Source organism: Lactuca serriola, chromosome 2 (assembly GCF_051521515.1).
Source record: "Lactuca serriola cultivar US96UC23 chromosome 2, Lser_US96UC23_V15, whole genome shotgun sequence".
Classification (NCBI taxonomy): Eukaryota; Viridiplantae; Streptophyta; class Magnoliopsida; order Asterales; family Asteraceae; genus Lactuca; species Lactuca serriola.
In genome coordinates, this window is record NC_136409.1 from 185,471,521 (window position 1) to 185,543,609 (window position 72,089).

The following is a 72,089-nucleotide window of genomic DNA, read 5'->3' on the forward strand; positions in this document are numbered from 1 at the left end:
CTAGCATGCAATAATCATAAAGCTGAAACACATATAGCAGACACATAAGGCATCCTCCTAGATCCTTAGTCCTATACTAGCATGCTGTTCTACTGAAACCGAAACTGGAACTGGAACTGAACAATTAACTTGTATGGGTAATTTGGGAGTACTTACTTGAGCTCGGCTGATCGCATGCACCACACCCTTATCTCGTTTAAAAATTTCTTTCTTTCTAAGTGCTTTCAAAATTCTTTAGGAAACATTTTCCTTTTTAAAAATCTTTTTATTTCCCCTTAGTTTGAGTTCAGATACACCCGGAAGTGTATCCGAATCCCTAAAACCAAGGCTCTGATACCAACTTGAAACGACCCAAAAATACTACCCAAAAATTTAGTTTTTAATATAACCAAAAACCATAAATCTGAGTGTCACATAATAACAACCATGATAAAATACTGTGAAAAAGATGTATCACAACTGTATCCAAACATATCAAAAGCTGAATCAACTCCCAGGACAAAACTAAATTGTGGTGTGTGCGATGCCATCATCCCGAGCTCTTCCCTTTGCTTGCGGAAGTACCTGAAACCAAAACTGAAACTGTAAGCACGAAGCTTAGTGAGCTCCCCCAAACTACCACATACCATACAATACATATAAAACACATACTAGGCCTTGCCCACTGCATCGGACCGAAGTCCGGAACTAGCTGCATCGGACTGAAGTCCGGAACTGACTGCATCGGACCGAAGTCCGGAACTCACTGCATCGGACCGAAGTCCGGAACTAACTGCATTGGACCGAAGTCCGGAACTGACTGCATCGGACCGAAGTCCGGAACTACTCATCATAGCATGGCATAACACATATCAACTAACATAAACACATATACTGCATACTGCATCGGCCCGTAGTCCGGAACATATAACACACAACGTGTTTGAATCACATAGACATCAAGCATACTGAACTACTGCTTCGGACTGAAGTCCGAAACTGCTACTAACTAAACGGGCTGGCATTGTGACCGTAGACCCGTTCCTACTAGAAGGAAACTCACCTCGTGAACTGGCTGTTGTGTGTATGGCTCTAGAAGCTAACTGTTGCTGCTCCGGTATCTCCCCGGCTACAAATCCATAACACACTCAATCAAATGCTAATCACTGCACTGGGGTAAAATGACTCTTTTACCCTTGGTCAAAGTTAACTCTCCTGATCAAAGTCAACTCTCCTGGTCAAAGTCAACCCACAGTTGACCTGACTCGCCGAGTTGGGCCGCCAACTCGCCGAGTCCCTATTCTCACTTCTCAACCCTACTCGCTGCTACTCGTCGAGTATGGCATCAACTCGACGAGTTCCCTTTCGAATCAAACACTCAGGCGATCTGCATCCGACTCGCCGAGTCGTATGAACAACTCGACGAGTTGTTCTTCGAGCTAAGAAGATTGCCTTGGACTCGCCGAGTTGTATGAACAACTCGCCGAGTCCCTCCATCACTGAGTCTGACCTCAAACTCGCTGAGTCCACTCTACCACTCACTGGTCCCACTCGGCATCACTCAAAAACGGGAAAATCGGGGACTCGCGACTCGACTCGCCGAGTCGTTCTTTCGACTCGCCGAGTCGCTTGCATGCAGCAACTCTAAACTCAATTCTGCTTGAATCCAGTGTATAAAACTTATAGATCTGGGCTCCCTTAACTCGATTAGCACGTAAAGATTCTATCTTTACGTGCCCATATGCATCCATGAAGCTAAAATGGCTCAAAAAGCATAATAAAGGCTAGATCTAGGGTTTTCATGCAAAGTATCTTCAAAAAGGCAATAGATCCGGGTTATACAACTCCTAAATGAACAGATCTAAGGATATCTCGACCTATTAGGGCATCCATACAATCATAAGGCTTGAGAAAAGCATCAAACTATTTCTAGAAGGGTTCTAATGGAGGTTTAAAGCATAAAACGAGAGGAAATCCGAAGAATACCTCAATGAACTCTGGTTTGCCCTTGGATCTTTGCTCTACACCTCTTCCCCTTGCTCCTTTCTTTTTCTTCTTCTTCAAGCCTTCAAAATTTCACACAAGAACACTTAAATCACTCAAGGATGGATTATGGTTTTCTCACAGCTCTCTGAGGGTGAAGGAGGCGAGATTGGGGGCTATAAGGTGGATTAAATAGTGAGCAACCCGGGGATTTAGGGTTTCTTCCAGGCAGGCAGACTCGCCGAGTCCCGAATATGGACTCGCCGAGTCGCCGACTAACACGTGCATAAAATCCCGTCCCTACTCGGCGAGTCAGGCCATGAACTCGCCGAGTCCCTCTTGCAAACTTCTAATTAAATACTATGGAATCTTCATACCGGAGACGGGTCGTTACATGGGGCGTACTTCGGATCAGATCGCTGACTCCCCTTCAGATAATGCCGGATTTTCCAATTAAAGTTAAATACAAATTATTTAATAAACTTTGGAAATTCATATCTTCTTCATACGAATTCCGTTTTCGACGTTCTTTATATCCATGCGAAGGTGAGACTACGCTCTACAACTTTCGTTTAGACTCTGTCGGCTAATTTTGACTTTATTTTTATTATTTATTTTTAATAGGCCGCGACAGAAAAACTTCGTTATAAATTTATAACTTCTTCGTTTGACGTCCGTTCTCGCCTACTTTTTATCGCTTCGATACCAACAACGAGTCCTTCGATCCTCGTTTAGATTGCTTCGGCTAAAAACCGCTCGATCTCAAATCGAGTATTTCAGGCTGCATACCGCTAAGCCGAAACTTCGATAAATCATAACTTCCTCATACGAAGTCAGATTTAGGCGTTCTTTATATATTCGGAAACCTCGTTTCAACTACTACAACATTAACCAAAGATATTAAGTTCATTTTACACTTAAATTTTGACGCTTATTTTTATTCTTAATTAATCAAACCACATAATTAAGCAATTAAGCACAAAACACATAATACTCAAATAATACACTCTTATTATTTCAAAACGGGTTACAAAGGTTAACCTAGACTATTACATTGCTAAAAATGGCAAGCCCGGAAACACAGGCGTTACAATTAAGTGGGTTAGATCTGATCCCACATCGGCTAGGAAGGAGAACTAAGCATTCCTTATAAAGGGTGTGGATACCTTCCCTATAACAACGCGTTTTAAAACCGTGAGGGCAGCAGATCCCATAAGAACTCTGCAGTTAAGCGTGCTCGGGCGGAAGTAGTACCAGGATGGGTGACCCCCTGGGAAGTCCTCGTGCCGAGTGGCCCAAAGCGGACAATATTGTGATACGTGCCAGAGGGGGATGTTACAAATGGTATCAGAGCTAGGGCACGGGTCGATGTGTTCGACGGGGATGTCGAACCCTATAATGGGGGGTGAAAGTGGGTTAGATCTGATCCCACATCCGCTAGGAAGGAGAACTAAACATTCCTTATAAGGGGTGTGGATATCTTCCCTATAACAACGCATTTTAAAGTCGTGAGGGCAGCAGATCCCATAAGAACTCTGCAGTTAAGCATGCTCGGGCGGGAGTAGTACCAGGATGGGTGACCCCCTGGGAAGTCCTCGTGCCGAGTGGCCCAAAGCGGACAATATTGTGATACGTGCCAGAGGGGGATGTTACATCATATCTAAGGAATTATATTGTAACAATCTCCGATATAGGACTTTGTAATATCGTTGGCAATAGTCTTTGTGACTTTTGTGCTATGACATTACGAAAGGATCATTGCATAAAATGTTAGAATCTAGCATATTCTATAAGTGGCAAGAATTTGATATTCTTTCACTTATGAAGAAGGATTTGGAGTTGTGAAATGAGTATGATTGGAAATGTGTTCATTTGATCTATTTCACAAAGTAAGAACCATAGGTAAACATTGTGTGCATGCTAAGAGCATGGGACAAGTGTAATAATTCAAGTAAGAAGTTGATTACCCGAAACGACAAATAATGAGTAATCGATATGGTGATAAATAAAAGGTGTTTTATTTATGCTCAAAGGGTTGAGGCCATATGGGATTAGTATTATTCTTGTGTTTCACTTTGCATGTTTTGACTTCCTGAATAATTTAATTGATTAAGAACAGTCAAATTATTCGAATGGGCCACAGTCGTTCAAATGTTGGAAGTAGGTATGAATGAAGATTGTAGTGAATTGATGTGTGGATTGTCTAAAAGAGTATTAGACATAAGCAAATGTTTGCTGCAACGTTCATGAGTGCTTATGAATATGAATTTGAGCATTGGATCAAACCCACGCTCACTTGGATCACTCCATGGATTGTATCACGAGTGATTGGCGAGACGATAACATCTTATACTCTTGAAACCGAGATGTGTGAGTTGTATCTTGCTAATCGGTTGCACATTGATAATATGAAAACGCACTAGTAACTTGGTGTCATAAAACATATTGTTGTGTGTGATTCGGTGAGTGAGTACAAGCGATCATTGAATCAAAGTTTATCCGTTCCTTTTATCCGAAGTAGGATAAAAGTGATATCTTTGGGCCCCTCGATGATTTAGTGATGGCAAACGTAAATGCTCGGCCGGGCTAGGGCTAATTTGATTTGTTCAATTAGTCAGTCGTCATAAATCAGAAGTCGAGAAATAGTACAAAGAGAATGATTTAAAATCATATCTCATACGATATCTAGAATGGAGGAATATATGATCCCTTATCTAAAGGACACGCGTATATGATAGGATCAGAGTTGACAGCGGCTTTGGAAAGCTACGATTGCAGATCAGGATCTGAAGACATACGCATAATAGTTATTAGACTTATCCAAGTGGGAGACTGTTGGATTGGTGTCTAAGTCCATAACTATTTTGGTATGTACTTGACCCGCTGGTGCATGGTCCTTTTGGGTTGCCTTCACCAAAGCAACTTGATAGGATGAATTATGGAGAGAAAGGATTAAATATGATTTATTAATATATTATGAGAATAATATATTAAAGGAGAAATCATATTGTTTAAATTAATATTAGTCAATAATTAATTGGTAATTAGTTTTGTGACTAAAAGAGATTAATTAAACTTAAGGACTGGAATTGTAATTATAAGATAATTGCAATTTGGGCTATGAATTGCCTTATATTAAGGAGTGGACGAATTCTATGGGAAAGCCCATGAGGAAATCGTCCAAGGCCTTAAGGAAAGGAATCTATGCGTTGCTTAGGGCTTAAGCATCCAATTTAGGGTTTCCTTGTTAGATAACCCTAATAGCCTCCTATATATATAGATCCCTTATGACCCAAAAACATGGCTAAGCATCCTTCTAGGGTTTCACACGTTTTAGGGCAGCCTCCATCCTCTCTCCTCTTCATCCTCTTGCTCTTGGTGTTTGTGAACCATTAAAGGAGTGACATTTGTGACTCTAAGCTTTCTAAAGTCAATACAAGAAGGAATTGGGATTGTTATTGCTACATAACAATCAAGGTAATATCTTAAACCTATTCTCATGTTAATATGATTACTTGAATGCTAGAATTAGGGTTTATAGTCTTGGATAGCTTGCATGTATAATAGATAAACCTAGATCCAAGCATTAGGGTTTGTATGAGCACATAGGATGTTCTTATGACCAAAACCCATCAACTTTATGGTTTAGAGCATCTTTTTGTGATCTAGATTTGAACTTTGGACGTAAATGCTTAAGGGATTACACACTTATTTAGGAGGTTGGCAAGCAACCTCATACGCAGGGCATACTGAAGGGTACGCTAAGCGTACGAGGTTAGCTCCCCGATCTCAGTCAACTGTGAGGTACGTCCTGCATACACGAGGAGTATACACCACGTACCAAGTCAACTCGATTGACTCGGTTGATTTAACATGGATTTTTACTAGGATTTGACCTAGGGGTATTTTAGGTATTTGAATGGTAGTTTGAGTTTTGGTTACTATTGTTCGTAAAGGTGACAAGTAGTGAGGATTACAGAGCAACGTGTCTGTTCAGCTTTTCATCTGTCTGTGAGGTGAGTCTTCTTACCACCTTAAGTGGGCCGAAGGCACCAAGGCCGACCCATTGTATTGTATGAGTAGAACTGTATGTTATCGTATGATTTTTTTTGTGTGCTTGTATAATTTATGTATTAAGCTATATGGGCTCAGAGTCATTATGAACTTGGGGTTGATACGAACCCGGGGGTTGATGCATACCTGACATAGCCACATGCTGTTATATGATATGTATGATGTCTGTAGTAATTTGGGAAGCTCACTAAGCTTTATGCTTATAGTTTATATTTATGGTTTCAAGTACTTCCAGGTCAAAAGGGAAGAGGCCGACGTTATGACACAACATCTTCCCCACATGATTTTCGCACTTGATGTATCTGTACTCTAATGTTTTGGAATTTTGTAATGGATAATGGCTTTTGATACAATCAATGAATGAAAACTAATAGTTTTTAAATGAAAAATTTTAGTATTGTTTTTGGGTCGTTATAGATATGCTTTGAGCAACATGGCTGAAAAAAATATATAATGGATGAATCTAATGAGTATATATATATATATATATATATATATATATATATATATATATATATATATTACATTTAGACGATAAAAAATGTAAAAGAAAACCATTTTCGAAGACACATCCTACAAAAATATGCATAAATGAGTGTTTACTACCTAATCTTACACTCTATTTTCAAGTTTTTTAAGGAAAAAAGGGATGGAAACGAGAGAAAAGTTATGTTTTTTTTTTCTTAATGTGCAAAAATAAAAGAATGATAATAAAATGTGTTTTTTGAGTTTTATATAAGGAGGAAAATGAAAACAATGGAAGGAAATGAAAGAAAATAATAACATTTTTTTTTTCGCTAAAAATATATCCCCTAAAAATGTTATAATTTGTTTCCTTCCATTGTTTGGTTGAATAAGAATTTGAGATATATATTATAATTTAATATTTTATAGATAAAACTTTTTTGATGAGAAGTATACATTAATGTATTTTATTGGATAATACATTCTAGAGTAAATTACATGAATGGTCCCTATGGTTTAACGTGATTTGCACGTTTGATCCTTAATTTATCTTATTTAACTCGGAAGGTCCCTACTCTTTGTTTTTATTACGCGCTTGGTCCTTATATTAGTTAAAAAAACTATGTTGCCCTTGATTTTATAATTTATTTAAATAAACACACCACCAACCTCATCCCTCTCGGCTTACCTTACATACCACACAATTTTTCCCTATTTAAATAATAATCTTTTTAGGTAAGATAGGGACCAAAGACGTAACAAAAACAAACAGTAGAGACTTTCTAATAAAAAAAAGTTAGGAACCAAACGTACAAATTACCTCAAACCATAAGGAACATTCCTATTCATGTAATTTACTCTATGTTCTAATCTATATAAAAATACAATTTAATAGATTAATAAGTAATTATAACATGTATTGAAAACAAATATATATAAATAAATAAATAATAAACTTTTATTTGATTTTTTTTATTATTCCGTTATAATTTTATAAACGATAACTAATCCGAAATCCAAAATTATAATTCGATTTTGCTGAAAACTCATCAAAAAAATCCGAAAATCTAAACCAAATAGTCAAATGCAAATTGCATAATAATTAGACAATCTAGATTTACACAAGCAGTGAAAACCTTAATCATTTGAACATTTATCTCGGAACAACTAATCATTTTGTAAAATGGACTTTGAAGGTCATGGTTTCGAATGCGCACAAAGTCATTTTCACAAAATAAAAGAGCACACATTCATTTATGATCCAGTTACCAGTTATTTGAGAAATGAATCAACTGGTAAAAGCCCAAGTGTAGAAAGGACTTGGGGTTGATACGAACCCGGGGGTTGATACATACCTGACATAGCCACATGCTGTTATATGATATGTATGATGTATGTAGTAATTTGGGAAGCTCACTAAGCTTTATGCTTATAGTTTATGTTTATGGTTTCAAGTACTTTCAGCTCAAAAGGAAAGAGCCCCATGTTATGACACAACATCTTCCTCACATGATTTTCGCACTTGATGTATCTGTACTCTAATGTTTTGGAATTTTGTAATGGATAATGGCTTTTGATACAATCAATGAATGAAAACTAATAGTTTTTAAATGAAAAATTTTAGTATTGTTTTTGGGTTGTTATAGATACGCTTTGAGCAACATGGCTGAAAAAAATATATATTACATTTAGACGATAAAAAATATAAAAGAAAACCATTTTCGAAGACACATCCTACAAAAATATGCATAAATGAGTGTTTTACTACCTAATCTTACACTCTATTTTCAAGTTTTTTAAGGAAAAAAGGGGATGGAAATGAGAGAAAAGTTATGTTTTTTTTTTAATGTGCAAAAAGAAAAGAATGATAATAAAATGTGTTTTTCGAGTTTTATATAAGGAGGAGAATGAAAACAATGGAAGGAAATGAAAGAAAATAATACAATGGAAGGAAATGAAAGAAAATAATAACATTTTTTTTTTCGCTAAAAATCTATCCTCTAAAAATGTTATAATTTGTTTCCTTCCATTGTTTGGTTGAGAATTAAAATTTATGAACAAGAATTTGAGAAATATATTATAATTTAATATTTTATAGATAAAACTCTTTTGATGAGAAGTATACATTAATGTATTTTATTGGATAATACATTCTAGAGTAAATTACACGAATGGTCCCTATGGTTTAGGGTGATTTGTATGTTTGATCCTTAACTTATTTTTTTAACTCGGAAGGTCTTTACTGTTTGTTTTTGTTATGCGTTTGGTCCCTGTATTAGTTAAAAAAATATGTTGCCCTTGATTTTTTAATTTATTTAAATAAACACAGAACCAACCTCATCCCTCTCGTCTTACCTTACCTACCCTACAATTTTCCCTATTTAAATAATAATTTTTTTAGGTAAGATAGAGAGCAAAGGTGTAACAAAAACAAACAGTAGAGACTTTCTAATAAAAAAAAAGTTAGGGACCAAACGTACAAATTACCTCAAACCATAAGGACCATTCCTATTCATGTAATTTACTCTATGTTCTAATCTATATAAAAATACAATTTAATAGATTAATAAGTAATTATAAGAAATATATATATAAATAAATAAATAATAAACTTTTATTTGATTTTTTTATTATTCCGTTATAATTTTATAAACGATAACTAATCCGAAATCCAAAATTATAATTCGATTTTGCTGAAAACTCATCAGAAAAAATCCGAAAATCTAAACCAAATAGTCAAATGCAAATTGCATAATTAGTAAATCCAGATTTACACAAGCAGTGAAAACCTTAATCATTTGAAGATTTATCTCGGAACAACTAATCATTTTGTAAAATGGACTTTGAAGGTCATGGTTTCGAATGCGCATAAAGTCATTTTCACAAAATAAAAGAGCACACATTTATGATCCAGTTACCAGTTATTAATCAACTGGTAAAAGCCCAAGTGTAGAAAGGAAGTGTTTGGCTGGTTTAGAAATAGAAAGAAAGCCCAAGTGTTGCCCTCCCAAATCCCAAAAGTTTACTTTTTTTTTGAAGACAATCTCCCTGCATTTCCGATTTTACTTTAATATAAATAGTGTCACGGAATTTAGATTATCTATCACTCCGCACAATACAAAAATTTCTTCACCTCTTTTCTGTTTCACCGCTTATTTCCTCTTCTCCAACCTCGTTTGGTTTTGCTACAAACAAGTAATCATTGTTTTCAAAACTTCGATCCAAAGGTGATTGAAGTTGTTTCATTTTGTTGGGTGCTTAGATCTGCCCCAATTTTTTCCCTGAGGGTTACTTCACAGGTTTGCCTTTTTCTCTCATTCATAATTTATCAAGTAGATTTACTGCAATTTGTCTCTGATTTACGTTTATCCTTAACAAAGCTTGTTATGCGGTCATTATCTGCAGGGATGAAACGATTACGAGATGATGGATATGGTAGCTCTCAATTTAAGAGGCCATTTGGTTCTTCCCGAGGGGAATCGTAAGTTCTTGTTTTCAATTGCTTTAATTTCGTGGTTTTGGTGCTCATTCATGCTCTGATTACGAGTCCTTTTTATGTGTTGCGGTGATTTGATGTAGGGATAATCTTTTTTTTTTTTTGTGTGTCTGTCTCAAGCAATTTTCTTTTTTCATAATTTTTTGTGACGTAGGATTTGCTTAAACTTTTATAGGGTTTAGTTTTGAAACTGCTGGATTTAGGTCGATGTAACATGCTTTTTTGAAAAAGGAATTGTACGATTTAAATGAATTGGTGTTCAAAATCGCATCTACTCTTGACCTTTTTATTAGGCTGTGTTCTTCATTTCTCTTTTTTTTTTTTTTTGTTTTTAATTTAATTTATGAGCGAAGTCTCTAATTCTCAACTCTGTCAGACCGTGTAGATTTTTGTTTCTAGCCTTTTTAGGGTTTGGTGGTATGATATCGTTGTGGCAAAAATGTGGCTATCAGAACACCAAAATGAGAAAAAGGAAAAAGTCAATTGAAAATATCAATAAATTTAGTACTATTTATTCTTCAGTTGACTCTTTCAATGGGTGCATGAAATGAAATCTTTTTAAGTGAGTGGAATTAAAACCAAAAAGTTCCACAGGGTGTTACATCACATGACATGAAACAAACTGTGGGAAATTACGCAAGATTTATTAGACGATCTTAGAATTGTTTGCACATGCCATTTAAACTTATCTTTGTTATTTATCATACTGTTAATAGCAAATTTAAAATTTTATTTTTTATACTTCTCTTTTTATATTGAAGATATGGCCAACCACAAGTCCCGGGAGGAGGAGGAGGAAGTGAAGGAGCAGGAGGAGGGGCAGGTGCTGGTGTAGGAGGAGGAGGAGGAGGAGGAGGGGGAGGTGCTGGGGGTGGGAGTGGGGGAGGTGCTAGCAGTGCCCAAAAACTCACAACCAATGATGCATTGACTTATTTAAAGGAGGTCAAAGACATGTTTCAAGATCAGAGAGAGAAATATGACATGTTTCTTGATGTGATGAAAGATTTTAAAGCTCAAAGGTACGTAATTTTCTATTGAAAGTATATCATTATATAACATTGACTCGGCCTAATTGAGAATTGTTTCTCTGATGCAGAATTGATACTACTGGTGTCATAGCAAGGGTGAAAGATTTATTTAGAGGTCACAATAATTTAATTTTTGGATTTAACACCTTCTTGCCCAAGGGTTATGAAATTACTGTTATTGAGGAGGATGAGGTGCCACCAAAGAGAACAGTGGAGTTTGAAGAAGCTATAAGCTTTGTAAACAAAATAAAGGTAGACCATCATCAGCATTGCCATATTTTGAGTTTTTTGAATATGACAATCCTACCCTTTGTGTGCAGAAACGTTTTCAAAATGATGATCATGTTTACAAATCATTTTTGGACATCTTGAACATGTATAGAAAAGAGCACAAGGGTATCAACGAAGTCTATCATGAGGTAAACTTCTCTATTTTCACTTTTTTAAATAAAATCATTAATCATCCTACCCTTTGGTGAGAGTTTGTAATTTATGCAGGTAGCCTCACTTTTTGATGATCATCCGGATCTTCTTGATGAATTCACAAGATTTTTACCGGATGCTTCTGCTGCTGCATCTGCACATCAAGCTTCGTTAGGGCGGCATGCATATGATCGGAGCTCAGGTGGGGCCCCACTCAGACTGGCACAGATGGATAAGGTAGTAACTTTTCAACATTTTCATATATATATTTTTCTTGATTTTCTAAGGGGTTGATTTTGTTATTATTGATTAGCAACGAGGGAGGAGAGATAGGGTCAATGGTCCACATGCTGAAAGGGACACGAGTGTTGATTGTCCTGATATGGATGATAAATCAATGATGAAACTTCACAAAGATCAGAGGAAGAAGGACAGTAGGGAGAGGAGAAATAGTGATGATCCTGATCTTGATAACAACAGGGATAAGGACATCAAACGGAAATCTGCACGTAAAGTGGAAGATTTTGGAGTACATTCAGGTTCAGCTCCATATGATGATAAAGATGCCCTCAAAAGTGAGTAGTAGATGCTTTTTTCATATTGATTCAGTTTTTTTTTTTCAAAGTTTTTTTAACAGTTTGGTATTTGTTAATTATAGGTATGTATAGCCAAGAATTTACTTTCTGTGAGAATGTGAAGAGTAGATTACGCAATCCGGATGATTATCAAGCATTCTTGAAATGCCTTCATATATACAGTACAGAAATAATTACCAGGAAGGAATTACAGAGCTTGGTATATATTTTATACCCAGTTGTCTTTTTATTTGGCATTACTTGAAAAAAATACAATGCTGCAGAAGAAGTTTTTTTTTTTTTTTTTTTTTTTTTCTTTGAATCAGACAGTGTATGCTGTTAAATTTGATGTCTTTGAATTTTCTTTTTCAGGTTTCCGATTTACTTGGGAAGCATACAGATCTTATGGAAGGATTTGGTGCATTTTTGGAACGTTGTGAAAACATAGGTGCCTTTTAGTTTACATATTTTTTGTTTTACTCTTTTGAGAACTCCTTTTGTATTGTTACTAATGTATCTTGTTTGCAGATGAGTTCCTTGCTGGTGTTATGGACAAAAGTATGTGTGACTACTTGTTTTTGTTCTGTTTGTATACACATTTTTTAACATACAAGTTTAAGGGAAAATTGCTGGAAATAGCAACATACTATACTATTTTTTACCAATATAGACATTGTACTTCATTTTTTTCCATAATAGCAATTTGCTTACATATTTTACCCATAGTAGAAAGATACATACATTCTTTTCCGATAATAACCCCATGTAACCTGGAACTTGTAAAATGCACTTTGAATTTTACCCATGATAGCAAAGTGCTTACATTATTATACACATACTAGCAATGTAAATACAATTCCATACCATGTCAATAATAACAACATGCAACATGAAACCTGTTAACATTTTATAAATTTCAAGTTATATATTGCTATTATCTGTAACGAAATGTAAATACATTGCTATTATGGATAAAAAATAAAGTACAGTGTCAATGTTTGTAGCAATTGTAAAGTACGTTGCTATTTCCCACAATTTGCCCAAAAGTTAATTAATCGCGCACTTGGTGTGCAATTCTGTTATCATTTCACATGCTGTTAGGTTGTTAAATCATGTCTCTGAGCTTTGTTCTTGTTTGCCTTGTAATTTAACAGAAGCTTTATGGAATGTTTCTAAGTCAACAAGGACAGATGAGAAAGAAAGGGAACATAGGCGTGACATTGATGCTAATAAAGAGAAAGACAGATACAAAGAGAAATATTGGGGGAAATCTATTCAAGAGCTTGACCTTTCTAATTGTCAGCGTTGCACTCCTAGCTACAGACTTCTTCCTGATGATGTAAGTCTGATAAATATTTTTCTTTTTTCTTTTTCATGGTTTGACAGTTTATATTTGGTATTTGGTGTTTTATAGTATCCGATTCCATCAGTAAGCCAAAGATCAGAGCTTGGTACTCAAGTACTGAATGATCTATGGGTGTCTGTGACTTCTGGTAGTGAGGATTACTCTTTTAAACATATGCGTAGAAACCAATATGAAGAAAGCCTGTTTAGATGTGAAGACGATAGGTACAAATACAATACAATATTTTCCCTAAAACAAATATATATATACACACATCAAATGATGAAGTAAGTAACTTGTTTTCAATGATGCTTATAGGTTTGAGCTGGACATGTTGTTGGAGTCTGTGAGTTCAACTATTAAACGTGCTGAAGAATTACTAAATGGAATTAACGACCGTTCGATTGGTACAGATGCACCCATCCGTATGGAAGACCACTTTTCAGGTGATTATTTGACATATTATACATAAGCAACATGCATTTTGGTTTGTATTTTGGTCTTAATTCTCGGATTATTTGTTATTTCTTCTTTTGTAGTTCTGAATTTACGATGCATTGAACGTCTGTATGGGGATCATGGTCTTGATGTGATGGACACACTGCGTAAAAACCTTCCTGTTGCATTGCCTGTTGTATTGATTCGAATGAAGCAGAAACAAGAGGAGTGGACAAAGTGTCGTTCAGATTTTAACAAAGTTTGGGCTGATATTTATTCAAAGAACCATTACAAATCACTTGACCACCGCAGCTTCTATTTCAAGCAACAAGATTCAAAGAATTTGAACCCCAAATGTAAGTCAATCTTGATTGCTGCTGCTTCTTTTATAATAGAGAAATTTACATATTTGGTCCCTGTGTGTAGCTGATTTTTTCAATTTTGGTCGTAAAAGACTTTTACTTGCATTTAATGGTTCTAATGTAAGGTTTCTGTAACATTTTTGGTCCCTGTTCCAAGTAAATGACTATTTTTCGGACAAAAATTGCAAAAATCAGCTATACTTAGGGACCAAAAATGCAATTTACCCTTTTTAATAATACAAACTAAAAGCCTTTTTATTTTCTTGATGACCAGGCTTAGTGGCTGAGATTAAAGAAACAAAGGAAAAGAGCCAGAAAGACGATGATGTCCTTCTTAGTATTGCAGCTGGAAATCGACATTCTGTTGTCCCGAATCTTGAATTTGAGTTTAATGACAAGGATATTCATGAAGATTTATTTAAACTTATTAAATATTCATGCGAAGAGATTTGCACAAGCAAGGAACAATTAAACAAAGTATTGAAACTTTGGACCACATTCTTGGAGCCAATGCTTGGTGTTCCTTCTCGCCCTGACAATGTTGAAGATGTTGAGACATCTGCCAAAAATGAAGGTACAGCTGGCGAGAGTGATGGAAGTCCAGGTGCTGATAGTGGCACAGGTAACCTTAACATCAAGCAAGGAAAACAAACTTCCAATGGCGATGATGTAATTTCGCCAAAAAGAGTAGATCCAAGTAAGAACACCTTGGTCAATGGAGGTGCTTTGACCAAAGAAGATGGATTGAGAGTAGAGAAAGAGGTGAAGAATGTTGGTGAAAAAGATATCCAAGGACGTGATCCAACTCTTCCAAAACCAAATAACGTTCATGAAGTTGGTCAAACAAAGTCAAACATCGATGAAACAGTGGCAAATGGAAGCTTTACTAAAGCACCAAATGTTCTGAAATATGATGAACCTTCTAAATTTGAGAAAGAAGAGGGAGAGTTATCACCGAATGGTGAGTTTGATGATGCTGACTTTGCTGTATATGATGAGGACAGTGAGAATGTTCCGGAAGGTGGTGATGTGTCAGGCAGTGAGTCAGCTGCTGATGATTGTTCAAGGGAAGAGAATGAAGAAGATGGAGATCATGATGATGTTGATGGGAAAGCAGAAAGTGAAGGAGAGGCTGAAGGGATAGAGGATGAAAACGGGACTTCAATATTGCAATCTTCAGAACATTATTTGGTCACTGCAAAACCATTGGCAAAACGTGTGGCATCTCCATTGCATAATGGTGGGAAAAAAGATTGTAATGTCTTTTATGGCAATGAGAACTTTTATGTACTTTTCAGGCTCCATCAAGTAAGCATACAGATACAGTTTTCTTATTTACCATTTTACCCTTGCCTTTGATCTTCTGAATATGTCAAGTGATTTGTTTTCTGTGTTTGATATTTTCAGGTTTTATATGATAGATTATTGTCAGCTAAACTTAATTCGATATCTGCTGAAACAAAGTGGAGAGCTACTAAGGACACACCCCCACCTGATTTGTACTCCAGGTAATTCAGTTCTTCATCTTAGGTTGTGTTTGATATGCTGTAATTGAAGAGGGAATGGAGTGGAGCTCATTCCATTCCTTTGTGATTCCATTCCATTGTGTACAATACCCTACCCTTAATCTCATGACAAGTATATATCCTCACTATTCTGTCACTGTACTTTTTCAGATTCATGAGTGCTCTATACAGTCTGCTCGATGGAACATCTGACAATGCAAAATTTGAAGATGATTGTCGGGCGATTATTGGAAATCAATCTTATGTGTTATTTACATTGGAGAAGCTAATTTACAAGCTTGTTAAACAGGCATGCACCCACTTTTTGTCTTACACACATTAATCATTGCTATCGCACTAAGTTTCTAATTGGTAATCACTCCTTTTTGGATTCAGCTTCAAAATGTTGCAGGTGATGAGGTGGACATGAAACTTCTTCAGTTATACGAGTATGAAAGATCTCGGAAGCCTGAGAAATTTCTTGATTCTGTATACTTTGAAAATGCACATGTCCTCCTTCATGAGGAGAACATATACAGATTTCAATGTGTAAGTTTGCATTTCCCCCATTTTTTTGGCATATATATGTAAGAACTCTGGTTTATTTATTTTTTTCCTTATGTTTTTGCAGTCATCTGGCCCATCTTGTCTAACCATTCAGCTGATGGATGTTGGGAATGAAAAGACTGAAGTGGTTGCAGTTTCTGTGGATCCTAATTTTTCAGCTTATCTTCACAATGATTTTCTTTCTGTTGTGCCTGGAAAAAAGGAATCTGGTATTATGTTGCAGAGGTAATAACTAATAAATATTAATACCTCTTATGACATTGAGTAAATGAGTATATATTTATGTTAATATTTAATTTGTTTCCTAATTACTTGCAGAAATAAACGCCAATTCTCAGGCATGGATGAATCTTCTGCTATATCAGCTGCCATGGAAGGCGTGCATGTGGTGAATGGTTTGGAGTATAAGATGTCTTGCAGCTCATCAAAGGTAATTATTATCTTCCGTGTTATTGTCGTATGCGATTTATTTTGCATATGATTAAACTGCGCATGTGCACCTCTATAAAAACGTCTTCTATCTATTTGTTGTTGCAGAGTTGAGAATGTGTCACCAATCCCATCTTGAACACCTCAAATAAATGATACTTATTCTGGACACAAAAACGAGAATTTTTCTCTAGTGTGGTTCCAAAAATATTATAGGATCTAATAAAGCCACTGCTCTTTCGGTGGTGAAATGAACCATTTCTATTTAGTTCCATTGTTACCTTGTTCTTAAACCCAGTTTGTCTTTTGGGATAATTTGAAAATTAGATCTTTGGCGATCTGAAAACCATATTTCCTTTCATTGTTGCTTCAAAACCTCTTGTCTAGAAAGATCATAATAATGCCTTTTGACTTGATGATTGTCGTAGTTATTGATTATGTGTCGAATCCCATGTCAAGAGTGGAATTCTATAGAATAAATATTTCACCTTTTAGCAACGATAAGGTTTGTCTCTACAAGGAATGACACGTTATCAAGAGATTAGTCTTGAATTGATTACTTAACTACAAGAAGTAGTAAGTTACTTTAAGCAATGAACGGAAAACTTTAAGATAAGTGCTTGAAATAAGATGAAAATGAGGATTTCTCTCTTGTTTTGTGCTATCGAGAAGATATGTAACTTGGTCTTCCTATGCTATAGCAACTTGTGTATAGTTGTGATTTTAATCATGACCAAAAACAAAATATATACTATTAGTGAAATAAAGTATTGCAAAAATCGCTATTTTGTAGACTAGCAACTAGTCGGTCTAGGCGTTCAGTGGGGGCTAGTTAGATTACCTAAGTTGTAAAGCAATTAGTTTTAGGGAAGTCAAATATGACCAATATCGTAGCAGAAAAAGTAAATAACAAGCTCAAAATAAAATATGTTCAAGTGTTAGAACAACCGCTTCAAGTCTTTATCACCATAATAAGTTTTCAACATGTTCAAATAGTAGGTTGCCCTAGAAACTTTTGTCGTTGAAGGGTCCTCATAGAACAGTTTGACACTAGCGAGGTACCTACTTGCTAATGGTTCTCTCAGTCTATGAAGGAAAAAATGCCTTTCTAATAGAAAGTTTCTTCATGCTACATTTCCAATTTCGGAAGATACTTACCAAATGCAAGTCCTTGTCGTTCATGTCGGTAGATAAAAACACAATTATCTAGCAAAAGATAGAATGTGCAAATTAGAACGAGAATGATGAAGAAAAGAAAAAAACTCTTCTTCCCTTTGGAAACTACAAATTCTATAAACCATTTTTAAAGTGACCTTCTCCATATTCTTCCATGATATGGACTTCATCTTATTCATATTCAACTTCATCCACTTTCTCTCCACTATCGGTCTCAAGTTCTTCCTCAAAATGTTTCTATATGAGGTCTTAGAATTCAACGGCTCCTATAACTTCACTAATTTCCTAAGTGGGGATTAAGCGCTTAGGTGCCAACTAGTACGCCACTTAGTTCCTAATTGGAAACTTTACAACATTAGTGAAATAATTAATAAACCATAAACCCTAAAAGCCATTATATTTTGGTCATTTTGAGGTTTAACAATTTTGAATCAAACTTTTCGATAAGGCCGACCAAGTTTGACAACATTTTCTATTGTGATCGCTTTAACATGCTATAGGCGGTCAAATGATCGATCTTAGAAAGTTTTGTCAAAGTTGGGTGGCTTTATTGGGATGTTTTGACCACTCAATTTTGACAACTCTTTCCACTTAAGCCACTTAATTTTATTCTTTCTTTCTATTTTGACCCCTTTAACTTACTAAAGAAGGTCATAGTGGTTGACATAGAAAAAATCGTCAATCTTGGGTTGTGTTTATGGAAAGTTTTGATTAATAGTGGTTAAACTTCAAAAATGACAAATATATAGTGACTTTTATCATTTTATGTATATTGCCCTAAAAAGTATTTTAGATACCGGAAACACAAACAAAAGACAAGACGACTCATAAGTTAATTAAGCTCAAAGTAATTTGGCGTCTATGGTATTGTTCTTGATTATCATTCAAATTTATTACGAAAAAGGAGAACTAAATACGTACAACATATGCTTCATTATCATTTGTCCCCAAAAGTGATCTTGAAGCTTAGCCTCTCATTTTCCCTTGCCTCATGGTGTGGAATGGTTTGCCACATCTTCTTTATGGTCATTGAAAAATCGAATATACGTTTACACTATGAAAGGAAAGTGGAATAGTAGTAAGGTTGCTTTTGATGACTCGCTATCAATGCTTTAGCTCTAAATTTGTAGACGATTTAGTAGGCTATTCTATTTTCCGTGCTAATCTTCACCTAATAAAGAGAATGCCTCAAATTTCCATCTCAAGACACATCCGGATCAATCTTATGATGGATGCGTGTTAATTAGATTTTCCTTTTAAAGGTTACATGGTTCTAGCCATGTGAATGTGGTGCTATGTCACAAGTGGTGGTTCATTGTCTTCGTTGGACCATCGACACTTTCTTTTCTAATTTTTGGAATTTTATAATTAGTTTTGTATCTAATGTGATTACACAAACTATACTATTATAATAATACTAATAAGCTTTGTTTATAGTAAAACAATTTAGGAGGTTTGTAATCATTTGAATACATTTTGAGTGACATTTGACTAGTTGCATTTTTGGGTAAGCGTCTTCTTTTATCCGTTTTACCTAATGGAGATGATACATAATCTAAAATGACCTTTTTTTTTTTTACCTAAGTTGGTCAAAATTGCTACTAATAGTCTGATACCAAGTTTCAATAGGAGAATAAGATTGCATTCCCTTTTTTCGCTTTTGTAGTTACGTGTCTTGCTTTTAAGTCCTTAATCTTAATCCACTTTCATGCTAAGGCCATGTAATCTTTTGATATTAATAGAACTAAAGAATGGACCATCATATCCTACGAATATCGATATTTTAAAAGTTAAATCATAACGGTGATCCCAAATAATTAGAAACAACTTATCTAAAAAAATATTAACCTGTGGTGTCAAAATTATGTAAAAGTTTTAATGTGGCAATGATGATATAAATTGTCAATCAAATACTCATAAGACAACAATTTGGGACTTTAACAAAGAAAAAAACATTAATTCATTTCAAATTCTTGTAAATAATTTAGATACAACCACAACTACTATAGTGTTTTCTCTCAACCTAGTTGGGACATTCGCAACAGTTTTTAGCCATATGCAACAATTTTTGTTTTATATGTTAGTACTGTACAACTCCATAAAGCACAAATTGCTGTGTACAGATCACTACCCTAAATAAAAATTGTAGAATACTAAAATAGTGTGAAATAGAAGTGAACATCAATAGGGGAACCCACGTGGCCTGTGTGAGTACCGAGTAATTATGGGAATATAGTGTCGTGTGCGTGTATCACACGTATGAACTCTTAGGTTTTGCATTTAATAACGCAAAATCTGGCTACATGTTATATATTTGTTGTTCAATAATAACATAATTAACGAAAGAAAACGACAAGGTACTTAAGATTCTACCAAATTAATCCGGCTTGCCACATTTATGTTGGTTTCATTTGTTACAACTTAAATAAATACCATCAAAACAGAAATACCTTTCTATTTGTGTGGCTTCCAATAAGTTTGGATTAATGAACTTTAAATATCCCTTCACAAAAAAGTAAGGTAGCAAATCATGAACAGATTTTATGGAATTCTTCAGGTTCAGTATGATTCAGTTCATAAATGTATGGTGATTCGTTGGACTGTAGTATGTGATTCGTTGTGAATCATATGATTTTTTTTTTAAATCTTGACAGTAATTATTTTCCTCTGCTAGTCCAGGATTTTTCCTTAAATAATTGGTGTCCGTTAGCCAGATTTTGGTTTCAAACGTTAAATGCGGATGAGCGTTTGAGTAAAACAATTAAAAATAATTATTTGATGAAGTTTATCTGATTTCTAATCAGTTGAGTGCTGGCAGATCTCCTATGTCCTCGATACAGAAGATTTCTTCTTCCGAGAAAGAAGAAAAAGAAGAAATGTCCCATCAACTTCTCGTCATGCCATTGCCCACACAAGACTACAACGCTTTCACAGATTCTTAGCATTAGCAACTCCAGGTACATATCTTAATTTGTATTAACCAAATGTCAAAAATACCCTTCATCCACCAACCAATTTTAAAACACCAGCGTATCTGCCTCTCTTTTCTTTGTTGTAGAATCTTGATGGTAAAAAAGTAAAAGCTGAAATGGGTTGGGGTAAGTAAGGTAACTTAACAAGTGGCTTGTGAAGTTGATACAATTACAAAGTACAAGTACAAACAATTGGATATGACTTAAAGTTATGAGCCATGAGTTTGTGTAAATAGGCTTGGAGATTTCATGAGGTCTGTCTCTCTGTCATCATCATCATCATCTAATTGCTTCTCTATTTTTGTTGTGCTGCTTGCTTCCTACACAAAGTAAGCTTTTTTTTTTTTGTAACATTTATGTCCCCAATAGAAGGATTTTATTGTAGTTCTTTTTTTCCCCTATGTAATGCAAAAATTATTATTTGGAGGCAGAGATTAAAAGAAGGGTTTTTGTTTTTTTTTTCCCTGAGAATTAGGAAGCTCTTCTGGTCTTTTGTACAGAGCTTACTTACTACCAACTGTTGATGTTCGAATACATATTTATGTAATCTTACATTTATTTGGCTTTGGCCTCAACAATTGATTTACATATATGGTTTTCTCTCTCCATTTACACTTGCTTTACAATATTGTTACCTTTAAAGACTACTTTTGTAGGATGCCAAATATGATAGAAGGTGAATGAGATTTGTTGCATTGATTTTAAAGAAAATTTGACGAGAGTTTGATTATTAGTGAAAATAAAGCAAAAAACTAAAATTGGTTATGATTTAGACTTATTATTAATCGAACAAAACTGAAAAAAAAAAGATATTTTATTCTATAAAGATGCAAAATAGATAAGACAATTATTAAGGTTGTATATTCTTTGTTATATATAAAAACGTTTTACATCCTTTATGTGGTTTTATTATTGTATTATTTTAGTTATGAAGCATGGGATATGCTCTTCATTTTCAATATGTACGATTTAGGATAAAATGTGAGATTCGTAGCTTCTGTTACATCTGTTGAAAAATCGCTACGTGTTGCCAGTTGTATCTTGTTTCTACAGTATTTACACGTTCATCCGTCACCCGAATCTGAAATATTATAAGACAACCTTTTGAACAGAATATGAGCTGCAAAATTTAAAGGATACAAAACTCAAAACAGGACAGAAAATGTGAGTACAAATATGTCTAAATTCTTAATGAAAATTTAGTATTTGGAAACGGTGAAAAAGGTCAAGTTGTTTAGATAAGTATTGATTGAGATATCAAATATTCAAATGTGTGATTGTGAGCAACTTTGTTTCAAATAACAATGAAATGAAGTGGAGCAAATAGAAAGATTCGCCTCTTCCAATCCATCTTATATGGTAACCAACAATGTCAAAAAAAAAAAAAAAATCTCATGAGAGCTCAAAATTGATCCCAAAAGAGTTGGTTTCCAAGAGTAATCTGTAGTTGTTGTCATGAAGACAACGATAATGAAGATTGCTTTGATGGTTGTGAGGCTGTTGATGAAAACCAGCATACATTGGAATTAGATTTCATTCACCTCACAAATGCCAGACACACTGCAGGTTTTGGCTCTTATTGTAAGGTTTTATTTTGATTTTGATCTAAATCTCACTACTCACCTTTTTTTTCTTAAAAAAAAGAAAGTAATCATCCGAGTCTTAGACCAAACATCACAAAAAAAAAACTGTATATCATACTATCATAGGGGTCAAAACTTTGGATTACTCTTATTGTTATTAATAAAATATTTTAAAATCACAACATATTTTATTTTAAGTTATCTTAAGAATTATAAATCTGTAAAGTTGTTTTACATTTAAAAGGACAATTTGATCATGGCCCATCAGAAGTTTTTGTTATTTTTGAATCTTGTCAATAACTAATGTCTTCAAATATGATATGAAACTACACTACTGAAAATAATATTTCTGTTTATAAGAATAAGTTGACTAAGAAGGTTTAGCCATTTGAAAAAAAATTGAAATAAATAATGTTTTGTAAATATAAAAATGTAATAATAATAATAAATATTCAATATATTATGTTAATCAGAGCTAGAGCTGATTGTGACATTATGTTGGATGACTCATGGTAGATTGTGATAGCACTTTTTTGCATTATGCAATGCTACAACTATAATGTAAAATCGGTCAACATTCTCATAGAATGGCTTTTCACTTCTCAAATTTGTAAAATTCGATTTTTTTCAAATATTTTGAATCTTTATTATCTACATTTCCATAAAATTCTTCAATTTCGAACAATGATCAGATACTCTTTGAATAAGGTTAAATGGCCAAACCCAAAACACTGTGGTTGGGAAATGGGGCACTTGATAATGTGATGTATTGAAGAACAAGTATATGATGATTGTAAGCTTATGAGGATATGACTTTTGACTATTATTTGAGGTTGATGATCGAGTATTGTACATAATATTTATGGACGGGTTAGATATATGTCCATATGAGTTGTTGAATTGTATTTAATGTGGGTTAGCGAATCTAGAGTATGAAAGGGCGATGGTTACCACCATAAGATGATATTTGCGAGTGATGGAGGTTGCTACTAAAGCGTCAAGGGGTTTTTATGGAAGACAAGTATCACTAGTATGAAGTTTTTGTCTATGAGTTTACAAGTAAGATGTGATATAGAGTAAGAAATCCTGACAACCATATAGTATTATATCTTCGAGTCGTTCCTTGAGTTTATTATTGCATGATCATAATATATTTAGAGGTTGTATGTTGAGGTTATATGCGGCCTTAGGATTGTGTGCTTCACTTGATTTGAACATATAGCAGTGATTATTAAGTAGAGATAGTTGAACCGACTTTATGGTGTGTACATACATATGTCAAGTTTAAATGAGAACTCGAATATGACTGAGAACCTTAAAACTTTTCTTCTAATATTATCTCAAAAAAAGCACCACAAGCATTTACATATGCTAGTGTTTAAACGAATCTTAAAAAATTAAAAAAAAAATGTTCTTTTTTGGATTGTATACATGTGCATGTAAATGTGCATATGCGCATATTGTAAAATTTTCAATCAAACACCATAAAATGTATACATATACGATGTCTAAGGCACTTGTGAAGAAGAAAACACAAAAAAAAATAATATTAATAAAATCTTTTTGTTATTATAACTTTGGAATATTGTATGCCTTCTACCTTGATTATTTTTGATGGGGCTGATGAAGGTATTTGTAACGTCCGCGATTTAGGGTTATACATTTTAACCTTTAAGGTGTTAAAATTTCCATTTAGGGGTTTAATGGATATTTAATTGAAAATATGTTTTAATGAGTAAACATTAATGAGAATTATTAAGGAACTTTCCCTTTGCGAAAATTAAGGAATGTTGAAAGATTAATGTACATTAACCACATTCCAAGCAACCCAATTTTTTTTAAACATCGTCACCACCCCATAAGAACATCCTTCTAATACTATCAAGAAGACTAATAGCCTTTCTAGGAGTAGGGAACAAGGAGAAATAGTAAAGAGGGAGGCTATTAAGAACGAACTTCACAAGAGTGAGACAACCCCTAAAAGATAAAGACTTTGCTTTTCACTTTGAAAGCCTAGCACCCTAACATTAAATTTGTCAACCACCATACTCTAATGCTTCACAAGTTTCATATTGGCCCCCACTAGTAGGCCGAGATAAATGAAAGGAAAAGAGGTAGGGTAGCATTTTAAAATGCTAGCAAATCTATCAATTCCCAAGTTATTAACATCAACATCATAAACTTTGCTTTTGTGCAAATTAATTTTTAAACCTAGAGCAAGATAAAAACTAGGAAGTAATCTATTTAAGTGGGAAAACAGTTCTTAAGTTCTTGTCCTAAATGAATCACATTAGTTACATTATTTCATAATCACATTGAAAATTTTCACTCGAAAAAAGTTTTAGATTCTTGTCCCAAAATTCACCAAAATTGAGTTATATTTTCATGATCACATTAATTACATAATTTTCATCAAGTTTATTAAAAACAACTTTATTGTTGAGATTCTTAAAACTATATCATCAAATATTTATGTCTATTGTCATTGTCCCAAATAAACCGGTCATTATTTTATAATTTAAATTAGAGTTAATTATATAACTACACAAAGTCGCAGTATATAAAATAACACACATATCACAGTAACAACAAATAGACCCAGTTGGTCAACATATATATTCTACCACACAGGTAAGTATGGTGAGGAGACTCACCTTGCACATACATAGATGACTGATAGAACTCACACCCGAACTGCCGGAACTAGACTCTACCTATTAACTACACCAATTAGCCCTAATTAATAATAAAGGCAATTTTCCTTACTCCACTAGTACCAACCAATTCTAATCCATGTTAGAGAAAAAAACCATTTTGCCCCTTCCAAGTCACATATCCATCCAAGGCACAATTGGTCAAAAAGTCAACGAAAGTCGAAGGTCAGCTCTCTAGCTGTTACTCGTTGCGTACTCAGCTCTATTCTGGGCGTAGAGCGCAAGGCAGGAAGGGAACAAATTCACACTGGCTATGTCAGGCGTAACCAGAATTACGCTCAACATACACGACTTATCTCAAAACTTAATTCTTAAGGTTTAAATCATTAAGTCACTTTACCTAATCCTTATATCTGACTCTAAAAGGTATCCTAATCCATAAAGTCTCTGACTTTATGGCTTTGCATGGCTAAAGAGAGCTAAATCCCAAAACGCTAACTTCTAACATCACCAAAAACCCCATAAATCATGCATAGAGGAAAAGAAATGATCAAACTTGCATTTTTATGACACTATGCACCATAAAATGTACGAAAGGACAACTCATATGCTCTTGAGTATTCCATACTCACAAAGATCAAAGTTATGGGACAAAATGAACATAAATCTAAGATTAAATAAGATCTAGCAAAACAAGCTCCAAGGTATGAACTTTATACCTTCAAAATATGAACAAAGGGATGTAGATTTTGGATCCAAGAGCTTGAATACACCACCACTTCTTGAATGATCTTTCTTCTCTACCAAGAACACTTAAAATCACTCCAAAAGCTTCAAGTTTCACTCTTAAGGGATAGGGTTTCGATTTTAGGGCCTAGAGGAATGGAAGCGGGTCATAAGAAGGTCCAAACCTTGTACGCCCAGCGTAAGGGCCTTATTTGCAACAATTTAAAATATTAAAGGCTGAAATGAAAATACCTGACATTAGGTGCTACACTTGTATTTCCGAATCCATATTCATCACTCTGAGTGTGCACATTGCACCTCTATTCTCGAATAGTAAACTAAACTCAACATGTCTTAATAGTAATAATAATTATATAAAATATGCTAATAACACCAAAATCACCAATAATTTTAGCTAGTACCCAAAATAACCATAATTACAAACTGTCACTGGAGAATCTTATTTTATTTCTTTTTTTTTTTATTTTTCATTTTTAGGCTGAATATTGGACCCATATTTATTCTTTAGCATCTCAATTTATGCAAACTTCACTAGTTTTTATTGATTTAATGGTTAATATCATAAAAGTCCTAAGTATTTAACACGTAATTGGAAAATACCCTAACATTTTTTTTTATTATTGCTATGGCCACAATTTTCTCGCAGAATTATCACTCTAGCCCATTTAACAAGTTTCATGGTTAACTTTGTTAACGTTTTTGCAAAATCAACCCAAAAATTTGGTTTAAAGTTCAAATTTGGTCCCTATAGTTTGCAAAAAAATTACACCACATGGTTTTTTAACTTTATTTTTTATTTTTTATTTTTTTGTATACTTTATTTATTTTCGTTATATATATATATATATATATATATATATATATATATATATATATATATATATATATATATATATATATATAACGAAAACAAATACGAAAAAACACAAAAAAATACAAAGAAAAATTTAAAATATAATACGAAAAAGAAATATGAAAAAAAAAACTTTAAAAAATACAAAAAGTGTAAAATGTATGAATATATTAGAGTAAATAAAAAAACAAAAATAAATAAAGTGTGTGTGTGTGTGTGTGTGTATATATATATATATATATATATATATATATATATATATATATATATATATATATATAACCGAAATAAATAAAGTATGAAAAAAAATAAAGTTAAAAAATCATGTGTTGTAAATTTTTTGCAAACTATAAGGACCAAATTTGAATTTTAAACCCAATTTTAGGACTGATTTTGCAAAAAAAGTAACAAAGTTAACTATGAAACATGTTAGGTGGAGTAGTGTGATAATTTTGCGCGAAAATTGTAACCATAACAATAATAAGAAAAAGAAAAAATTGCAAGAATGGTCCCTGTGGTATGTCAAAACTAGCAACTTTGGTTCAAAATGGGTTTGGCTTGCAAGAATGGTCCAATAGTTTCGTTTTGTTGCGAGTTTAGTCGAAAAATTTTAAAACTTTTTATAATGACAGATTTGCTCTTGGTATTTTCCCCTTTTCATTTTTTATTACAAAAATCTCTCTCTCTCTCTCTCTCCAAAATACACCAAGCAATTCCATCCCGTCTTCCTTTAAATTTGTGGACAAACCATCAAAGCTAAATACGAAAAAGAAGTGAACTTAGGTGAATTTTTAATCATCGATAAAGGCATCATCCGATCCCTATGTTTAATGAAACACCCAGAACCCAAATCATGTATCTTCGAACACATATATTTCTTTCTACCCAACTCTGCCGTGTTCGGGAATTCCGTCTATGAATCCCGCCGTCAATTTGGGGAAATCATGGCCACAAAGTTGCTGGTCGATTGTGACGTGGTGATTGTAGTCCCAGATTTCGGCGTGGTGGCGGCGATAGTCGGACATTCAATGAACCCTCTCAAAGGATTCGTGATTTTGGGGTGAAATTGAAGCTTTCACCAATAAGAACGTTTTTGGAGGGTAAACTGGTGGTGGTGGTGGACGATTCCATTGTTAGGGGGCCAACATCATCAAAAATAGTATGATTATTAAAAGAAGCAGGTGCAATTCCACTTCCCCAAAGTTTCTTAAACTAAAATGAATTTCTTACTTCACCTCCTAGATTTCTGATGTTCAGTTTGGGTGTTATAGGGCTGGCTAGTGTTCGTTTTTTTCTTGAAACAATTTGAATTGCAACTGCCTGCTATGTTTCTTGTATTGATTTTGGGGTGGCTGTTTTGTGATTCAATGAAAGGCAGATCGACGTGAGTTCCGGTGAGGCAGGGAAATCGCGATGAGGTGCAAGGGGGTCCGTCGAGATCGACAACCCTCTGTGGGTTTACTCTTCATATTCACTGTTGGGCGACTGTTACAGCGAGGGGGCTGCTCCGGTGGCCTCCTTGGCTGTTCTTCTTCTTGCCTTTTGTTCTAAACACAATGTTAAATCAAGACTTGTTCAATCAAATTCCAAATAGAGATATTGTTCCAAATGTCAAGTCTTACAAGATTAAGATGTATGAATTGTGTAGAAAGAGTTCGATGTGGAATGTTTTGGAAAACATCATGAACATAACAGGGGATAGAGAAAAACGATAAACGTGTGGTGATGGGCTTTTGTTTGATTCTACATCTGCAAGTCTAAAGCAAGAAGAAAACTCTCGATTTGTAGGTTTGAATCAAGAAGAAAATTGATGGTGTTTGAGTTGGAGGTGTGAAAGTGATAGAGACACAGATGGTGTTCAAGAAGAAATCACTTTCTATTTGCAGGTGAAGGTTGATGGATATGGGTTCGACTGCTTTGTGTGTGTGTGTGTGTGATATATATATATATATATATATATATATATATATATATATATATATTATTTTTGTTTTACTTTTAATTGTTTTTTTAATTATTGTAATAAAAGAAAAATGAAAAATAAAATAATAAGGGGCAAATCCATCATTATAAAGAAATTCATAGGAAATTGGACTAAACTCGCAACAAAACGAAACTATTAGACCATGCTTGCAAGCCAAATCCATTTTGGATCAAAGTTGCTAGTTTTGACATGCCGGAGAGACCATTCTTGCAATTTTTTTATGCAATATTAGTCCTTGATTTAATTAGTAAAAATTTTTCATTAACCTTTGAGAAAATTTTCAGGCCACTATTTGAGAAGTGACTTGATTGTATAAATAATTTTTTTAAAACGGATTAAACATTGTGCGATCTTCTAAAAAAGTAAAAACAAATCAAATCTCAAGCCCATGAACGGAATATTCCGCGGGATGAGTGATGATCACCCATGACCCAAGTTGAACAAGTTGGTGCACCTATTTGGAGCTTTGACGGCCAGTAACGGCTTCTAAATTTTACGTTGAGGGGTGTAATTTACCAACACTTCAAACATCAGGGGGTATTCACAGAATCCTGCCTTGATTGGGTAGCCAGGGTAGCGTCTTTTATATAAAGTGTGAATAAGGTCAGCGTCTCTTCTCCCCCATTTCATTCGCAGTGACCATCTCTTTCTCATCTTTTGCACTTTTTTCTCCTCCGCTAGAGTGTCAACAATGGCTTCTTCATCGCTCAAGCGTTGGGTTAGGCCCGAGGTTCGTAGAATTAAATATTTCTTTACCCTTCTCTATTTTTTCGGATTTCCTTTTTCTTTTTTGTATTTTTTTTTTGTTTTGAATATGATGCCGATCCAAGGGATAAGCTATTTCATCGTGAACGATGACTTGTGAATCTGATCTGATAGATCTGACGGGTTTGATAGGTTTATCCTCTGGCAGCAGCCATGGCAGTCGCTCTCGGAATCTGCGGAATGCAATTGATTCGCAATATTAGCGGCAACCCTGAAGTCAGGTTTGTTTCTCTCTCTACCCTCACAAATATCTATATACTAAGTTACGAACATCAACAAATCGCGAATCAATTGTGAGTTTTTTTTTTTTTTTTTTTTTTTTTTTTTTTTTTTTTTTTTTGTCGTTTAAGGGTTTGTAGATGATGTTTGATTTGTTTACTAGTTTTTGCTTCCATGTCTAAAATCAAATCATAGCTTCATCTGATTAGGAAATATGGATAGTTAAGGGATTATAACCTAGAAACCTGTTTAATCGTGACTGAACAACTGATGAACTATAATCGCATTTTAAAGCATTTTTGAACAAGTTTGCACCCTTTTCAAGCTGAAATATCTACAGTGAAAGGTTTGATATTATTGAAGTTGAATCTCTTCATACTAGTAATTTATTTGTGCATAATTTAATCATAACATCGTAATTTTCAGTACAACTTATCATTAGCTCTAAAATATCTACCATTGCATAATCCGAAGCTCACAAATTTGAATAATTCAAATAAGGTGGTTCTGAAACATAGTGTGGATAAAGTATCTATTTGTATAAATTAATATTGCAGAACAATAGTTATGATCCTTACATTAATGTTAAAGCGCTATATATATACTTGAAAGTTTATTTACTAAACAACGCACTTAATTCGGTACTTCAAGGATCCAAATTATATTGCCTATAGTTGCACTCAAATATTAAAATTCATATCTTGAATGCCAAAGTTTCAAAGTATGTGCCAAAAACAAAAAATTCTATTTTTGATGGTCTAAACTTTGAAACCAAATTCTGAAAATATACACCACTTCTATAATTTAATTAGGGACAATGTCACTAAATACTAACCAAGTTCATAATTGTTCCATATAGGTCAAGAAGACTTTATATAACAGTTTCAAACACTCAAAGTTACAATTTTGTTCCATTGTTTTGGAGTTTTTGACATTTTAGTAACCAAGTTTCACACTTGTTCCACCTAGGCCCCTCAAACGCTTTTAAGTGGTTTAAACACTTAAAATGTAAACTTTGTTTGATTGTTTTGAAAATTTTATGTTTACTATCCGGTGAATCAGTTTCTATAGCCGCTACTTTTATATTTTAATTTTTTTTCAAATATGATTATTTCGACTTCATGCCAGAGAACTATAATCATGTTTTTTTTCAAAGAATTAAATTTTGATATTTCTGGCCTAAAGTCGTAATAATCACTTAATACACACATCCATAATCACAATATAATATGGTTGGAAGGTAAAATTTATATTACTTGTGTAGGGAATTAACACGACTCTATTTTGCTTATTAGACCTTGTGAATTTAAATTTTGGTTGTATGTGTATATGTAAATATGGATGTTGAGTATAAATTCGTTATATAAATTATTTTTTTATTGGGATATACAGAGTGACTAAGGAAAACAGAGCTGCTGGTATATTGGATAACTTTGTGGAAGGTGAAAAATATGCAGAGCATAGATTGAGGAAGTTTGTTCGCAACAAGTCTCCTGAGATCATGCCATCTGTCAATTCTTTCTTCACAGATCCAAAATGAAGCAAACTTAATGTTGTGTGTGGCATTGCAAGTCTTTGATTTTGGATTCATTGTTATGATTTATAATCAGGGAAAATGTTTTGAACCTTAATGGAATTGGTGATATGATTTATTTTTCTCTAAATAATACAAACTCTGTCTAAATGCTTGAAACATGACTATTTCTTTTGACTTAACTCGGAATGAATGACCTAGTGGATTAAGCCAATAAAAAACATGGCTTAATGTATCAAGATATCAACATATGACCTATTTTTCCTTTTTTTTTAACAAAAAAATTTCAGCTGCTTTCATGTTATGTTTCATGAATATTTTGAAATTTGTTTTGTGGAAGCCTAAGGGTAGAGTGGTCATTTTGTTTCATTCAGATTGACTTGTTCAATCTAGAAACTAGAAAGGAAACACCTTTATGTATTTAACATTTTGTGGAGACATATTTGTTGAGCCATTTATCTAATTATGACTTAAAAGGGGTGAAAATGGTGCCTATATTATGCTAGTCATGGTGAGCGTGTATGGTCTTCTCTAACTTTTATGAGTCAATTGTTATGCCGCGGTTAAAATCAATAATGGTGCTATTTTCTTTACTCAAAATAAACAAACAAGAGAAACTGTTTTCTTTTTGTTAAATGTTTTAAGTAAACTTTATAAACAACAGCCAACTATTCAAATTCACATGACTATCGATGCATAAACCATAATGTTATAATGTGTGTTAGGGTTAGAAAGGATCGAGTTAATTGTAAGATCATACACAAGCCAGCATAACATATGGTTGTTTTGGGAAAGAGGTGAAATGTTGGTAATTTGGATGATGGCCATTTGGTGTGCAATTGAAATTAACATGAGTACCAAAATGGTTAAAGTGTTGGCTAAAAAAGGTATGAGGCTCATACTATATAATTGTATACAAGACAAGTTTGATTATGAACACGACGAAATGTGTGGGTCAAGGTGGTTTATTCCCTCTTGCGGGGTCCAAGGGGCAGAGGGCTTGAGAGTGGTCCAACTGACTCATATGAGTAAGGTTGATGGCAACTTCCTAAAAACCTTTTTAAAATTTCATGTAGAAGTACAATGGAAAAACATGATTAGAGATTTAGGGTAGAGGAATAAGGGAAAGATGAAGGATTTGCGTATGGTCAAGTGGCCAGGGACATCTCACATTGTCTGTATTTGTCCAATCAATTTTGGCAGTTGTTTTTGTGGAAACTATTTTCAAACCGTAGAAACCATTATTTTTTTTTCAATCTTATCCATATTTCTGATGTATGAATACATCTACTTGGAAATTGTCACTTCTGTTGTTATCTTAGAATCTGAACATTCCATATATTCTTTAGAAGAGTTGTTTTTATTTTTATGTCTAAATCTAAAAGTACTTCGAGGATTATCGTACATATAAAGTTTTGAAACTTGAGCATATTTGAGAAATATCAATACGAAAATTGAACTTACATGATCTTTAAGACATCAAGAAATTCCGTGATACCAAAATTTTAAAATAAATAGAAGTTAAAGACGGCAAAGTGTGAATAAAAATGTCATGTTCTCTCTTTTTTATTTTTTTAATTCTTTTTCTTTAGGTTATAATAATATCGAGTTAAAAAAATTCCATATAGATAAATATTTATTAATCCAAACTAAATTATTTGATTTATGGCGAAGATGTTCATATTAAAGTTATCATTATATTGACCAAACATGGTTTGGTCAAAGTTCAAACTATGACCATTTTAAACTCAAGATATTATCAGAGTATGGTGGATACAAAGTTACAACTATATAATTTTCGTATATTCAATCAAATTACTTAAAGTTTAAGTTTGGGATTACATTCTTATCTATGTTAATTTGCTATCTTTTTTTTCATGTACTTGCTTTAAATTGATAATGCATGTTGATTGATTTAACTGAAAACTAAAAAAATAATGCAATTAATACAATCATGAAGTATAAACAAACAATTAATATATTTGTAAGTACATGAAAAACTACCAAATATATATTTTGTGTGTTTATATAAAATTGGTTTTATACAACGAAACAAACTCACACATGCCACTTGTATGACTTGAAATGATGGCTTTCTTTCCGAAGAAATAATATCTCTTTTATTTCATAGTTCGAAAATAAAGAAAACTGCAAACAATGGTTGCCAATTGCCATGATTTGTTGATTTCTTTACCATTAGGACTTGTTTGGTTGACAGAAAATGAATGAAATTCGAGAAAAATGATTTCAATTCTCTTGAATTCAAGCGTTTGGGACTTAAAGGGGGAAAAATGATTCCAAAATGAAATAAAATTTCCACCATATGGATGAAAGTATATTCCTTCCAACGTTGGATGTAAAACATTCATTTTCATAAAGAAAAATGATAGATTACAAAAATATCCTCTTACTTATAAGAAAACCAACACACACCACTACTGCTACTGACTGCCAACCGCCACCTACTACCACCAGGACCATCACTACCGTCGCCACCACTACCACCGTCACCACCGCCACCATCACCACTACCATCACCCGCCATCAATACCCACTGTCGCTACCACCATCACCATCACCAACCACCACCACCATCTCCACCACTACTAACATCACCCACCACCACTACCAACGCCTCCACCAAGTCCATCGCCACCGCCACAAACACCACCATCGCCGCCACCACCATCACTGTTACAACCACTACTACCATCGCCGCCACCACCATTACCATCATCCACCACCACTACAATCACTGCCACCACCGCCACCGCCATTGCTGTCACCAATACCGTCACCACCACCACTCAAACACCACTACCACCGCCACCACCACCACTACTGTCGTCGCCACCACCACCACCACCATTACTGTCGTTGCCACCACCACCACCACCGTCACACAACACAACTACCACCGCCTCAACCACCGCAACCACTGCCACTGCCGAGATTTTATTATTTTTATAATTTTTATAATGTATCTTTACATATAAGTAGGGTTGTAAACGAACTGAACGTTCGGCGAACCGTTTGTGAACTGTTCGGCGGGAAGTTCGTTTAGTTAAATAAACGCACATGAACAATGATCTCGTTCGTTCATTTATGTTTGTGAATGTTCGTTTACGTTCGCTTATGTTCGTTCATTTAAGTTTATTTATATTCATTTATATTCAATTTTTTATTATTATATTGCTATATTATATGTTTGTTTATGTTTATATATGTTCAATTGTGTTTTTTTTTACCTTTGTTCGTTTATGTTTGTTGTTTATGTTCGTTTAGCATGTTCACGGACATAAACGAATGAACATGAAAAAAGTAATTTGTTAAACAAACGAACATGAACAAGAAAATCTCATTCGTTTATCCGTTCGTGTTCATTTGTTGTTCGACTAACTTAAACGAACGAACATGAACAAGACCTTGTTCGTGTTTGTTTGGTTCGTTTACAGCCCTACATATAAGTTAGAAAATAAAATAAAATTAACCAAAACTGACAAAAATATAATTTTGTTATTTTATATGGATTCCAATTCTATTTTCCTTGTGAACCAAATAGAATCTAGATTTAATTATAATTCTATTTTCTGTCAACCAATATATGATATGTAATTCAGTAATTGGATACAAATTCCCGACATAGTCATTTTCCTTTTCCAACTCCAATTCCAAATCTAACGAGTTTCAAAATTACGCATTTTAGTCGTTCAGGTTTAGTTTAGTCCTAAATTTGGTCCCAGCCAAAATTAAAAAGAGTATTTTATCTTTTTTATTTACTTTTTACATCATTTTTAATATTTTCTTTTATGTTTTATTAAATGGAAAGTCAAAGGACCCATATCCCACCCACCTCCTATTCCCCTTTCATTTACAATATGTTCAAAATTAAAAAAAAAATGTGTGCTTGATTGTTTCTCACCATAATCGATAGATTTTCATCGAACCCTCTTCAACTATGTCATTTACATAGGACCTTCTTCCATTAAACGGGTTTCCACAACTTATTGATTAACTATAGTAGATCTATATACATGACACCCACACCGTGAACCAAATACATAACAACATTTGTGGTATTAGAGACAACATTCATAAGGTGTTTCAAATCACCATCATCAACTCTCTTTATAACATAGTACAAAATCAAGATGTTGGAGAAAAAAAACTTAATAGAACTATCTTTCAAACCTATCTTTATTGACACCAAATGTAGCACCCAACAATGTTTATATTTGTGGTCAAATATACAACACATTACTTTGTATTTTCCCGGATATATTGAGGTTCATCATTTATTGTACCTGAAAACCCTTAATGCAAACAACAATGAAAACCTTGAGGCTTTGCTTTGGTTGCCTTTGTCTACCTTTTTGTGGTCCATGTACCAATACATTTGTAAAAGCCATAACTCTCTTTTTTGATATGATGTTTTGTTACAAATTAGGCTACTCTAAAGTAGCAATAAGAAATTCATTTTTCTGAGAACGTTCTTTTTGTTACAACTAATAAAATTTAACTATATAACATTTTATACCATGTTATATAGTTCAAGACAATATTCTAGTTGGTACATTCATAGTATAAAAGTAGAATTTATGTTGGATTTTTCAACACTGAGGACAGATTCTTCCGAATATAAAAAATTTCACAGAAGATGGGAGCATTTCACAAACTAGATTTAGTAAAAACCGAGCTGCAAATATAGAAACCGATAAATCGAAACTACAACGAAAACCGATAGTGCAGTTTTAAGTTTTTCAAAAACTAAATTTTTTAGATGCAGTGTTGTTTTTAGTTTTTCATAAACCAAAAAAAACCGAACCACGCCGAAAACCGAAACTAAACCCAACCGCAACTATTATATATAGTATTTAATTATTTATTTAAATAATTACTAATGTGTTATTTGTAAGAAAATTAAATAGGTGTGTTTTTTTATTTATCTTATACCTTATGTTTTTTTAGTTATCACAAACAATGATTTGAACTTTTAAAACTGCTAAAAAAGTCTCAATTATCCAAACGAGTTATGAAAAATCTAAAATATTTAACTGTGGTTAAAAGCAGTACAAATTAACCACACAAAAAAAACCCGTACAAAATCCATGCGATTAATAACCAAACCACAAATAAAAAAACCGCATCGTAAAAATAATTGCATAACCGCACTGCAAAAATACCTCTACTAATCAGTTTTGAAAACGAAATAAACGCATTTGTGGTTTGCAATATGGTTTTGGCCAATAGCTACATCGAATTGTACTGACTCATACAAACCACACTGCAAAATTATTCTAAAAAAATGTAGTTTTGAGCATTTTGTCGGTCACTAAGAGTCAAAGACCCTACGAATTTGGTTTTTAGTAGGGGTGACAAATCGTGTTATCGTTTCGTGTTTCTGTCTGACACGACACGACAAAATTTTATATAACACGAACACGACACGACACGATGTCGTGTTTTTTTAACTAATACGAAAACGGACAAATTAAAAAACGACAACACGACACGACACGAAAAATATAACATATACTAAAAACTAGTTTATTTAATGAATATTTTATTAAATATAACACAACAAACATGAAAAACACGATAAATAACTACTAAACCGTGTCAATTTCGTGTCAAATTTTGAACACGAACACAACACGACATCGTGTTTTTTACAGTTAACACGAACACGAACACGAATTCAAATTTCAATTGCGTCCAAATTTCGTTTCGTGTCGTGTATTTTTGTCGTGTCGTGTCATAAATTGTTACCCCTAGTTTTTAGGCTAGAAGGATTGGTGTCACTTTTGCCACATCCATTTAGTTGTCACATAAGCGCCACGTAGGATTTACCACACTTCTTCACAAGTTTGTCATTTAGATGGCGTGACTTGCCACTTTTGTCATGCTATTTTTTTTTAACTTAAATTAATTTATATAAAAAATAATCAGTTTAAACAAATTCTTTTTATAAAACTTAAATTTCATTAATTTGAAAGGAAATTACAACACACTAAAAAAATACAACATAGAAATTAAAAATACGAAACATAGGAACTAAAACCACGAAACATAAATAAACCTAAATATTATATGTATTTTTTGCAATCTCGTCTTTATCCTTTAATGTCGATTCTCTTTCACATCCGATAAGATGGCTGATATTTTTCGTTAAATAGCAATGTCATGAGATTTTTCCTTATCTTTCGCGACACTTGAGTATTGCTCCAAAGTAGCTTTCAACTCGTCCATTTTGCTTGTCATTTTCTCAATGTCACTCGAACTACTTGCGGACCCTTTGCCCTTTCGTTTTGCTTGGTCTCTTCCCATGAGAAAACTAGCTCTTGGAACCTTAATAGGCTCATCTTTGTTGAGGTCAATCTTGACATGCGCATCCGAAAATTGACTGTGAATGGTTTCATATGTTTTGGTTCTTTTAAAACAACTACCCATAAATGATTCCAAAGTTTTGATATCTTTCCACTTTTTTCCACTCCTTCACAATATTCCAAACATGAATAAATTTGAAAGGTGCCCCCTTATCACTGCGGTAAAGTGGTAAAACTTTTTGCAAGATTGTTTAATCGTTTGCACCACTTTGCAATTGACACGTCACACTCAAGTAAATTTGATTTTTTTTTTGTTGTCTCCAAGCTTCATTTCCAAGAGAAAACGCCTAGTAACTTTCCGGAAAAAAGTTGGCGCATCTTGGTTTTTTCTGGGTCTTCCGAAACATCTACCCACGCACGAGCCAACGCCGCTTCTTCCTTCGATGTCCAATTCTTGGAAATGCATTTCCTTATTTTTTTTGGTTTCCGATTGACGTGGAATCTGTTCAAGCATAGAATCCGTTTCGGGTACGACTTCAGGTTGAGAGAGAGTTTTGGAATTGGGTTTGGCATTGGAATTGGAATTGCTAGGCGAGAACAATGTCAAATAGGTTATGCTCATTTTCCGGTTGGGATTACACTTAATATTATAATTGAAATTGAGGTTGAGATTGAGATTGAAATTGAGATTGCAATTATGGTTGGATATGGATAGGATATGGGTAGTATGCACTAGGATAAATAAAACATCCCAAAAATTATAAGGTAAAAATTTCACTTTTAGTTTAACCAGAAACACCAATTATCTTTTTCCAAACATTCAAAAATATATCATAATAAAACAGTCATCATAGTACAATCCCAAAATCATCAAGTTGTGGAAACATGGGTGGATGCACTGCGATCAAGCTAGACTCTTCCCTTTCGAACCGGAAGTACCTGAAACCATAACCATAAAATCGTAAGCACAAAGCTTAGTGAGTTCCCCAAAATACCACATATCATACATACATACATCCATCGGGCCTCGCCCGATATTCATCGGGCTCCATGCGGTACAAATCTGTCAGTAACATGCGATGGGCCCCGCCCACTACACTCATCAGGCCCCGCTCGACATACATACAACACATACAAGAGTCACACACACAACTAACATACAAATAACAATAACCCATGGTTTAGGCATCAAGTCTTCATGATCACCAAGGTTTAGGTATAAAGTCTGCATGATCACCAAGGTTTAGGCATCAAGTCTGCATGATCATCAAGGTTTAGGCACCAAGTCTTCATGGACGTCAGGGTTTAGAGTACACCGGGTGAACACATCGTTCACAACACCTACAGGTTGCGAGCCTGCTAGTGTTCCACTGGACTGTCTAGAATAGTCTGTGGTTGTCATCCATACTCTGCTGAATGACGGGGCCATCATTTGGGAAAGGCTTCTCACATCGTCCACCTCTCACCCTCACCTCGTGGTCTATAACACCTCTCAACTCATCATCCAACTCATATTTCATCTACCCATGTTTTCCCCAACATTATCGTAGATATAAAATACATATACAGTTTAAATCATTTAAAACATGTATAAAATTGTTCATCCAACATAGATAGCAAGTATACATATAATATGCACACACAACACGTAATTTATATAGAATACTTCATATCTATGTGTAAGCTGAAAGTAACTATGCACTCACCTGATACGGTGGTGACTTGGTCCTCGGACAGTACTTCTTTACTCTTTAAACAATTTCCCTCGACAAAACCTAGTATCAATACCACTAGGGTTTAGTCTAATGTTAACCGCGACTAATTAATAGTCTAGCTATTATTATTATTATATAAGCGTTAAACAACACTCTATATAACTCATAATAATAGCCCAAATAATTATTTTAAGGACCTAATAACATTACTATAATTATTTGAAAGCTATATTGAAAATTGCATAGGCGTAGCTCACTTATAGCGGGTTTTAAAGAAAACCGGGCTTCGCTTGGAGCAGCGTTTCGAAACCGAAAGACCCTTTTTCTTGGGACTCCGGGAGCCTCGGGGCTACCTTTGGGTGCTAGGGGTTTTTCCTAGGGTTTAGGTGTGGTTTGGGGTCTTAGAGAGAGAAAGAGAATTGGTGTGAAAATGTGTGAAAAACTCGGAACCCTTCGCATGCCTTTTATAGGCGTCTGATCTTGGATTTACGTTGGGCGTCGGATTCAGCTACGCTGGGTGTAGCTCGGATAAGGCTCCAACTCGCGTACAACTGGCTCGCACTCGGAAGAGGATAAGGTTCGAAGGTACGCTGGACATACCAACCTTGGACGTGGGGCGTAGAGCGAAGCGAGGCAACGTGTCCGAATCCGAAGACCAGACTGTGATCAGCAAGAGACGACCCTGATTGAGCCACGTCATCACCCCCCTCGTAGTTTCGCATTTTTCTTTCCCGACTTCTAAAAATCATAACTTTCGCATACGAGTTTCGTTTTCGACGTTCTTTATATCCATGCGTATGCGGGAACGCACTCTACAACTTTCATTTAGACTCCGTCGACTAATTTTGACGTTATTTTAAAAGTTATATTTTTAACAGGCCGGGACGTGATCGGTCCGTTAAAAATTCATAACTTCTTCGTCCGACGTTCGTTTTCGTCTGTCTTTTTATCGTTATGCTACAAATAATGAAATCTTCGATTCTCGTTTAGGTTGTGTCGGCTAAAAACTGCTCGGTCTAATATTCAAACTCCGGGCTGTACACTGCTAGGCCGAAACTTTGAAAAATCATAACATCCTCATACGAAGTCAGATTTGGACGTTCTTTTTATCGACGCTCTCGGTTTAACGTTTTCTACTACTTTCGTTTAGATCGCTAAGGCTAAAACTCACTTTATCGTAAAATTACTATTTACGCTTCGCGGTATCGTGCCGGTTTCATCACAAAACTTTGATGGGTCATAACTTCTTCGTTATAACTCGAATTTCAGCGTTCTTTTATATGTACGGAACCCTTGTAACATGTACTACAACTTGGTTAAGATTATTTATTCTAATTAATCTTTTGTCGAGAAGTCGTTTTCGACCCTTATTATCTCTAAATTGACTAGCTCGGATCTATGGGCGTTACATTATACCTCCAGAAGATAGATGAAGATGCACAAAGTCTGGATCCACAAGTTCCAAGTTAACCAACATTTCTCCAGTGAGCCCATTCCTCTTCAATGTGTACCAAAAGCACTCCAAATCACTTAAAGTCCTAAGAATGCTTGAAACATCCCAAAATTCAAGGCCAAAAATTTCATTTTTAATTAGGTTATTACATAAAACCAAAGTGTGAATAATCAAAATATAATATTATGAAACCATATCAGAGTATAATCCCAAGGATCTCGTGTGCGGAAAACATAGTGTGATGCGCTGCGACCAAGCCGACTCCTTTCCTTTGAAACAAAGTACCTGAAACCAAAATTGTAAACCGTAAGCACGAAGCTTAGTGAGTTCCCCCATCATACCACATACCACATATACCATCGGTATCTTCCAACTGGTAACCGGGGACTATTTCACCCCTACCACTATCACATAATAATGTGTCATAAACATACTAATCACGTACTAACATCATAAGCATGTTGATCACACACTAACATATCATAAACATACTGATCACATACTAACATATCATAAGCATACAGATAAGCATTACATGGGTTTTGTATACCCCTTCGGTATCTTTCAACCGGTAACTGTCATTGGTATCTTTCAACTGATATTTGTCATCGATATCTTTCAACCGGTATCCGCCATCGGTATCTTTCAACCGGTAACCGGGGACTATTTAACCCCCTACCACTATCATATAATATCATGAGATAATCATACATTCAGGCAGTTCTGGGGTACTGACCTACCCTTCGATCCTATCGACCGAGTCAGGGAAAAACTATTCCCTGCTACTACCACTAACACACATAGCATATCACATACACATATCACATAAACATATCTCATAAGCACATCACATAAGCATGTCTCGTGAGCATATCACATAAACATACCAAGATAATTATCACAAAGACAATTATCTACCAACTACCCCTGTTGGTGGGCAGGCAGTGTGGCCTTAGACCCACCCCTACTGGAAGGTAACTCACCTCACACTGCTGAAGTCTCGTAAACACAATCCCACATTGCTGAAGTCCCGCAGACTCAACCCCAGCTGCTGGATGACAGATTCCCGAACTGTCAATACCAAAATAACACCCAATTAATAACTGGGTTCCACTACATAACCATAACACATACTTGGATAATTACTACATTACCCCAAGCTTGGCGTAATCAAGCCCAAGGCCCAATCCATAGGCCTAAAGTCAACTAGGAATCAAAGCCCAACATATGGCCCAATATTCCAAATTGGGCCCAGGCCTATACATGGTCTTATTCTAAGGCCCAATATCATATAATCATTAAGGCCTAACTATGGCCCAATTTTCCAAATTGGGCCCAACCTTTTACATGGGCCTTGCCCTAGGCCCATTAAATTATTTCAGTCCACATGATTATTCTTGGATGGCCCATTAATAATCCAATCATCAAGGCCCAAAAGAAAGGCCCAACAATAAACCCAAGTAAAGTTAAGGTTTCTCATAAAATGCCGATTAGGGTTAAGTTTCCTACTTAACCCATTAAGGACTCAATCCACTAAGGACTTAATCCATTAAGTCCAATATTGCTTACATTAGTTTTTGCCAATGGTTATTATTTAATATCTCCAGTTATTAAATAATTCCCGTGCGTGTCCCGATTAATTATAAAAATCAAGGTTTTATCGTCATCAGGGTTTCCAACCCAAATACTAGTCCATTTATTAATTTGTTGGGCTTTTAGGTCAATTAGGGCTTTATTGGCCCTATCAAGCCCACTATAATAATATTAAAGCCCATTAGGGTTTTCATTAAGCCCATTAGAGTCCATTAAGCTTTATTGGGCCCATTTGAGCTTACAAGGCCTATTAGGGTTTACAAGCACTCTAAACGAATCAAACTCACAAAGCAAGCACACCGCCACCCGACACGGCAGCCGGTGGCGGCACCCACCACCCTAAGGTGGTGGTTTTCCATTTTCTTTTCATTACTCTTCTTTTTGTTACATTTTACAATGCTAAAACCCCAAATAATCACACACACACACACACACTAACATAACCACATATACATAGCAACCTAGTGGCGGCCGACAGTGGCGAATGGCAGCAGCCACCACCTCACGGTGATGGCGGTTATGATCTCCGGTCAATACAACCCACAAGGCACTCCAAATATCCATCCAAACGCACCCGAAAGCCTACAAACACCCGAAATGGTGGTTAACAATGGTGGAGCGGCGGCAACAGGTGGCGGTGATGGGTTTCTTTCGTTTCCTGGCTAAGCAATTATTTACACAACATTAACTTTCCAACATATAGTCATACACACCGCAAATCACACACACAACCACCTCCGCATGGTGGTTGGTGGCAACAGAAGAGACAACAGCTCCCAACAACCGACTAGGTGGTTGAGGAGGTTGGAACAAACAGGAACAACCGCCACAAGGCCACCGGTGGTAGAAATCCACGCTCCCAACTTCCATTCATCGAGAAGAGCGAATGAGAAGAAAGAACGGTGGTAGATAGTCTTACCCAGAGATTCCCGATCGCTTACGACCACCCAGCAGCGAACTGGTTCCGTTCGTCGGCCTCCAGTGGTCTTGCAAGCTGCACTCACGTCTCCGGTAGTGGCTCAGTGGCGACGACGCCCAATGGCCAAGAAGCGGCTACAAATTCTGCTCCACCGACTTCTCACAGCCACGACATAGATTCGCCGATCTCCGCTTACGTCAGCAACAACGATGGTGATGTTGACTCGGTGGTTACGAATTCAATGCAGGTGGTAGTGACGGCTAGAGGGGTGGAGGAACAAAGGTGGCGGATGCAAGGTCATTTTAGGGTTAGGGTTTAGAGGATGCGGCTTAAATGAAGAAACATGGAGAGGGTGACGGGTCTTAACCCGTTTCTAATCAAACTTCTGCCGATTTTCACTTCCAGTCCCTCCCTCTTAGATTTATTTCAGGTTAGGTCAAAAATTACAAAATAACCCCCTGCATTTAATATTCAATTCATAATTGGTCCGGAAGTTACATTTTAATCCCCATTTCTAGATTTTAATACATTCGAGTCCCGATACAACCACTCCTATCAACTTATTATCACCTTAGAGCTAAATTAAAATAATATAAAATACATCTCGAGGTTTTACGACCATTATTATTTATTTATTCGTTTATTTATTTATTTATTTAAATAAACAGGGTGTTACAATGCTCAAATGAAGGCTAGGGTTTCGATTTTAGGGTTAAGGTGGATGGAGGTTGAATATAAAAGGGTTTGGACATAAGTTAAGGCCTTTAAATAAGGTCCAAGACCCTAAATTAGGGTTTGCACCTGACTGGAGTACGCCCTGTATACTCCTGGTACACCCAACGTACTCTAAAAGCCATCCATGATCATCCATCCTAGTATGCCCCACGTATTCCCTGTACGCCCAACATACTAGGCTTAACCCTAACACCACCAAACTTCCGTAGGCCATAACTTCTTCGTTTTAAGTCCGATTACGATGATTGTTATATCCACAAAATGGTAATGAGAAGCTCTACAAACCTATCAACTCTCCTTTGCCTTAAAACTTCCTAAACTTAAATCTAAAATTCATAAAAAGGCCCGAACCATCACTTTATGGTTATACCCCTGGGCTCCAGAACACAAACCGAACTCTCGGACAACCTAATCTACATTATCCACATCCAAGGGGGGGGGGGGGGGGAGGGGGTCTACACCCCCTTTTCCCAAACGCCCAAAGCCTTATGATAACTGATCTTTTGGTGACAGCCCCAATTTAGGAAACGATTCAAAACAAGGCAGAATGGTAAGTTGGAGGTGAATAAATAGGGCGATCACTTTGATTTTGGATGAAAGTAAGTGATAAAGGTGAGATTGAAGTAGTGTTTTGAGTATTTTTCTTGCTAGTTCTTGGAGTTTTTGGATTAGGAGGGGAAACCATTTTCACAAATATGATGAATATTTGAGTGAAAAATGGAATATTGTAGTTAGTATAAAACAAGGCATCGAATGATATTTAATACAAGAAAAAACAACTTTTTGAAAAAGTCAGGAAATCCTGACTTTTTATAACTTTTTGAAAAAGAACTTTAAGAGCTTTTAAAAGCGAAGCCGAACAAGTACTTAAGAATTACAATTTAGAACAACAAAATTACATTATGTGTAGCGATATTTTGTTACAACCTATGATTCAATTGATGATAAAACTGCGTAAGAGCAATTGACGAAGAAACGACGACTTCATGGCCTTTGCGTCCAGTAGTTGATGGCTAAACGAAAACCGATGTCTAAGACGGTCTTGTATTGACTCAAAGCCCCGACTGAGTGGACCGTCTCTTTCGGCTACTCCGCCGATCTCATCCTCCTCCTCATGGCCTTCTCCTCTTCTCACGCCGGCAACTCCAACGTCCGTCGTGGAATTGGCGGCGGTTGGACCCGCTCTCTCCTCCCATTCACATCATCAACCACCAAATCCGGTAAACACATTCGTAAATCTCGCAAACGCGCTGCCGTCAAAGACTTCTTATTCGCCAATTTCTTTACCATCGGACTCGCCGTATCTATCTTCTTCTTTTTTTTCGTTGTTTACCTTTACGGCGTTCCAAAACCTATCTCCTCGCAATTTCGTATCGGCAATTCGCGTGCCTTTAGGGTACGTAAGCCAGTTTATCGGAAATCTAAATCTTCTTCGTCCGGGCATGTATCGTCGAATCACTCTAATCTATCTTTAGGAGCTGCTTCTGTTGATTTAACCACCAAGGATTTGTATGATAAGATCGAATTCAAGGACGAAGATGGTGGACCCTGGACGCAGGGGTGGAGGGTTTCTTATAAAGGGGACGAATGGAACAACGAGAAATTGAAAGTATTTGTTGTACCCCATTCACATAATGATCCTGGTTGGAAGCTTACTGTTGATGAGTACTATGATCGCCAGTCTAGGCATATTCTCGACACAATTATCGAAACTCTTTCTAAGGTACGAACTAAATTTCATTGTTAACTTGTTGTTTTTATGTTCGATCTGCTAATTCTTGATCTATTTATGCGATGGAAACGTTTCGAATGGATGGATTTGCTATGGTAAATTTAGGATGAACGGAGGAAGTTTATCTGGGAAGAGATGTCCTACCTAGAGAGATGGTGGAGGGATGCATCAGATGCTAAAAGAGAATCTTTGATCAAGTTACTGCAAAATGGGCAGTTAGAAATTGTTGGAGGAGGTTGGGTGATGAATGATGAGGTAATGTCGATTCAACAAGCTAAAGAACTCTTCACTCTATCACTTGCTTCCATTTAGTTTGCTCCTATGGTTTTTTGCCTTCAAACATAAAGTAGCTAAATTTTGCCTTGATCAAAGACATGGCTACTTTCATTTTGCCTTTAGCCTTACTGAACTCCATTTTTGAATGACTCTTGCAGGCCAATTCACATTATTTTGCCATCATCGAACAGGTATCTTTTATCACTGATTCATCTCAATATAGATTGTTACCTGGTTAAAGCATCCATTCATGTTACATGATATCTTTTCATTTCAATTTTATCAGATGATGGAGGGAAACATGTGGTTAAATGAAACTGTTGGCATAATCCCAAAAAATGCATGGGCAATCGATCCATTCGGCTATTCATCCACCATGGCTTATCTTCTTCGGCGAATGGGCTTTGAAAACATGCTTATACAAAGAACTCATTATGAACTCAAAAAAGAACTGGCTTTACATAAAAATCTTGAATACATATGGAGACAGAATTGGGACACAGATGAAACAACCGATATTTTTGTTCACATGATGCCCTTTTACTCCTATGATGTCCCACACACTTGCGGGCCCGAGCCCGCAATATGTTGCCAGTTTGACTTTGCAAGAATGCACGGGTTCATGTACGAGCGATGCCCCTGGGGGAAACATCCGGAAGAAACAACCCAAGAAAACATGAAGGAAAGAGCCCTTACACTTCTTGACCAATACAAGAAAAAGTCAACTCTCTACCGGACAAATACCCTTCTTGTCCCTCTTGGAGATGATTTCCGCTACATCAGCATCGATGAAGCAGAAGCCCAGTTTCGTAATTATCAAATGTTATTCGATTACATAAATTCAAGCCCGGAGTTAAACACTGAGGCTAAATTCGGAACTTTAGACGATTACTTCCGGACTTTACGTGAAGAATCCGAAAGAATAAATTACTCACGACCTGGTGAAATCGGGTCGGGTCAGATTTCCGGGTTTCCTTCTTTATCGGGTGATTTCTTTACTTATGCTGATAGACAACAAGATTATTGGTCTGGGTATTATGTTTCACGCCCTTTTTTTAAAGCGGTTGATCGTGTTCTTGAACAAACCTTACGTGCCACTGAAATGACTATGGTGTTTCTACTAGGGTATTGTCAAAGGGCTCAATGTGAAAAATTACCTACTGGTTTTACCCATAAGTTAACAGCAGCAAGAAGAAACTTAGCTTTATTTCAACATCATGATGGGGTCACTGGAACTGCTAAAGATCATGTGGTTCAAGATTATGGTATGCGTATGCATACTTCTTTACAAGATCTTCAAATCTTCATGTCCAAAGCTATTGAGGTTCTTTTAGGGATCCATCATGATAAAAACGATCAAAACCCGTCTCGGTTCGAGCCCGCTTTGATCCGGTCCAAATTTGATGCCCAACCGGTGCACCGACCGGTTAGTGCTAATCAAGGAACCGTGCAAACCGTGGTCCTTTTTAATCCACTTGAACAAACGAGAAACGAGGTTGTTATGTTTGTTGTTGAGAGACCCGATGTGACTATTTTGGACTCGAATTGGACTTGTGTGAAAAGTCAAATATCTCCTGAATTGCAGCATAATAAAGTCAAAATGTTTACTGGAAGACATAGAGTGTTTTGGAAAGCTTCGATTCCTGCCATGGGGTTACAAACGTATTACATCGCGAATGGTTTTGTTGGATGCGAGAAGGCCAAACCAGCAAAATTAAAAATTTCTTCAATTTCCGACACTACCCCTTGTCTTGCGCCTTATACTTGCTCAAAGGTGGAGGGCGATTCAGTCCAGATTCGAAACCGGCATCGATCTCTTACGTTTAATTCCAATTTTGGCTTGTTACAGAAAGTAACCGAAATGAAAGGCGCACAGAATGTTGTTAACGAAGAGTTGGCGATGTACACGAGCCCCGAGAGTGGGGCCTACCTTTTCAAACCGAACGGTGACGCCTCGCCGATTACAGAGTCTGGGGGCGAATTGGTAATTTCCGAGGGGTTTCTGGTTCAAGAAGTTTTTTCGCATCCGAAAACATCATGGACGAAATCGCCCGTGTCCCATAGTACCCGGATTTATAACTGTGAGGGGTCAGTTCAGGAACATTTGATTGAAAAAGAATACCATGTGGAGCTTCTTGGGGGTGAATTTAATGATAAAGAATTGGTTGTTAGATACAAAACAGAAATCGATAACAAAAGAATCTTTTATTCAGATTTAAACGGATTTCAAATGAGCCGTAGAGAAACATATGACAAGATTCCTATACAAGGAAATTACTACCCAATGCCATCGCTTGCTTTCATGCAATCCGAAGGGCAGCGATTCTCCGTGCACACGAGGCAGTCATTGGGTGTGGCAAGCCCGAAAAATGGACGGTTCGAGATCATGTTAGATCGACGGTTGTTACGCGATGATGGGCGTGGACTCGGTCAAGGAGTCACCGATAACCATCCGATGAATATAATTTTCCATCTCACTTTCGAATCCAACGTATCTGTAACACCCGATCTTATTCCAAACGCGGGTCCCGTAAGTCCGTCTCTTTTCTCACATCGCGTTGGGGCCCACTTGAACTACCCGTTGCACGCGTTCATTGCGAAGAAAGCGGAAGAAATATCGGTCCAACCGCCCCCGAGGTCTTTCTCGCCTTTGACGGCTCAGTTCCCATGTGATTTGCATGTTGTGAGTTTTAAGGTTCCGCGGCCGTTAAAGTATACTCAGCAGCAGGTTCTAGAAGAACCTAGAACTGTTTTGATTTTGCAGAGGAGACATTGGGATTCATCGTATTGTTGGAAAGGGAGGTCGGATTGTTCGAGAGTGGATGATGAGATGGCGAATTTGAATCTGTTGAACATGTTTCAGGGTCTTGATGTGTTGAATGTGAAAGGTACTTCTTTGAATCTTTTGCATGATGATACTGAGATGCTTGGGTATGGTGAACAGCCGACAGATGGGCGGGTCGTTATCTCGCCCATGGAGCTCCAGGCTTATAAGTTTGATTTACGACCTCATCAGTGACCTCTTAGTTACCACTTAAATATATAATATTATGGCTTTGATCTTTGATGAGACGAGACAAAAGGACGAAAGTACCCTCAAGGGTATTATTTTTTGGTGACAGTTACTTGACAATTTTAAATTGTCCAAGAAATGAAGCATTCGGGGTTGTTTCATAGTTGAAGTTGTAGGTCGAAGAGATGATAGTGTTGTAGCAGCTTGGTTCTTTGTTTTATCTCTTTGATTTTTGTTTTTTTTTAATGTATTTAGGAAAATGATTGGTGTTGTTTTGTACACTTATTAACATATGACATGATAAAATCAATAATAGAAGGATTGTTTAGATGGTCCTTTGTTTGTTTGTTTGTGTGTGTGATTCAATTTAGTTATATGGTTTAACTCATGATTTTTGACATCAATTCTAAAGGTCTATATTAACCAAATGCCGGACCTGATCACGAAATAATGATTCGGTTGCTAAAAGTTATATATATTTTATTTATTTATAAGTAATTGGTCCTTATTTATTATAAAATCATAATATAGGCTTTTTTAAAAGTCAATTTGGAAACTGCAGGGGGCTGTTTGATGCACCTCTTAATGGGTTTAGTAAGGGTTTCGTTCGGTCCGATTCATATTGTTTGATACCACGATTAGAAACCTTTGACATGCATCATATCGTGTCTAATAAAAGGTTGAGTCCGACTTAATTATTCTTTAACTTAATTAGATCTAACTTGTCTAATAAAAGGTTGAGTCCGACTTAATTATTCTTTAACTTAATTAGATCTAACTTATCCGTAAGTAAATATGCTCTTTATGGTGAATGGTTTATAACAAACCATTGCTTTGGTGAATGGTTTATAACAAACCATTACTTTTGAAACTATTGATGCAAAAGCTTAGGATCTAGTATGGCCCAAGGTAGGTCCTATAACCTATCTAAATTTTCAATTTCATTTACAATATATATTGTAGACAAATTAGGAATTACCTTAGAAAAAATAAGGGACCTACCTTGAGTTTGTTTTTTTAAAAAAAATGTTTTAAAAGAAGAAAAAAATAAGTTATTAGGATCAATTTGTTATTTTAAATTATGGGATTGATAACAAAAAATTAACCACTCTTAATCGGCACTCTCAAAATATCGGTAAATAAATAAATTGTTATAATAAAAAGAAGCCTACATGCTAAAGACTCTCACTCTCCGTTCACCGCTTTATCAATAGACTGATAATCAACTAGTTTTTTATTAAAAACGTACTGTTTTTCCATTTATATTTCAATCATTTTGTTAAAATTTTTGGTGGTGTCTGATTGGTTTTAACAAGTTGAACTGATTCGTCCAGTTTTTTAAGGTACACGACCCGATCTGATCCCAGACAAGTGTTGTTGAAATTTTTTTTTTAGTTTCACTTAATTTGGGAACCACGTGATTTTTTGGTCTAGATTCGCCACTGCAGAAGCTCCATTTTATTATTTTGTTGCTCTATCATCTGATATTATTTAATTATCTAATTTTCTTATAACTTAAAAATCATGAATCTTATGTTAATTGTAATGAAAGACGAATCCATCATTTTTTAAGGCTAGAAACTATATAATTGTGATAAAGTTGGTATTAAGAACTATGATATCTTGATAAGTTAATGGCTTAAGTAATTGTAAATTGGTGTGAAAGTGATAGTACATTATTGGGTTACAGGCCTTGGATTTATTATGCCGAGCCGAAAGAATAAAATTTCATTATGTTAATGGGCTTTATCGTTAAAGGCCCAATGTATTTATACTCATCCCTCAGTTTCTTGAGTGCAAAGTTTTCTTTTGGGTATTTACAGGGTTCATCGTTCTCCTTCGAAACGAAGAACGAACAAAGGAAAACATCAATAATCATGGACGCATCAAAGAGAATCGAACACGAAATTGGAGGTCTAAAGAACGATGCACTTCGATTTGGACTTCAAGGTGTCAAGAGTGACATCGTCGGATCCCATCCCCTCGAATCCGCCTTTCAATCGGTACATAGTCTTCATCTTGCTAGATTGTACATAATGCTATTAGGAGAAGATCTCTAATGCTTATTTTATTTTCCATTTCTTAGGCAATCGTGAGAGAAGAGGATATGAAGAGGAAAATGCTTGCAAACACCTACGGCTCCGCTTTTCCGTTAAAGCAGGAGTTCGATCGAAAAATCCTTTCTAGGTATTCACTGGTTTATTTTCAAATTTCTTTTCCTATAGCGATCTATACCAACATGCTGCTCGTGATATCTGATGCATTCTCGTCAGTTGAAATTTGAAGAAAACTAGGGTTATACTTATCTGTGGGTTTTTTTAGTCCGTTAGAGACCCTTAAATTAATGAATCGAGATAAATATAAGAGGCTTAGCTCAGTGCTTTGAGCACTTTAACGATGAAGAGAATAAACTAGCCATCCCTTTTTCATCTACCTGATGCTCATACCTAGCCTGGAAGATAACTTCAGATGGCCAATATAGTAAAAAAGTTGGTTAATTTGTGTCTTGATTTTGTGGCATAGCGATTTTCATAATGTTATGATGGATCTTGGTCATTCAAGGTAACTATGGCACATGCCAAAGTTTGTTGCAGCTAGATCTTTTACCAGACAATGGGTTAACCTATCATTCTGTCCAATTTTGATTTGATGACTTCTTTTCTGGGTTTCATACAAATTTGTCCAGAACTTCATGATCGACTTGTGGGTGATTTTTCATTAAATTTCTTGCCTTAGTTCTTTAAGTTTACTTTTATATTTACATGGAAAAAACTCTGAAATTACATTCTTTTGAATTGCAAGTTGGTGAGGGTCTAAGCCTTTAGAATTCGATTTATTGAACTTAATCTTTTATAAAAAGGATAATTTCATAAAAAGTAACAAAGTTTTCAGGTTTGTTCCGCATAGGTTCCTGAAACTTCTTCTTAAGAGGTTTTAGCACTCAGAGTTTCATTTTTATGTCATTTAAATACCTTGAACTTCTATATTGTTTAGCTTTCGTCTTTTTGATGCTGGTTTTGGTTGTGGTCTGTAGATTTCTGATTTTTTTTTTTTTATTTTCTTTTATTTAAGTTTCATACTTTCTTTCCTTCTATAAATGAAATACTTGAGATTTCAGAATTCAGATCAACCCTTAATGTTTGCTGGACTGACTTTTGTGTAAGCTGGAGTATGCAGCCTAATATAAACTAGTCTGTATTGATTGTGGGTAATTTTGCCTATCATTTTTAATATAATTAGAAAAAACAGTTTTTTATCAGTTAAATAAGATGTCATGTCATTGTTAATGATTGAGTGTGTGTTTGCAAGAAGTATATATGTTTTTGATGAATTATTATTAGTTTTCCCTTATATAATGTTTTGTGGTTCCAGATTTCAAAGGCCTCCTGGACTTATACCATCCTCCATGCTTGGATTAGAGTCAATTACAGGAACTTTGGAAGATTTTGGTGTTGAAGATTACCTCCAAGGTAACTACATGATTTACTGATTTCAGTAATTTTGCTGTAAAAATGGTATTAAGGTTTTTGTTGATGATTTTTTTTTAAAGGTGTTCATGATACTGAGACAATGCGGGTCCCGGACATGCATCATGGAATGGAAGTTCGTGTTGGGCTCTCAAAGGGACCAGTTCACCCCAGTTTCATGTGAGGGGAGGTGTAGTACTTTCTTTACTTGAGAGTATCTATATAATTTTCAGATGTTGTGTTGCAGACATTTGTGGTTTGACTTTAAATATCAACTTAAATTGCATATTTTCGTTTCTTTAGATGTGTATTTGAACATGTTTTTACTTGCTTATTATTGTCATGTGTTTTCTTTTACAAACTAGTATTACATGCAAGATAGAATCTGGTTGTGGGTGGACATGGGTTTATTTATATAAGCGACTTGAGTTGTGATCATTTACAACATTTGATGTTGCTAATTTTTTGAGAAGTTGAAGATATCGTGTTTAATAATGCTGAGAGTTTGAAATTTTGTTGGCAACTGAAGTGGGCTACTAAGGAAATTGTGAAGACTGAAATGTACTTTTTAATTTTCTTTTTATTATGGCATTGTATTTCTATTTTTTTTAACTAGTTATTGAATTCAACTTTAAAATTATTTTCTACTCGAACTGAACTTTGAAAAATATACATATTATAGCAATAAGAGCATCCACAATACATTCTTTAAAATGTATTAAACTCAGGACATCCAAAATAAAATAAGTTCTATCAGAGTTTAATCAATTGTCATGTCATTTTGTTTAAAATTTGATATTATAGTGTCTAAAAGTATAAAATACCTAAAAATGCACGAGTCTAAAGAAATGAAATTGGAAACTATATTGGGGTGCTGGAGTGATAGATATTTCTTAGGGTAAGTGATGTTAATGTTCTTTTTAGATGATAAAACTTTGTGTTATGGTATCTCCATCCCCGAACCCAAAAATAGTGAAGTCATAGGTTCTGTTAACTTTTTAAAATATGATTTCAGTTTAACTATCCATAAAAACCCAAAATATTAATTGTCACAAAAATATATACCGGTTTGTTTCGTTTCAGGAACTAAATGACAATTCACATTGGTTACTTTTATGTCATTTCAATATTCGGTACTTTCGATTAGGTACAGCTTAATCGAACCACTATTGTACTCTATATTTTCGTTCGGTATTCATTTCTTACTTTTGGTATTTGGTACTTACGGTTCAGTTCTGCTATTGATCTCACCTCTAGTCGAAGTTGCTTCAACAGCCCGTAAGGAAGTTGTTGCCAAGAGGCTTCTGTTGACTTTTCAAAAATGCTTCAAAAAACGGTTATAATTTACATATAACGCTGAACAATATCATACAAAGGACACCATCGGTAAGTTGAGGTGGATGCCTCTATCGATGGTGAACACTAGGCCGTGATACTGAATTTACCGGTGGTATATTACCGCTGGTGGAAACCCACCGATCACTTTGGTGAAGAGAGATGACATGCATGATAAGCATGTACAACTAGCATCATACAAAATACATTACATGGATTTTATTTTTTTAATTAAAAAAAAGTTGGTAGGCAAGGATGTTACCATACCACACTAATATTGTAAAAGCTAACATGACACCTACTTGACATAATTTTTTTATAGCTAAAAATTGAACCACACCATTCACCCTAACTAGTAATAACTTCCGAAACCGTTTTTTTGTCTACCTTATCTACTTTTAGATCTGGTAAAAAATGACTTAACATGCGAATCCAATCCGAACCCAATCCAAAATTAACGGACTGATTTGTGATTTTCAACCTATTTAAATTAAATGGGTGAACATGTCTAACCTATTTAATTAAATTGGTTGGGTTAGGTAAAAATTATCAACTTGTTTTTAACACACCAATCCATTTTAAATTTTTATATATTTAATTTAATATTTTCTAAAAATAATTATTTATTTATTTCGTTTTTAATTAGTAAATTATAATAATATTATTTGTGTTTTTAAAAAAATGCAATCCCAATTCCCGTGTATCACCAACAACACACTAGAAACTCTCATTATGCCCTCATCTTCGCCTAATGCTATCATGTTGTTCATAATCATGACTCAAACATGTTTGACATTTCTCCTTGGCTACTTCTAATTTCATATTCAATCTGCTGACACCTCATTTATTTAACAAGTTGAAGTTGAGGTTGAGTTGAAAATATCAATTTGTTGGGTTGAGTTGATATCTTCAACCTAATTAATAAATAGGTTGAACTGAACTCAAACCAATCGACTTACTGTCAACTCTATCTATTTTGTGGGTATAAATAAAAGTCGGACTTTAGATTTTGGTTTTACAAAAATTTAAAACAGTTCTCATATTCACCATATTTTTACTTTCGATTATTTCTGACAATATTGAAAATGATTTTGATTGAATATCATAGATTTATTTTCACGATACTCAAACAGTATAGAAAAAATATTAATTAAAAAAATAAACATCCAAATTCTAATTCGATTTCATACCCTAAATTTCTAACACCTACGTACACTAGGTAGTTTTTTCAAAGATGTTGTAGCCTGTATGTGCAGTTTCAAGCCTTGGGCGAAGGGGATGGCTACTAACTAATAAGCTTTCATTATCTTTTGGTAAAAGAATTTACCTGCCTCAACTTTCCCAAGCCCACCACAAACAATAATAATATTAAATCCCATTATTAAATTCTCGACTATACTTATGTTAGTAACTTTTGCATGCGTTATGAGATGGTATGCTTACAGGGTAAGGCTCGATTCCAGGCGGGGTCTGATGAGTATATTGTATGCTAGTTGTTAGTATCTCTTTTTATGCTTATCGGGCTCGCCCGATGCCGGGCGGGGCTCGATGATGTTATTGTATGGTATAGTCTTTGTGACTATTGTATGTGTTAGTAAAGGTATGTTTATGTGGTTATATGGTTATATGATTATGTGTGTATCGGGCGAGGCCCAATGTCAAGCGGGGTCTGGTAATTGACAGATCTGTAATCCGAGCGGGGTTCGATGTCGGGCGGGGCCCGAGGTCGAGTGGGACTTGAGACCGGGCGAGGCTGGATGGAGGGCGGGGGCCCAGTATGTGATTTATATATGAGTGGTATGTGGTATCTTGGAGAAGTCACTAAACTTTGTGCTTACGGTTTTCAGTCTATGTTTCAAGTACTTCGGTTTTCAAATGGAAGGGTTCGGGATGATTGCAGAGCACACACCACATGTTTCTGCATTCTATGAATTACTCAGATTTAGTGAAGTTTTTGCTAAGTCTTTATTACCTTGGTTTTATGGAGATGATATGTATTAACTATTTCTTAATCTAAAAAAGAAAATTTTATGTCGTTATTTTTGGGATGTTATACTAGATTTATATTGCTTGGTGATCAACTGAAAGGGAAGGGATACTCACACAACAAGAAGAAACCAATATTTTATCCTTTGTTTGATGATCGATTGAAGGGGAAGGGGTTAATCTCGATTTCTGTGGTGCGATTGAAAGGAAAGAATGAAATAGACCATAGATGTGACTTTGCTTCTTTTCCTTTATGCATACAAACCATTAAAAGAGGGTTGTAGATTGGTAAATTTCTTGGGGGGGGGGGTTATCACTTGAGGAAGAATGTTGAAGTTATTTTCTTTCTTTCTTTGGTTCTCGAAATGTTGGTCTTTAATATGGAGTATTGCACACAACACAAATGTGGTAATTTGTGGAGCCCTATTCATTCTCATGAGAATGTAAAATTTGTAGTTGTAGTTTATGTTCCTTTTTCATTCATTCTATCATTCTCATGAGAATGTTAAGTTTCCACTTATAATTTAAGTTTATTCTCATAAGAATTTTTGGTTGTGATTTAGTTTCATTCTCATAAGAAATTCAAGTTTCCATTTGTAATTTATGTCATTCCTTTTTTCATTTTACAATTATTGTATCGTCCTAAAAATACTAGGTAAATTTTTTTTTAAGTCAACCAAAACAACCATTTATTCATTCCAAAAACCAATCAAAGTATAAGGAATATGTATGAAAACTCATCAGAGTACAAAATAAATCACATAATGTAGAACTCTAGTGGATGTTGTGCGATCATGTTGGGCCCTTCCCTTTCGAACCATAAATACCTGAAACGTAAACATGAAATCGTAAGCACAAAGCTTAGTGAGTCTCCCCAAAATACCCCATACCATACATACATATCAGCTCGTAGCTGTAACAGGTCTATTTCACCCCGGGTCTATTTCACCCCCAAGTCTATGTCAACTCAATCGGTATTTTTCAACCGAACGAGTCTATTTCATCCCCGAGTCTATTTCAACTCAATTGGTATTTTTCAACCGAACGGGTTTATTTCATGCCTGGTTCTATTTCACCCCACATACATATAATATATAGTCATATCAAAAAGAGTCACAGAGACAACAAGCACATACAAAAATATCAACAAGTGTCACTAAAACACTATCACCCTACAAACATAATCTAGTGGGTCGGTATTGGTGCTTTCGACCCACGAGTACAATGAAGAGACTCACCTCTCAGACGATAATCAACTGCTACTTCTCTCATTGCCAAAAATACAAGTGATATACACCACATATATAGTCACACAAAGTAAATCCTTAGCCCTCCTTTCAAAACTAGGAGTTTGACCAAAAGTCAACTCAAGCCAAAAGTCAATGGTCAAATTGATTTTAGTCGACCGCCATGTCGTGGCCCATACACATCATCATAGATGGGAATTTCCCAGATGCCATGCCGTGGGCACTGGGTTCCTAACAACTTAATGGGTTAAGTCATTTTCTTCAATTCTAAGAGCTCCAATGCTTAGATTTGCGCCTTCCTATGGTCTAGATGGATAAAGTTTTCAACTTTATCCTTTAAGACTCTCCAAGAGATTAATATATCAAACCCTAAGTCCAATAAAGGCAAAACACAACATAAGCTTAATCATTAAGCTCTAAATCTTGAAAGTTTCTTATCCATCACTTCCAGAAGAGTTCCTAGCACCAAAACTAACATAAAACTTTGTGCTTTACAAACATGCATGTAAAATGCATGTCTTGAACTCATATTAGGTCAAAATAAGGGTTTAATGACCAATATTTCATGAATGACACCAAAACTCATTCTTACTTCAGATCTAAAGCACCAAGCACCCTAAATGCCCTAGAGATTCATAAAGTTGCAAACTTTATGAGATGTCACCACCCCAACCCATCAAGACACGAAGAATAAGGGACAAATCTAGAGATCTAGCAACTTTGCAATGAAGAGATTGAGTCTTAGACACTCACCAAGGTTCAGAAGATATGCTAGAAGATGAAGATGATGCTTGCAAGGTGACTACACCAAAAGGCTCATTTTTTTCCTTCAAATATCACAAGAAGAACCAAAATGAGCTCATAATATGCTAAGGAGGCTAGAGTTAGGTTTTTTTTTTAGCTTAGGAGGGTGATGGAGGCTGAATGATCACGAAACCATAATATCCTTGAAATAAGGCTAAAATCCCCAGGATTAGGGTTTTCTTTAAAAACAGTTGCCACGTCGGATCAGAAAAATCTTGTGATCAGAAAAATAGTAACACGCCGTGGTGAAGCTCCACCATATTGTGGCCACACAAAGTGAAAGTTTAAAAATTAGAAATTAATGCATACCTGAAACGGGTGTTACAAATCTCACATACTTGAATCAGAATTCGTTCTCGAAGTCAGATGCTGCAAATAACTCAGGGTAGTGCTCTCTCATCTCTTCATCGGCTTCTCAAGTCCATTTGGAATGCTTCGGGTGCTGCCATTACACCTTCACCAACTCCACTACCTTGTTATGCACGACCTTGGTCTTTCTGTCAAGAATCGTCATTGGTCTCTCCATATAGTTCGGGCACTCGTCCACCTAAATATAATCCAATGGAACTATTGCGGAATCATTAGCCAGACACTTCCAAAGCTGAGAGACATGGAACGTGTTGTAGATCTGGCTAAGCCCGGTTGGTAAATCCAACCGATATGCAACTTTGCCCTCTCGGGCAAGGATCCTGAAAGTACCAATGAATTTGGGGCCCAACTTTCCCTGTTTCCTAAAACGAGTGATGCTTTTGCAAGGTGACACATTTAGGAGCACAAAGTCCCCGAACTGAAACTCAAGATCCTAACGATGTCTGTCTACATAGCTCTTTTAATGGCTCTGCGCGGTCTGGAGTCTCCCGCGTACCTGTTGAATCAACTCAATGGTCTTGAGTACCACTTCGGTACTTCCCATGACTCGCTGACCAACCTCGCCCCAACAAATCGGGGTTCGACGTTTCCTCTTATAAAGCATCTCAAAAGGAGGTTGGTCGATGTTGGCATGGTAATTGTTTTTGTATGATAACTCAACCACCGGAAGACACGTATCCCAACTCCCACAAAAATCTAGCACGCATTCTCGAAGCATATCCGCTAACGTCTGGATAGTTCGTGCACTCTGACCGTCAGTCTGTAGGTGGAAAGTCGTGCTAAAGTGCATTCGAGTATCCAAATCCTCATGGAATTTCTTCCAGAACATGGAAGTGAATCGAACATCCCAATCCAAAACCAATGATACTAGGACTCAATGGTGTGCCACAACCTTATGGATATAAATATCCGCCAATTTCTCCACAAAGATGTTCTCCTGAATGGGGATAATATGCGCACTCTTGGTTAATCGATCTACGATGAACCAAATCAAATCCACCCCCACGCTATTCGCGATAACTTCATGATAAATTTCATAGTGATCTCTTCCCATTTCCAAACGGGAATACCCAACGACTCCATCTTTCCATGAGGTCGTTGATGCTTTGCCTTGACTTTTCTGCAAGTCAATCACCTCTCCACAAACCAAGCCACGTCTTGCTTCATGCAAGGCCACCAATAATCAAGTCGGAGGTCTCTATACATCTTTGTCGCACCCGAATGAATAGAAAACTTTGACTTATGTACTTCCTCCATCAGTATCTGTCCTTCATCGCCCCAATATGGAACCCAAACCATCTTATGCAAGGTCAAAAATCTCCTACTATTGTAATAAGAAGAGGACGCATGAACCACGATGCACTTACTCTTGCGGTGATCCTCTTTCATAGCCTTTACCTGAGCCTCACGAATCTGCTACAGTAATGGGGTAACCATTGTCATCCTCAAACACATATCCCAAATAGGTGCACTAGTCACCTTGCGACTTAGCACATCGGTCACCACATTAGCCTTTCCAGGGTGGTACAAAAATGTTGCAATCATAGTCCTTCTCTACATCAAGCCACCTACGCTGTCTCATATTCAAATTTGGCTGATCCATCTGTTGGATTATTGTCTAAGTCCATAACTATTTTGGTATATACTTGACCTGATGGTGCATGGTCCTTTTGGGTTGCCTTCACCAAAGCAACTTGATAGGATGAATTATGGGGAGAAAGGATTAATTATGATTTATTAATATATTATGAGAATAATATATTAAAGGAGAAATCATATTGTTTAATTAATATTAGTCAAGAATTAATTGATAATTAATTTTATGGCTAAAAGAGATTAATTAAACTTAAAGGACTGGAACTGTAATTATAAGATAATTGCATTTGGGCTATGGATTACCTTGGAATAATAGGTTGGACGAATTCTATGGGGAAACCCATTAGAAATCGTCCAAGGGTTATTCTAAAAGGGTCCATGGGCTGCTTAGGGCTTAAGCAGTCAAATTAGGGTTTCCTAGTTGAAAACCCTAATAGCCTACATGTATATATAGTACCCTTAAGCCCCAAAAACGTGGCTAAGAGTTCCACTAGGGTTTCTATATGTTTTGGGCAACCTCCTCTCTCCTTATTCTTCATCCTCTTGCTCTTGGTGTTTGTAAATCATTAGAGGAGTGACACGTGTGACTCTAAGCTTTCTAAAGTCATTACAAGGAGGATTTGAGATTGTTATTGCTACATAACAATCAAGGTAAGATCTAAAAACCCTTTCACATGTTAATGTGATTAATTGTATGCTAGAACTAGGGTTTAAAGTCTTGGATGAATTGCATGTACAATAGAGAAACCTAGATCCAAGCATTAGGGTTGCATGAGCACATAAGATGTTCTTATGGCCAAAACCCATCACCATCAAGTACCTCAAGCTCTTGTAGTTAGTATAAATGGTGTAATAGAACCCAAAAAGGTAATGTCGCCAAATCTTGAGGGTGAAAACCACAGCCCCCAGCTCCAGATCATGTGTAGGATAATTCGCCTCATGAGGCTTCAACTGCCTCGACACATAAGGCGGCCACATGACCCCGTTGTATAAGCACTGCACCCAACCCCGTGATCGAAGCATCATAATAAACTACGAAGTCATCAACACCCTCGAGTAGGGACAGGATTAGAGCCTCGCACAATCTCTGCCTCAGAGCCTCAAATGTCACATGCTGCTCAGGCCCCCAATGAAAGGTAACTGTCTTCTTCGTTAACTTGTTCAACGGAACTGCGATCCTAGAGAAATTCTCAATTAACCTCTAATAATAATCTGCTAGGCCAAGGAAACTCCGAATCTCAGATGGAGACCTCGTAACCTCCTACTGCATCACAGCCTCGATCTTGGCCAGATCGACCAATATACCCTTCTGATTGACAAGGTGCCCCCAAGAACTGCACCTCACACAACTAGAACTCACATTTGTAGAATTTGGCATAAAGTCTCTCCATCCTCAAAGTCTCCAAAACCTCTCATAAGTGATCTTCATGCTGTTCCTTGGTCTTATAATAGACCAAGATATCATCAATGAAGACGATCACCGACCGATCCAGCATCGGCTTACAAACCCTGTTCATGAGATCCATGAACATTGTCGGTGCATTGGTGAGCCCAAAAGGCATCACCACGAACTTGTAATGTCCATAACGAGTTCTGAAAGCTTTCTTCTGAACATCCTCATCCCAAACCCTCATCTGATGGTAGCTTGAATGCAAATCAATTTTGGAAAACCAAGATGCACCCTACAACTGATCGAACAAATCATCATTCCTTGAGAGTGGATAACGGTTCTTCACCGTTACTTATTCAACTCTCGGTAGTCAATACACATCCTGTGAGAACAATCATTCTTCTTCACAAAGTAAATCCTTAGTCTTCCTTCCAGAACTAGGAGTTTGACCAAAAGTCAACTCAAATCAAAAGTCAACGGTCAAATTGACTTTAGTTGACCGCCATGTCGTGGCCCATACACGTCATCACAGACGCGAATTTCCCAGACGCCACGTCGTGGCGACCTACAGCCACGACGTGGGTACTGGGTTCCTAACATCTTAATAGGTTAAGTCATTTTTTTCGATTCTAATAGCTCCAATGATAGTCCTCCATGTGGTCTAGATGGATAAAGTTTCAAACTTTATCCTTTAAAACTCTCCAAGAAATCAAGATCTCAAACCCTAGGTCCAATAAAGGCAAAACACAACATGGGCTTAATCATTAATCTCTAAATCTTGAAAGTTTATTGCCCATCACTTCTAGAAGAGTTCCTAGCCATAATGTCCTTTAGATAAGGCCTAAAGCCCAAAGATTAGGGTTTTCTCCAAAACCAATTGTCACACCATAGCACCCATGACCACACTGTGGCGTGTCATCAAAATCCTATGATCAGAAAAAATACTGCCACGCCGTGGTGAAGCTCCACCACGCAGTGGCCACCCAAAGTGAAAGTTTAAAAATTAGAAATTAATTTGTACCTGAAACGGGTGTTACAACTATTGTGAGAATGATAGTTATTCAACTGGATTTATGTTTTATTATCTGAAGAGTAAATTACATGAATGTTCCCTATGGTTTGGGGTAATTTGCGCGCTTGGTCCCTAACTTATATTTTTATCTCGAAAGGTCCCTACTGTTTGTTTTTGTTACGCGCTTGGTCCCTGCTGTTTGTTTTTGTTACACACTTGGTCCTTGTCTTACCTAAAAAGACTATTATTTAAATAGAAAAAAAATTGTAGGGTATGTAAGGCAAGGTGAGAAGGTGGAACTGGGGTGTGTTTATTTAAATAAATTAAAAAAATCGAGGGCAAAATAGTCTTTTTAGGTAAGACATAGACCAAGCACGTAACAGAAATAAACAGTAGGGACCTTCCGAATTAAAAAAATAAATTATGAACCAAACGTGCAAATTACTCTAAACCATAGATTCGTGTAATTTACTCTTATCTAAAAGAAGTCATATTTGCACAACAATAAGGAGTTATCGTTCACTCTAAGAAATATTTTTCCCTGTAATTTTAATATTTTCATCAGAATATCAAGTTTTCTACCTATTATTTATGCTATTTTTCCTTTTGTTTTGTCCTTCTCATAAGAATATGATATTAGCGCTTGTAGTTTAAGTTTATTCCGATGATAATGTTATACATGCATGTGTAATTTATGTTCTTGTTTTTTTTCTTTTATTGTATCATGTTCTCATGAAGAATGTCGGTTTTTCCACCTGTAAATTTTGTTCATTATCATGAGAATTATCAAGAATGAAACAATACTAAGACATTGTTGGATTTTAAAATAGTGTTTTTCACTGATTTGAGAATAGTAACTTCTAACCATTAACTAGTGGTTCAAAAAAAAGAGTTTTTGCACATGTTCTATATTATATATTTATTTAGATATTAATAACATGATGAATATGATGAGAATGATAAGAATGATCAATAACAGAACAATGGAATAACACATAATGAAAGACACAACGATAAGAATGATCAAATATGCAAGAATAGAATAACATATAATGAAAAATAGAAATTATTCAAAGAAAAATCTAACAAAATCGACATGTATCCTCGGAATGATCAAACATGGAAAAATTCACTCTAATAAATAAAAACTATTTTTGTCACTTGTCACATTGTCATGCATTTTGACACATGTAATTTTGTAGTTAATTCTTAGAAATTAATTTTCACTTGTTATTTTATGGTAATTTTTTATTTTATTAATTCACTATAATAATTTATAGGTTATAGAAAGTAACCAATGTGTCCTTAATTTGTTTCTTTATATTTTCAAATTTTAATATGTTTCTTTTAATATACATAATTCAAAATTGGCATGCATATTTTAAAGTTCGTTGTCATTTTCAAAATTTATATCTTCATATATAACCTTTTAATTAATCCGTGTAATATATGAGTCTCACACCTAGTGAAATAATACATAATGAAAATTCAAATCATTCCAAAAAAAATCCAAGACATGTGTTCGAAAAGAAACAAATTAACAAGGGAGCTGATTTTTTCAAGGAATGATTTAATACTTCCAAGGAATAATTAATATATGGACTATTTTACCCCTCAATTTAATTTAATTTTAGTTTAGGATAATGTATAAAGAAAGAAAGATCTTTCCAAAATTTTAATCCCCTTTAACATCGATAACATTACCATATATGTTTTCACAACCTCACAATTATATATCTCGTTGAAAATATTTAATCAATATAATACTTATACATTTTATTTTGTTTTTATTCATTACTTACACCACCATCACACTACATGGCATTAACTTTTGACAGAGAAAGATTGATTGTAATGATGTTAAAATCAGTTTGGTTGTAGTTTAATTTGTACAACTATATGTGGTTCAAAAATGATTCTACGATCTCAATACCTCAATTAAATATTAATACTTTTTTAATTGTATAAGAGATGTTTGGGTACTAAGGTTGTTTAGGTATTCTTATTTTTTTACACTTTCAAAATTTAGATTAACCCATTGAATCAAATTTATGGCATTTATTTTTTTAGATGTTATAAACATATTAATTAGATAAAACTAATGTATAGTAAATTAATTAACAAAAAATATTGAATTACACTAAAATATTCTCCAACAAAAATATTCAAACTAATGCATATAAAATCATAATAAAATGTAGCCCAACAAAAATATTCAAACTAATGCATATCAAATCACAGTAAAATGTTGTCGAACAAAAATATTCAAACAAATACATATCAAATCACAATAATATGTAGCCTACAAAAATATTCAAACTAATACATATCAAATAGCTAGTCAAACTATTCATATGGCATATCATCACTTGAAAAAGTCGGGTATTAATTTAGATCTTATTTTCATGACTTATATGGCCAACATTATCATACATTTTATTGTTCCTTTGGAAGACACGAGTAGAACTTGAAGTTTGTTGTGCTTGTGATGATTCCACATGCTCAAATCTTGAAGGTTCTCGTGTTGCAGAAGTCATTCCTCTTTTCTTTTTTGATTTTGGAGGTCTACCCTTTGGTTGATGAATCATAGGCTCAAAAAACGTATCAGATTCAGCCAAAAGTTTAGTAATCATAGAAATAGCAAATTCTTTCTTACTTAGAGGCCACATTTTGTATCTTGGGGATAACTCATTGATCAACTCTCAAATTCATTAGTGCCATCATTATGTGAATCATCTTCTAAATTCAATCGTAATGTATCATTCTTCCGATGTGAATGAATGAGATCCAATGGAATTGTCATTCCTTGTAAGTATTTTATCTTATGAGCACAAGGAAGACCCATTGTTGCCATAAAATGACCGGTGCAAGGAGTCATTGTACCTAGAAACCAAAAATATATTAAAGGTTAATGTAAAAATTAATGTAGTGCAACAAATGTAAAGCTATAATCTTTGTAAATATTAACATTTTTTATTTTTTTCATATTGCGTATATATCTCCTTTAATGCAAAATGAGATACATGACACAAAATCTCTCTAAAAGCAGGTGCATCACACTTACGAAGAACTTGAATTTTCTCACTTCCTAGTTGCACTTAAATCTTGTTGAATTCATATTTGATTGCAAGACAAATCTTTTCTGTAACATCTTGAAAGCCACCTGTAGATACTTGTAGATATTGTTTCAGTTTGGCATGAGCACCTTCAGCCCTTGATGATGACTGATTACCAAAATGCAAATATTTTTCTGTCCAGGCACTAACAAGCTTTTCCTTCCAAGGCAACCATGTATTTTTATGTACTTAATTGCAACTTTCTTCGTCTGATAAAACAACTCAAATTTGGCCCAATGTTGCTCAAAAATAGTTGTAGTTGTTGAATATGCTACATTATTCCAATTTGACATAAATAGATCAAACTCTTCTCCATGTGCAAAATGCTTTTTACAATATGCCGACACATTCTTTTCAATATACCAAATACACAAAAGGTTTGTCGTGTTCGAAATACCGTATTTATGGCATTCATTAATGCTAACTCTCTGTCAAACATAATCACAGATGGTTCACGGTTTTCAAGAGTCTTCTTAAACATACTTAATGTCCAAATATAACTATCTTCATCCTCTCTCTCCAGAAAGACAAACTCATAATGAAAAGATGTACTAAAACATGAAACCCCAATGATATCAAGTAGAGGCATGTTATATTTGTTTGTTTTGTATGTGAAATGCATTACAAAGATATTAGAGAAAGCTTTTCACAATTTAAGTGACAAATGACGTGCAATGAACAAATGGGTTATATGCCTTACTGAGTTATGTAAAATATCATATATAAAACCCTCTTTCTCAAACTCTTCAAATAAAACACTAACCGTTGATCGATTTCCCAAGTTTTGCTTTTAGATTTTAGCCTTCAGATTATATATAGTTCGTGAGATTGCTGGAAGGTTTGGGTTTTATTGACGCAAAGAAGAAAGAATTTGCCTTGGGGGTATGCCAGAAAGCGTCGTGTTTTTGACACTTTGTACGTTATTTGGTGATAATCGACGAAATGATGGATGCCCAGAGATATCAGTAAACGGTTCATGGTTGTGAGTCACGTTTTTTTGCCTAAGTACCCAAAAACCATCATTTCCTTTTTTACCTACAATTTGGAAGGGGCGGTTGATCAAATGAGATCCAATATTTTTCTTCCTTTTATCTCCGATACACATTCTATCTCGATAGGAACCGCCTCTATCACATTGCAACGTGACATATTTATCTTTACTTGAGTCTTTATAGATACTCCATATCCTTTAGCATGATAAAAATCTCTTACAGTCTTCAGTAATTCATCATACTATTCAAATTTTGAGTTAGCTAAATAGAGTTCTTCATTTTGTACCATAGAACTTGATGAATAGATTCCCTCTGTTGAATCAATTTGTACACAACCAGACATAACATTAAAGTTTAACATTTTGAATGAATATGTTGATAGAATGAAAATCATTTTTAACACATTTTGAATCATAATCAATTCATATTTCAGTTTTAAATCATAATCAATTCAAGTTTAACATAATCATAACCAATTCAAGTTTTCATATGGTGTTAACATAATCAAAAAGTCTAAAATACAACTACACAAAACAGTTGTTTAATGCTCTTTTCATGTTAAAAAAAATGGGAAAATGACTCTTGAGGGTAATTAACTTTTGCGTTTGTACTCATTTGGTCCCTTTTCTTTTTTTTTTTGTATTCAATATACCATCGAACTTGTTGTTGGTGTTTACCATAGCCCTTTTGACCGGCTTTTGACCTGTGATAGCCGGTCAAAGGGTTATGGTGAACACAGACAACAAGTTCGATGGTATATTGAATACAAAAAAAAAAAAGGAAAGGGACCAAATGAGAACAAACGCAACAGTTGGTTACCCTCCTGATTCATTTTCCCTTTACTCATTTACAACAAATCTCATATCATCTCCTACTGATATTAATGACTTTTATGAGATTTATTCTTGCTTCTCTTCAAAACATAACCTACGAAAGGACATTATTCATACATGTATAACTTTGTAATGCACTTGAATATTTATTAGGGGAATCTTGACTAAGCGAGCACATTTCATGACTACATTTACATATCCAATCAAATGATTTATCATATCATGGATTCTAAACAAGTCTACAAACGAGTGGAATCACAAGTGCTATGATTTTTGAGTTTATTTAGCTTTAAGATCGAACTCATGGGATAAGATACAATATCAATATGTACAATATTATGGTGTATTGTACATATTGATGTTGTATCTTATCCCATGAGTTCGATCTTAAAGCTAAGTAAACTCAAAAATCATAACACTTATGATTCCACTCGTTTGTAGACTTGTCTAGAATCCATGATACGATAAATCATTTGATTGAAATGTAAATGTAGTCATGAAATGCGTCTGCTTAGTCAAGATTCCCCTAATAAATATTCAAGTGCATTACAAAGTTGTACATGTATGAATAATGTCCTTTCGTAGGTTATGTTTTGAAGAGAAGCAAGAATGAATCTCATAAAAGTTATTAATATCAGTAGGAGATGATGTGGGATTTGTTGTAAATGAGTAAAGGGAAAATGAATCAAAAGGGTAACCAACTGTTGCGTTTGTTCTCATTTGGTCCCTTTTCTTTTTTTTTGTATTCAATATACCATCGAACTTGTTGTTGGTGTTTACCATAGCCCTTTGACCGGCTATCACAGGTCAAAAGCCGGTCAAAAGGGCTATGGTAAACACCGACAACAAGTTCGATGGTATATTGAATACAAAAAAAAAAGGGACCAAATGAGTACAAACGCAAAAGTTAATTACCCTCAAGAGTCATTTTCCCAAAAAAAATCAAAGTATTGCTTATTTTTTCATCTAACCTTTAAATTAAAAAAGAAAGAAAAAAAAACAAACAGAGCAAAAGAACTTAATGTCACTAGAAGAAAAAATGTGTGCCTTTCGTCTTTACATGTATTTGATATTGTTAAGACAATTAATTAAAAAAGCCTTTTATTAAAGAAAAACAATCATATTCAAAATTTAATAGATGTTTGCTTCTTACATGATTCCAAACTAACATCGGGCATTGAAAAACATGTAATTATTCAAACTAAAAGCACATGTGGTCACTGTAACTTTTTTTATTCTTTTTTTTGTGATTTGAAGACGTAATAATTTTTCTAACTAAATCAAGGAGATATCAACTAACTATTCGCATCTTATTTTGTTATTTGTAAATTTTTTGTGACTAATAGTAATGATTTTCAAACTTATCGATTGAAGATGAACGGAAGGCTGGAGAAGACCGTCGTACGTCTGTTGATTTCGAAGGCGACGTGTGAGTTTTTTTTCGAAATAAAAACTGGTATTTAGGTTAAGGATTCTTATTCACGTAAAAATAGATAAGATCTCATATTATCAACTCTTATATTAATTATCCATATATTATTTAAATGAATTGAGGGGTAAAATAGTCCATATATTAATTATTCCTTGGAAGTATTGAATCATTCCTTGAAAAAATCACCACCCAATTAACAAAGTTATAAATCAATCAGAAAACAAATACTAAGATAGTAGAAATGAATACAATATTTGACTTTATTTGTAGGGAATTCAAATTTATGATTTTTTGGTTGTATTATAATCACTATAATAACTATTATTATTATTACTAGGCGAATGTCCGCGCGTTGCGCAGAAACACCTATATAGTTGATGTCTTTACAAATATATGTTTTTTTTAAATATAACAATAACATTGTTGTTAAATTTGATACAATAATTTGTATATACTAAACTGATATAATATATTGATTATATTTGAATTATATGATAATATATACATTTATTATAACTTCATAATCTCAATCGTTTAAATGATTTCTACCCGCGAGTTATACATGAATAAAATTAAATATAATATATGATTTGATGTTATTTATAGTTGTTTTTATTGTTAATTAATTTTTTAAAATTTATTTGCTTAATGTTTTAATTTGTATCATTATAATTATTTAAAACGTCAAACATTGTTTTTTATTTTAAAGACAACAATATAATAATTTATATAGAGTTGTTTTTAACTATTGTTATTGTAAGTTATTTTAAGCTACTTATTTGAAAACTTTTAATGATTATTAAAACATATTTAAGAAATATTTTAGTTAAATTGAGATTACAATTTAGTTTTTGCTTTTATCACTACAATTTATCACTTTTAACTATTTATAAAATATTCTTTAATTTTTTAAATGGAACTGAAATTTATATTTAAGTTGACATTGTAATGCACAAAAACACCTATATAGTTGAAGTCTTTACAAATTTATATTTTTTAAATATAACACTAACATTGTTTTTAAATTTGATATAATAATTTGTATATTAATTTGATATAATATATTGATTATTTTGAATTATATGATAATATATACATCTATTATAACGTCATAATCTCTATCGCTTGAATGACTTCTACTCACGAGTTACACATCAATAAAATTAAATATTATATATGGTTTAATATTATTTATAATTGTTGTTATTGTTAAATAATTTTTTAAAATTTATTTGCTTAATGTTTTAAATTTTATCATTATAATTATTTAAAACATCAAACATTATTTTTTGATTTTAAAGGTGACAATATAATTATTTATATAAAGTTATTTTTAACTATTGTTATCATAAGTTATTTTAAGCTACTTATTTGAAAATTTTTAACGATTATAAAAATATATTTAGGAAATATTTTCTTTAAACTGATATTACAATTTAGTTTTTGTATTTATCACTATAATTTATCACTTTTAACTATTTATAAAATATTATTTGGTTTTTTTAGTGGAACTGAAGTTTATATTTAAGTTGACACTGTAATGTTATATTTAAATTAACAAATTAAGTATTTTGTCTAAATTGTTCAAAAGTTATAGCTTTAAACTAATAATGGTTTACATGCAACAACATTTTAAATATAACAAATTAAGTATAATATGTTAAAATTTAAAGATATAACTTTATAAATAGAAGTAAAGATATTATTTTAAAATTGAAATTTAGTCTATTTATGATTACACTTTAGGTTTGATATTTATTTAACCTTATTAACCAGCTTACAATCATTATTAGAAAGACACTACAATTTATCACTTTTAACTATTTAAAAAAAATAGTTTTTGGGTTGTTTAAGTTAAATAAAATTTATATATAAGTTGAGTCTATAATGTTATATTTTAATTAATAATTTAAGTATTTTATACAAATTGTTCAAAAATTATACATTTAAAATGATAATGATTTACATCCAACAATATATTAAAACTAATAAATTAAGTATAATATGTTAAAAGTTAAAAAAAACATAATTTTATAGGTAGAAGTAAAGATATTATTTTAATATTGAAATTTAGTTTATATATGATTACACTTTAGATTTGATATTTATTTAACCTAATTACCAAATTATAATTGTTATTATTATAAAGAAATTGAAAAGTCATGGGAGTTTCAAATGAATGTGGTGAAAGGAAAAAAGAATGTGGGTTTCAAATACATGAGATTCAAGAAAAAATGTTAGCTTTATAAGTATGTATGATTATTATACAACTTTCCAACAAATGTTTAACAGGTGGAAAGTAAGGGGCTGTTTGTTTTTTTTTTGTGAAGAGCTGCGCAACCACTTTTGTCTACGCCGCGCAGACAATGCGCAGACATATGCCCTCGTAGAGTGTTTGTTTTTTGGAAGTGCGCAGACCAAAAAACGTCTGCGCGAGGTCTTCCTGGCGCAGACATGGGCCACTGTCTTCAAAGGTCTTCAGACCTCATTTTAACCAAAAAAAAAAAAAGACCACCCGTTTTTTTTTCTTTCTCTTTTTGCTGAAAATGCATTTTTAATCTTTATGACATGAAATTAAATTTGAAAAATTAATTTATTTCAACAGCTGCAGACATTAAAAACAAACAGTCTTCTTATTGCAGACTGCAGACATTTGGTCCACCTCTTCTGCCGCAGAGGCTTGTAGATGTGGTCTGCAGACTGCAGACATTTTAACTTCAAAAAAACAAACAGCACCTAAATATCTCATGAAATCCAATAAAAAATGTCACATTATTGGGCCATGGTCCATGGATCTACATCATGGTGATGCGGATCGCCTTATTTTTTGTGATTTTTTTATTCAACCAATATAAAGATAGTCAAAATTATATCACAGTGGATGCTCTAATCATATACCCACCTCTGTATATAACAACCCTCAGCTGAGCCGACCTTTTTAGTTTTTATATAACACATAGTAACTTTCAGAGCCACACACAAGAAGAAAATGGAAAATGAAATCGTGAAGTTTGAAAGCAAGCCACATGTGGCGTTCATACCATTTCCAGCACAAAGCCACATCAAGTGTATGCTGAAACTAGCAAGGTTACTACACCACAAGGGCCTGCAAATAACCTTCGTCAACACTGTGTATAACCACAACCGGTTCCTCAAGTCCGGAGGGCCAGAGTGTCTCAAGGGTGCACCAGGGTTCCAGTTCGAAACCATTCCCGATGGTCTTCTTTATGATCACAGCAACGTGGACGCAACTCAAGACATGAGTGAACTCTGTAACTCTCTTCGAACCAACTGCTTAGCTCCCTTTCTTGACCTTTTCGCCAGGCTAGAGAAGAATCCAATTACCTGTATTATAGGTGATGGCTTCATGCCTTTCACTGTTGATGCTGCTGAGAAGCTTCGAGTGCCAATCTTTCATTTCTGGACTGTTGCTGCGAGTGCTTTCATGGGTTTTTACCAAGCTCCACATCTTGTTGAAAATAAAGTTATCCCACTTAAAGGTTAATTTGTTTCTATTTCCCAAGAAATTTTCTTTTTCGATATGATGCTGTCTGGAAATAATTAAATGCGAACGAAAACAATATTATTTTAA

The 72,089-nt window shown here is 34.8% G+C and overlaps 5 protein-coding genes and 1 long non-coding RNA gene across 6 annotated transcripts in view; 5 read left to right on the forward strand and 1 right to left on the reverse strand.

The window, feature by feature from the left end:
* Positions 1–9,592: 9,592 nt before the first annotated feature.
* On the forward strand, positions 9,593–21,395 carry LOC145087711 (paired amphipathic helix protein Sin3-like 2). The gene is made up of 22 exons (XM_079025747.1): positions 9,593–9,800; positions 9,907–9,982; positions 10,759–11,016; positions 11,094–11,277; positions 11,346–11,444; positions 11,524–11,685; positions 11,762–12,023; positions 12,107–12,243; positions 12,396–12,471; positions 12,552–12,581; positions 13,178–13,362; positions 13,438–13,592; positions 13,687–13,814; positions 13,908–14,162; positions 14,443–15,476; positions 15,576–15,676; positions 15,845–15,983; positions 16,070–16,222; positions 16,305–16,465; positions 16,559–16,670; positions 20,664–20,802; positions 20,904–21,395. The coding sequence occupies exons 2-22, from the start codon at positions 9,909–9,911 to the stop codon at positions 20,909–20,911; spliced, it is 3,852 nt and encodes a 1,283-aa protein (XP_078881873.1). The 5' UTR covers positions 9,593–9,800; positions 9,907–9,908; the 3' UTR covers positions 20,912–21,395.
* A 7,817-nt stretch (positions 21,396–29,212) lies between these two features.
* LOC145087712 (B12D protein) lies at positions 29,213–31,317 on the forward strand. The gene is made up of 3 exons (XM_079025748.1): positions 29,213–29,368; positions 29,536–29,624; positions 31,015–31,317. Exons 1-3 carry the CDS (start codon positions 29,330–29,332, stop codon positions 31,160–31,162), a joined length of 276 nt encoding a protein of 91 aa, XP_078881874.1. The 5' UTR covers positions 29,213–29,329; the 3' UTR covers positions 31,163–31,317.
* Positions 31,318–40,691: 9,374 nt separating this feature from the next.
* On the reverse strand, positions 40,692–43,498 carry LOC145090644 (uncharacterized). The gene is made up of 3 exons (XR_013701691.1): positions 42,705–43,498; positions 41,634–41,721; positions 40,692–40,935 (listed from the first exon to the last, which is right to left on the reverse strand). It is a non-coding gene; the product is annotated as an uncharacterized LOC145090644 (long non-coding RNA).
* Positions 43,499–44,823: 1,325 nt separating this feature from the next.
* Positions 44,824–49,264, forward strand: GMII (golgi alpha-mannosidase II). Its single transcript, XM_079025749.1, has 4 exons — positions 44,824–45,620; positions 45,735–45,884; positions 46,064–46,096; positions 46,192–49,264. The coding sequence occupies exons 1-4, from the start codon at positions 45,012–45,014 to the stop codon at positions 48,922–48,924; spliced, it is 3,525 nt and encodes a 1,174-aa protein (XP_078881875.1). The 5' UTR covers positions 44,824–45,011; the 3' UTR covers positions 48,925–49,264.
* Positions 49,265–50,708: 1,444 nt separating this feature from the next.
* LOC145087714 (cyclin-B1-2-like) lies at positions 50,709–52,746 on the forward strand. Its single transcript, XM_079025750.1, has 4 exons — positions 50,709–50,921; positions 51,005–51,105; positions 52,291–52,388; positions 52,469–52,746. Exons 1-4 carry the CDS (start codon positions 50,796–50,798, stop codon positions 52,567–52,569), a joined length of 426 nt encoding a protein of 141 aa, XP_078881876.1. The 5' UTR covers positions 50,709–50,795; the 3' UTR covers positions 52,570–52,746.
* An 18,650-nt stretch (positions 52,747–71,396) lies between these two features.
* LOC145087715 (UDP-glycosyltransferase 85C2-like) overlaps positions 71,397–72,089 on the forward strand; it is a 2,217-nt gene continuing 1,524 nt past the window's right edge. Inside the window, exon 1 of the mRNA XM_079025752.1 lies at positions 71,397–71,997. Coding sequence (XP_078881878.1) covers positions 71,487–71,997 — 511 coding nt within the window. The 5' untranslated portion in view covers positions 71,397–71,486. The remainder of the gene's footprint in view (positions 71,998–72,089) is intronic.

What these genes read in the sequence shown, in the direction of transcription:
- LOC145087711 (XM_079025747.1), top strand. Translation starts at nt 9,909, where the DNA reads ATGAAACGATTACGAGATGATGGATATGGTAGCTCTCAATTTAAGAGG. An exon ending in TGATAAAGATGCCCTCAAAA is followed by an intron (nt 12,024 to 12,106) that starts GTGAGTAGTAGA and finishes TGTTAATTATAG; the next exon opens with GTATGTATAGCCAAGAATTT. An exon ending in GGAAGGAATTACAGAGCTTG is followed by an intron (nt 12,244 to 12,395) that starts GTATATATTTTA and finishes TTTCTTTTTCAG; the next exon opens with GTTTCCGATTTACTTGGGAA.
- LOC145087712 (XM_079025748.1), top strand. Translation starts at nt 29,330, where the DNA reads ATGGCTTCTTCATCGCTCAAGCGTTGGGTTAGGCCCGAG. An exon ending in AGCGTTGGGTTAGGCCCGAG is followed by an intron (nt 29,369 to 29,535) that starts GTTCGTAGAATT and finishes CGGGTTTGATAG; the next exon opens with GTTTATCCTCTGGCAGCAGC. An exon ending in AGCGGCAACCCTGAAGTCAG is followed by an intron (nt 29,625 to 31,014) that starts GTTTGTTTCTCT and finishes TGGGATATACAG; the next exon opens with AGTGACTAAGGAAAACAGAG.
- GMII (XM_079025749.1), top strand. Translation starts at nt 45,012, where the DNA reads ATGGCCTTCTCCTCTTCTCACGCCGGCAACTCCAACGTCCGTCGTGGA. An exon ending in TTATCGAAACTCTTTCTAAG is followed by an intron (nt 45,621 to 45,734) that starts GTACGAACTAAA and finishes TGGTAAATTTAG; the next exon opens with GATGAACGGAGGAAGTTTAT. An exon ending in GTTGGGTGATGAATGATGAG is followed by an intron (nt 45,885 to 46,063) that starts GTAATGTCGATT and finishes TGACTCTTGCAG; the next exon opens with GCCAATTCACATTATTTTGC.
- LOC145087714 (XM_079025750.1), top strand. Translation starts at nt 50,796, where the DNA reads ATGGACGCATCAAAGAGAATCGAACACGAAATTGGAGGTCTAAAGAAC. An exon ending in TCGAATCCGCCTTTCAATCG is followed by an intron (nt 50,922 to 51,004) that starts GTACATAGTCTT and finishes TCCATTTCTTAG; the next exon opens with GCAATCGTGAGAGAAGAGGA. An exon ending in TGTTGAAGATTACCTCCAAG is followed by an intron (nt 52,389 to 52,468) that starts GTAACTACATGA and finishes TTTTTTTTAAAG; the next exon opens with GTGTTCATGATACTGAGACA.